This window comes from Cervus elaphus, chromosome 15, assembly GCF_910594005.1.
Source record: "Cervus elaphus chromosome 15, mCerEla1.1, whole genome shotgun sequence".
Lineage (NCBI taxonomy): Eukaryota > Metazoa > Chordata > Mammalia > Artiodactyla > Cervidae > Cervus > Cervus elaphus.
The window spans coordinates 35034155-35106243 of record NC_057829.1 but is presented as its reverse complement, the minus strand read 5'-3'; the positions used below and the strand labels follow the sequence as shown (position 1 = coordinate 35106243).

The window sequence follows — 72089 nt, the reverse complement described above, 5'->3', positions numbered from 1 at the left end:
TTCTCAAGCCCCAGCCCATTCATGTTGGAAGCTACTTTCTTTCTAAAAGACAGACAGATACTTGTCTCTTACCCTACAAATCCTGGGGATGTTATGTATTCTTCTCAGCTTTAATGTTCATTTCTTTCCTCTCCAATCAAAGCACAAACTCCAGGAAGATAAAAGACCTCAGTTGATCCCTCCATAGCCCTGGCCCAGGGCCATGGTGGTCCCCTCGTCCTTGTTGCTGGTTCATAAGTTCTCACTTCTTGCCAGTAAAAACCAGATCTTCTCCTGTGGGGCAGTGTTTCCGGAAAATTCCCTTAACAATACATTTGGAAACCTCAGGAGAATTCAGCTGGTTGGGACAGCAGAAGAATAAAACTTGATCTTGAAGACCCAACAAAGAAATGAAGCCTTGGCTCAATTCTTTGTCACTGTGTGGTCGATATTATTCCCATCTAAAGATGATTAAACAGAAACTTACAACACTCTCATCAGTTCAAAAATATTTAACATTCTGCAGAGGCAACATTTAATTAGAATGATCAACAGTTAAGTTTTGGTGTGTGCGTGCTCAGTCGCATCTGACCCTTTGTGGATTGTAGCCAGACAGATTCCTCTGTCCATGATATTCTCCAGGCAATAATAGAGTTGCCATTTTCTATCCAGGCGATTGTCCCAACCGTGGGATCAAACCCACACCTCCTATGTCTCCTATGTGAGTGTACTAAGTCACTTCAGTCGTGTGCAACCTGGAGCCCGCTAGGCTCCTCTGTCCATGGGATTCTCCAAACAAGAATACAGGAGAGGGTGCTATGCCCTCCTCCAGGGGATCTTTCTGACCCAGGGATTGAAACTGCATCTCTTACATCTCCTTCATTGGCAGGCAGATTTTTTACCACTAACACCACTTGGTGAGCCCAAAGAGTTCTGGAGCTGCTGCCGCTGCTGTTGCTGCTAAGTCACTTCAGTTGTGTTCGACTCTGTGCGACCCCATAGATGGAAGCCCACCAGGCTCCGCCGTCCCTGGGATTCTCCAGGCAAGAACACTGGGGTGGGTTGTCATTGCCTTCTCCAGAGTTCTGGAGTAGGGGACTCCAAACACCAGTCATTCACTCACTGTTTGTACATTCTTGGAGTGGTAAGGGTCAGAAGATCCTAGAGGAGGAATCAGGGCAGGTGGTTATGGAGCTGGGGGCTTGGGCAAGCCAGTGTTTGCCAACCAGTAAAGCCATGTTTTAGGTGGACTGAAGATCTGGCGGAAACCTCCACCGTTGGGAAAACCATCTTCAAGGTTTCCACAGCAGAAGATTCAGAGTTTGGGGGTTGGTTACTATTCCAGTGCCCACCCCTTCCCATCAGGGCAAGCACATGGTCCCAGCTCTACCTGGATCCCCCTTCTCTCCCTGGGGACCTTCTCTCCCATCTTGTCCATCATGACCAGGCAAGCCACCCTCTGGGGGGCTACACACAACCAGGGTACAGGCGTTGGCCAGTGTTTTCCGGGAATAGATCTCCATTTCTGCCCCCAGGGATCTCCAGGGCTGTGTGAGCAGAAGCAGCACGGAGGGTGGGAGGAGAAGCATGTCCTAGGCAGAGGAACAGAAAGAGGGCATGCTCTTGGTCCAAGGACGAGGACTAGGGCTGGCCCAGCTCCTGGAGGTCAGGAGAAGCCCTTCCCCCATCTCCTCTCCCATCCTCTGGGGCCAAGAATAGTAGGGCTCCAAAAGCAGTTTAGGGAAAGTTAGGATAAGGTTTCGCTAGGGAGAACATGAGTGAACCAGCTGGACCTCTGAGCCGGTCTGCCAGCAGCATGAATCTACTCTCAGATGCTCTGTGTCGTCCCTTTCAGGGCTTTTCATCCTTGCCTGGGACACTGTGGTCAGGATGTAGAATTCCTCACTGAGGCCATTGCCACACCAGGAGGGTCTCTCTGAGGGCCCTCGGGTGGACCCTTCCCTCTCTGGGCCTGTTTATCCCTTTTTATACCAGGAGGTTGGTAGCTTTACCTCTTACAAGGCTGGCTTGTTTCCTCTCACTTGCTGCTCTGCATAGAATAGTACTGGAGTCTGCAGTGCTATCTGAAAAAAAAAGCCAGAGTCCTAATGCCTGGTGAGGTCTGTCCTGAGCACAGAATGGCGCATGACTGCTTATTTGCCAGGATTGGTCATTCCTGGGCTCCACCAGGAAAGTTCTTGGCACACCTAGAGTCCTGCCCAGACCTCCTGAGAGGACCTGGACAGGGGCCTCATGGAAGAGAGGACATTAGAGATGGGTGCCATCAGGGGGAAGCTGGCTTCAGAGGAGGAAAGCCGATGTCCAGTAGAGCTTCCAGTCACCATCAGAAAGTGACTCAGGAGCTAAGTGAGATCACGGTGGGTGCAGGACTTGGGTCACTCCCAGTGTTGGGCTTCGTTCCTTTCTCAGAGAGAAACTGTAAAGTTTTGAGCATGGAAAAGAATCATGGGAGTTGCAGAGACCTGGAAGAAAGCCTGAGGGACCTGTGCAAAGGACCGAGGGTTACCAAGCAGGCTGATGGGAGGGAAGGGGTTTCCTGACCAGAGAAGTGCCTCCTTCCAAGAGGAAGATGAATTGCATTTACCCTGGGGACTTTCAGACAATGGCTGATATCAGAGATCTGGTTGGATGTCACATCCAACTCTCCCCCTCTCTCTGTCCTGGAAACACATCTCCCACCAAACCAAGGGAGTAGAGTGAAGAGCACCCCTTATTACCCACATTTTCTCCCACCACCAGCATTGAACCTCCTAGAGTGGAAGATCTACACACACCCTGCCTTCTTCAACCACCCACATAGGCAGGAAGATATTCACCAGACATTGGAAACAAATTAAGAGGCAAGGACAGAGATACTCACAGTTGCTTCCTGTAAGGGTACAGAACATACAGGTAAGTTAGAGTTCCTGGGTGAGAACTGGCTCTTTATACCTGCCCTGTAACTTGATCCTCAGCCCCAGTTTCCTGAGAATTCTCTTCAGGAAGTAGGGTACTTTACTTATTATTGACTCATTCAATTTCACCCCCAGCTGAACCCAGGTGTCCACCCGACCTCTGGACACCTGCCACTAATATTGATAGGACTAAACCCACCTTAGAGATCAAAGAGCACCCTCAGCCCAGGATGTCATGCGTACCTCACTGCAGCCCTGTGAGTAAATTGGCAGCATCAGGGTCTGTATTTCATGACGTCCAGGGATCCAAGGTCCAGAGAAGAACAGCAAGTTGCACAATGATCTACAACTCTTACAAAAGCAGCCTGCCTCTGCAGAGTCCAAGAAACACCACCTGCTGTGACCACTTCTCTTCCACCTTCATCTCAACATTACTGCTCAGACACTAGGAAAGAGCTGGGAGCTGCTTGGCCAATCTGAGCAGAAGTGGGGCAGGTGAAGGGGTGCTGAGGCAACAGCCTGTGGGAGACAGTGTCTGTGGGAGCTGCCATCTGGCAGGGGTCACTCTTTTGCTTTCTGCTGTAGCTCTAGGACAACTCTCCACTTGCCTCAAGATGGCTTTCTATGCTCTCTGTTCATCCCCTGCCCAACCCTCCTTCACTCACATGACTATCCAATTCTCTTCATTACAGGGCTTACTGGTAACTGCCTACATACTTGCTGCCCCAGACACTGGTTTCCCTGGTAACTGATGAGCAAAGTGACATCACCTTCCTGTTAGACTGGTGGGTTCCTCCCTCAAGCAGTGAAAATTGCATCCATGTCCTTCCTGCTCTCTGATGAACATGGTTGTGCTAAGGCCCTTCTTTTTGGACATGTAAGATTCCTTATCTAATAAGCCATGGACGTCTTTGTCCCTGTCTCCCAGCTCTTGCTTTGATCTCAAAGCTGGGCATCAACACGTGTGCACACCTGCAGGGTGCAGCCCAACAACTGGTGAGTCAGCCAGAAGGCTGCAGGTAATCCCGTGAGTGCCAAGATGTTGGAGAATGAGGACAGGGAAGGGAGAGTTGTGGGGATCATCCCGTGGTGTCATTCCCCTAGCATGTGGGTTCCTGTGAGAGATAGCTTTCTCTTCCATTAAGCTGGTGACATCCTGCTAACCTCAGAGGTTCTTCCCAGTATAAAAGTAGCAGCCTGGGCTTGTGCTTCACCTGACTGCCTGGGGAGGTCTTGTGATACTGGCAAAACATAAGAGCCTTTCTGGTTTTATTGTTTCATACAAAATACAAACGTACCCCTGACCCACCACCCCTAAACAATTACAGGCTTTAGGGACACTAACTGGGACAAGCTTGTGAATTGGCCACGGTTGGTTACCCTGAAGGGTTTGGTTGGAACCTGTGGCAATGGCGAAATAAAAAGAGTGCCCTCTGGGCTTCTGGTCCCAGATGTGGGAGGGGGCAGAGCAGGGATACAGTGTCAAGGAACAATGCTCTATGCAGCCTACATGCTTTACAACAGTAAAGCTGTTTACTAAGTCGAAGCTGTTACAGTGGGCCTACTCAAGTTGCTGAGCAATTCAAAAAAACACTGCTTTAGTGGCCATGAAGTTCAGGAATGAGCTGATAAAAATGCCATACCCTGGCGTTTCCACCTGTCCTACAGCCCTACTGCTGCTGGGCTAATAGAAGGGTGAGTGGACTAAGTAAGCAACAATGACAGAGGAAACCCACTGTCTCAACCTGTGAACCAAGAGGCTAGCTTAAGTCTCAGAACTTGTCATTAAATATTCCAGGAGCAGTCAGCACAGGGCATATCTACATCGTGTTAACCCAGAGGCAAACTAGTCAATATCACTGGTGTTCAACTGTTGACCACCCAAGTATCATTGCCAGCTAAGGATCAGGAGAATAACTCACTTTTGCCCTTGCCACAGGATCTACCCCTAGGGGAGCATACTGTAAGTGGCCCTGGGACTAAAACTGGCAGGAAAGTCCCAGGTGTTTGGGGTTTGCTGCCCTGTGGGGATTAAGACTAGAAAGGAACTTACAGATTTCATCTGGACCCAGATAAGAAGACTAAGAAATTAATCAAGGCCCCCTACTAAAGAAAGGCACCATTATATTAACCTTGTGTTCTATTACACCCCCTCCAGTGTCTGACACTGGCTGAAGAGGACAGAGGTTGGACAGCATAACGGTACTGCTGCTGCTGCTGCTGCTAAGTCGCTTCAGTCGTGTTCAACTCTGTGCGACCCCATAGATGGCAGCCCACCAGGCTCCCCCATCCCTGGGATTCTCCAGGCAAGCACACTGGAATGGGTTGCCATTTCCTTCTCCAGTGCATAAAAGTGAAAATTGAAAATGCAGATGCTCAGTCGTGTCCCACTCTTAGTGACCCCATGGACTGCAGCCTACCAGGCTCCTCTGTCCATGGGATTTTCCAGGCAAGAGTATTGGAGTGGGGTGCCATTGCCTTCTCCGTAATGGTACTGCAGCCCAGGACAAAAATCATAGTCAAGGGTGTTAATATGTCACAGTGCTGTTACTGCTCGTATTTTGCTTAATGGAAATGATCTTCCCTGCATTGAGCCTGTTAGACACCTTATATTTGATGTCTAGTCTGAGTGGAGGGATCTGTCTGCAGATAGAGCAACAATGATGACCTCAGTCCAAGATGAACCTGATGGCTGGGTCTATAGCAATATGCTACTGTTGTCCTCAGGAATTCCATGAAAAATTGACCTGATAAATGCCTGTCTCCAAAGGTTGCCTACCTTTTGGACTCAGTATTCAGTAGCTGTGGTTGTCTGTGTTGCATTTGTGGTATCTGTTTGTGGTACACCTCTATATACCTGAGGGCAGGAATATTGTGGAAGAGGGGTGGACCAAAATATTAAGGGGTATGCAGGTTGTGTAAGGATGGACTGTATGGTCAGCCCATTCAAGATGGCTGTTCTCTTGCTCTTTCTACACTTCCCTGCTTGACCAGCCCCTGCTCCACTCACAGGACTATCCAGTCCTCTTAAATATAGGGCTTAATTAGTAACCACCTACATGCTGGCTGCTGCCCTAGCTGCAGGTTTCCCTGGTAACAGATACACCAACTGACATCAATTCCCCCAGTAAATCATAGGGAGACACTCTGACATTTCTCCCCAGTGTCAAAAATTGCTGCCATTTCCTATCTGCTATAAACAGTGGCATGTCACTCTAGGAGTTTCTGTTTCAAACATGTAAGATGCCCTGTCCAATAACCATTGATGTCTTTGTTGCTGTCTCTCCCTCTTACTTCAGTCTTAAGGCAGGGCATCTGCAAAGCACAAAGGCCTGTGAGGTCCATTGCCGGGGTCCAGCCTCAGCAGGATCCAGGGGGCACCCTCAGGATGAACGGCGTCGGTGAGAGAGAGAAGACACCTGAGGCCCGCCTTGATAGGGCCAAGTCTCCGAGGGAGAGAGAGAGAAAGAGAGAGAGAGAGAGTGAATGATCAGATGGGGTTGTTTGCAGGGTCTTGCAGAATCTGGCAATGCTTTATTTTTTACCATAGCTTTTATACCCTAAGTTAGTACATTTCTAAGAGGAAGATAGTTTAACATTACGTCAGCTTGTCCTTCACAAAACCAGGGTGTTTTCTGCATACTCCTCTGTTTATGAGGGTCTTGTACATTATCTTCTGGCCTTGGGGCCTATTAACATTTTATGCAGGTCAGGTGAATATAAACCTATTTTCTGTTTCTATGGTGACCTTAACTGCAAGGTAGCAGTCTCATAGGGCAACAGTACAGAGTAGAAGTATAACCTTGTTAACACAAAAATTAATCCTTCTGCAGAAGTTGTCAGTTGCATTTATCTAAGAAGTTTACCCCACACAGACTCTGCGGCTTCGGTGAGGCAGCTTCTGCCTAGCACTCCTGGCTGACAATTAACAACCATCTCATTGTTACCAAACTAGGGTGGTATTTCTCTAGGCTCTTATTTCTCCAGATCTTTAGCTATATTAACAATGGTTTCTATATCACAACCTTAGCACATTAAAAGCAAAAACACAGCAAGCAAAACACAGCAAGCAAACGTCAACCCAATAACCACCTTTAGAATAATTTTTCTTATGTTTTCTAATAGGACTTCCTCACTCCCTGAAGGGCTCTATGTCTACTAGGGCCTTTATATGATCAGATTCTTTATGCTATTTTATGATTAGGGTATTATGAGCAATCATGCATATTAGTACGAAGGGCATAAATGCATTTGCGAGATAAACTAAAATACCAGCAAAGGAGTTTAAATTAAAACACTCCTTTTACCCTGGATAATCTCATAAAATACCACCACCTGGGAAACTTATTGATTAAAGTTCTAAATTGATTCTTATTTGGGAAGAGATGGGGGAAGGCCTGCCTGTGTCACAGAAATTAGGGAATAGTCTATTGAGGCGGGCATCAGAAAGACAGATATCATCTTTAAGGTGAGCACCGGGGGCAGCTTTTCGAAATCCCTGAAAACCTGATCCGCCTTGCCTGTCAGGCTTTCTCCTCGTGACCTTGTCACGGGTGGGATCTCATGAGCTGGCCTTTTCGAAACCCCTGAAAACCTGATCCGCCTTCCCCTTCAGGTTTTCTCCCTCATGGCCTTGTCATGGGTGGGATCTCGTGTGCTGGCTCCCGGCAGTCCATCCCAACAGCAGTGGGCAGGTTGCTTTGGTTTTGGTCTCTGGGAACTGTCAGGGGAGGTCTGGTATTGAGGCCTTCTGCCAGAGCATTCACAGACCCACTTCTGCTGAGCTCTTTGATTCTAAAACCATAACAAGGGAAGGAAAAAGGAGACATGGACATCAGAAGTAAGATTCTGCTGTTTCCCCCTGAACTGTCAAGCAGAGGGCAATGTCTCTGAGGCCAATCTTGGGGGTTCAATTTATACTTTCATCTCGTCCTTGCAACTACATGCAAATTCAGAGCAACTGTTCACACCAGGCTAGGAGTGGCTTCTCCGTTGGTTGGCTAGAATGGAGGGCTCCTCATATAGTATTGCTTATCTTGTCCTTTCGTTTCCTTAAAGTTGACATCTTAGTATTTCCCATTTTTTGATTCTTAGGGGAAATAGTAATCTGCCTTCATTTCACTACCCAGAGTACTCAAGTCCTCAGGTATACAGGCATTCCTTAAAACCTTTCCCCCTCTGCTAAGAGCTGGGATCCAAATGAAAAATCACCTTCTCTGGCTCAGATGCCTTTCCTGGTTTAGGCATGGATTGAAATTCATGCCTTCAGTGAATTCATGCCTTCAGTGGGCACGTGCCCACTTGATATGACTACAAGCTCATCTCTTATGTACAGATGTTCAGAAATAAACAGTCATGATGTCCCGAAGAAACGCACCTCAGTTAGAATCACCACTCTTTCTTCAGGCTGTATTGGGAGAGACACTTTTCTGTTGAGGCCTAATTTCCATTCCTTCCATGCAGAACAGAAGAACACAGGGTCTTGCAAGCCAGTTGAAGTAGAATCATAGGTTTTGGATACAAATGACTCTTTCAGAGACTCAGATATACCCCCAAACCACTGTCTTCCTACGTTTTGGAGAACAACGCTTCTCAACCAAAGATAATTGTGTCTCAACCCCAACCAAGGATGAGCCCAATGAACTGAGATGATTAGGTTATCCCAAGGGGTAGGGGAGGGTGGATTTGGGGCAGGGTTTGTATGGGCTCCTAGGGCTCCCAAATCCAAGATCCTTGTAACCAATGTATCTCTGTTTCATAATCACTTACTTCAGAACTTACCAGAGAAGTGATCTGTTCTTGTACCTTGGAGATAAGGAATAAAGGAATAAACCATATGCCCAACCAGCCTGATTCCTCATTACTTTATGCATATTCCTTCTTGACCATCCATTCAAATGAACCTGTACCACTCAGCCACTTAAGGCCACATGTATTCCCAAGAGATGAACATTAACTACTAGGATTTGAGTAAATGCTGTCTCAAACACCCCAAAGGGAAGCAAGAGAATCATGTCTTCTTGAGAGTTCAAGAAGGGGGAGAGTGTTGGTACAAAGGTGCAAAGGACCCCCAACAACTGGTGGCCCAGTGGTGAGGATTCCTGGGTTTCACCGCTGTGGCCTGGGTTCAATTCCTAGTCAGGGAACTGAGATCCCATAAGCCACATGGTGCAGCCAAAAAAAAAAGAAAAACAAGTCTTCTCCACAGTGTACCCTCTTTGAAGTCCCTGTAACCCATAGCTTATTGGTTTGTTTCTTTTGTGTTTGGCCATGGAGCAAAGTATGGGGGATCCTAGTTCCTGACCAACAATGGAACCCATATCTCCTGCATTGCAAGCAGGAAGACTTAACTACTGGACCACCAGGGAAGTTCCCCCAAAGCTAATTGGGTACTATAACATTTGTAAAAAACCTGATCTCTAATAGGTTGCTTTACTTTATTTGTTGGTAGTCTGAATATGGCTTCCTCTAGATTAACTACTTTCTTTCTAGCTCTCTCTTTGATCACTAGATACATTTTTTTTCCTTTTTTATATGAACTATTCCATTCAAAATTATTCTACCAGTCCATAAGCTGTTCTGTGTCAAAGCCATCTGAAACAGTAGTGCAAAAAAGGAATCCTGGTCAGAAACTGGCAATATGGGTACTATTTTATCCAGAGTCCACATAGTATATAGTGTTCATTATTCTCTAGTGGTGACTATAGTCATCAAAGGCAACATCCCATAATCAGATTAACCCTGTTGCTTACATTCTCTACAATGTCCTCATGTGACTTCATTTTCTACTGTGGGATGAATAGGTAGTACAGGTCCCTTTCCTACCAGTGAATGCACCAAACCAAGTTTCCTCCACTGATAGAAGATATAGGCAAATTTATTTTTATTTAATCCTTCACATTGTATAATATAACTTATAAAAATTGTTTAGCAAAATACTTGATATAAAATATTGATTCAAAATTGCTAGCCCAGATTATCTCTTTACCTTGATCCTGAGAGATAATGAAAGAGAAATTCAAGCATACTTGGATTCTAGATTCTGGAATGCAAAAGTTTCTTTTTTTCAAACTGAAATATATTTGACAGACAACACTGTGTATATTTCAGATGTACAGCATATTAATTTCATGTATTTATATATTGTAATATGATTGCCATTGTAGTGATAATAAGCATCTCTATCATAAAACAGTTATAATTTCTTTTTAGTGGGTGAAATATTAGATTCTAGTCTCTTAGTTTCATTATAATAGGATATTGTCTATATTCACTAGGTATTTGATCTCTAGGACATATTTACTACTTGTTACAAGTTTGTACACTAAAAAAAATATTCTAACCCTTCTCCCTGTCATCCCCTAGTAACCATTTACTCTGTTTTTTGAATTTGTTCTTTTCTAGATTCCATGTATATGTGATATCTTAGAGTATTTTTCTTTCTCGGTCTGACTTATTTCAGTTAGCCTAATATTCTCAAGATCCATCCACGTTATTGCAAATGACAGGAAATACTTCTCTCTCATGGCTGAATAATATTCCTTTGCACATATGTTTATCAGTTCAGTTCAGCTGATCAGTCATTTCTGACTCTTTGAGACCCCATGGACTGCAGCACGCCAGGCCTCCCTCTCCATCACCGACTCCCAGAGTTTACCCAAACTCATGTCCATTGAGTCGGTGATGCCATGCAACCACCTCATCCTCTGTTGTCCCCTTCTCCTCCCACTTTCAAACTTTCCCAGCATCACGGTCTTTTCAAATGAGCCAGCTCTTCCCATCAGGAGGCCAAAGTATTGGAGTTTAACCTTCAACATCAGTCCTTCGAATGAATATTCAGAACTGATTTCCTTTAGGATGGATTGGCTGGATCTCCTTGCAGTCCAAGGGACTCTCAAGAGTCTTCTCCAACACCAAGTTCGAAAGTATCAATTCTTTGGTGCTCAGTTTTCTTTATAGTCCAATTGTCACATCCATATAAGACTACCAGTAAAACAATAGCCTGTCTAGATGGAACTTTGTTGGCAAAGTAGTCTCGGCTTTTAAGTATGCTGTCTAGGTTGGTAATAACTTTCTTGCAAGGAACGAGATTCTTTTAATGTCATGGCTGCAGTTATCATCTGTGGTGATTTTGGAGCCCCCAAAAATAAAATCTGGCACTGTTTCCACTGTTCGCCCATCTATTTGCCATGAAGTGATGAGACCTGATGCCATGATCTTAGTTTTCTGAATGTTGACTTTTAAACAAACTTTTTCACTCTCCTCTCTCAATTTCATCAAGAGGCTCTTTAGTTCTTCTTCACTTTCTGTCATAAGGGTAGTGTCATCTGCATATCTGAGGTTATTGATATTTCTCCCAGCAATCTTGATTCTAGCTTGTGCTTCTTCCAGCCCAGTGTTTCTCATGATGTACTCTGCATATCAATAAAATAAGCAGGGTGACAATATACAGCCTTGATGTACTCCTTTCCTATTTGGAAACAGTCTGTTGTTCCATCTAACTGTTGCTTCCTGACCTGCATACAGATTTCTCAAGAGGCAGGTCACGTGGTCTGATATTCCCATCTCTTTCAGAATTTTCTACAGTTTATTGTGATCCACACAGTCAAAAGCTTTGGTGTAGTTAATAAAGCAGAAGTAGATGTTTTTCTGGAACTCTCATGCTTTTTCAATGATCCAATGGGTGTTGGCAATTTGATCTCTGTTTCCTCTGCTTTTTCTAAAACCATCTGGAACATCTGGAACTTGAAGGTTCATGCACTGTTGAAGCCTGGTTTTGGGGAATTTTGAGTATTACTTTACTATCATGTGAGATGAGTGCAATTGTGCAGTAGTTTGAGCATTCTTTGGGGTTGCCTTTCTTAGGGACTGGAATGAAAACTGACATTTCCAGTCCTGGAGCCACTGCTGACTTTCCCAAATTTGCTGGCTTATTGAGTGCAGCACTATCACAACATTATCTTTTAAGGTTTGAGATTGCTCAACTGGAATTCTATCACCTCCATTAGCGTTGGTCATTGTGATGTTTCCTAAGGCCCACCTGACTTCATATTCCAGGATGTCTGGCTCTAGGTCAGTGATCGCACCATCATGGTTATCTGGGTCGTGAAGGTCTTTTTAGTACAGTTCTTCTGTGTGTTCTTGCCACCTCTTCTTAATATCTTCTGCTTCTGTTAGGTCCATACCACTTGTGTCCTTTATCGAACCCATCATTGTGCAAAATGTTCCCTTGGTATCTCTAATTTTCTTGAGGAGATCTCTAGTCTTTCCCATTCTGTTGTTTTCCTCTATTTCTTTGCATTGATCGCTGAGGAAGGCTTTCTTCTCTCTCCTTGCTCTTCTTTGGAACTCTGGATTCAAATGGGAGTATCTTACCTTTTCTCCTTTGCTTTTTGCTTCTCTTCTTTTTACAGCTATTTGTAAGGTCTCCTCAGACAACCATTTTGCCTTTTTGCATTTCTTTTCCATGGAAATGGTCTTTATACCTGTCTCCTGTACGATGTCTCGAACCTCTGTCCATAGTTCATTAGGTACTCTGTCTATCAGATCTAGCCCCTTAAATCTATTTCTCACTTCCACTGTATAGTCACAAGGGATTTGTTTTAGTTCATACCTGATCTCCAGTAGCATATGGGGCACCTACCAACCTGGGGAGTTCCTCTTTCAGTATCCTATCATTGTACCTTTTCATACTGTTCATGGAGTTCTCAAGGCAAGAATACTGAAGTGGTTTGCCATTCCCTTCTCCAGTGGACCACATTCTGCCAGACCTCTCCACCATGACCCTGGCCCGCCTTGGGTGGCCCCACACGGCATGGCTTAGTTTCATTGAGTTAGACAAGACTGTGGTCCTGTGATCAGATTGACTAGTTTTCTGTGATTATGGTTTCAGTGTGTCTGCTCTTTTATGCCCTCTCGCAGCACCTACCGTCTTACTTGGGTTTCTCTTACCTGAGACATTGGGTATCTCTTTACGGCTGCTCCAGCAAAGCGCAGCTGCTGCTCCTTACCTTGGACGTGGGGTTGCTCCTCTCCTCTAGAAGGTACACATATGTGTATACCTTCTCGTTTTACCCATTCATTTGTTGATGGGCTCCTGGTTTGTTTCTATATCTGAGCTATTAAGAAAACTGTGGTAAAATATATGAGATGACATATATCTCTTTGAAAATCTGTTTTTATTTCCTTTTGGTGTATACCCCAAAATGGAATCTCTAGATCATAAGGTAGATCTCTTTATTTTTTCTTTGAGGATCCTCCATATTGATTTCCATAGTAGCTGAACCGACTTGCATTCCCGCAAATAATGTACACGACAACTTCACTTTTCTTTTAAACCTTGCCAAAACTTACCATCCTTTGTCTTCTTGATGATCAGTTCAGTTCAGTTCAGGCGCTCAGTCGTGTCCGACTCTCTGCAATCCCATGAATCGCAGCATGCCAGGCCTCCCTGTCCATCACCAACTCGCGGAGTTTACTCTAACCCATGTCCATCGAGTCGGTGTTGCCATCCAGCCGTCTCATCCTCTGTCGCCCCCTTCTCCCCCTGCCCCCAATCCCTCCCAGCATCAGGGTCTTTTCCAGTGAGTCAGCTCTTCGCATTAGGTGACCAAAGTACTGGAGTTTCAGCTTCAGCATCAGTCCTTCCAATGAACACCCAGGACTGATCTCCTTTAGGATGGACTGGTTGGATCTCCTTGTAGTCCAAGGGACTCTCAAGAGTATTCTCCAACACCACAGTTCAAAAGCATCAACGCTTTGGCACTCAGCTTTCTTCACAGTCCAACTCTGACATCCATACATGACCATTGGAAAACCATAGCCTTGACTAGACCGACCTTTATTGGCAATGTAATGTCTCTGTTTTTTAATAGGCTATCTAGGTTGATCATAACTTTCCTTCCAAGGAGTAAGCATCTTTTAATTTCATGGCTGCAGTCACCACCTGCTGTGATTTTGGAGCCCAAAAATAAAGTCTGGCACTGTTTCCACTCTTTGCCCATCTATTTCACTTGAAGTGATGAGAGTGGATGCCATGATCTTAGTTTTCTGAATGTTGAGCTTTAAGCTAACTTTTTCACTCTCCTCTTTCACTTTCATCAAGAGGGTGTTTAGTTCCTCTTCACTCTCTGCCATAAGGGTGGTGACATCTATATATCTGAGGTTATTGACATTTCTCCTGGCAATGTTGATTCCAGCTTGTGCTTTATCCAGCCTAGTGTTTTTCATGATGTACTCTGCATATAAGTTAAATAAGCAGGGTGACAATATACTGCCTTGACATACTCCTTTTCCTATTTGGAACCAGTCTGTTATTCCATGTCCAGTACCAACTGTTGCTTCCTGACCTGCATACAGATTTCTCAAGAGGCAGGCCAGGTGGTCTGGTATTCCCATCTCTCAGAATTTTCCACAGTTTGTGTGATCCACACAGTCAAAGGCTTTGGCATAGTCAATAAAGCAGAAATAGAAATTTTTCTGGATCTTTCTTGCTTTTTTGATGATCCAATGGATGTTGGCAATTTGATCTCTGGTTCCTCTGCCTTTTCTAAAACCAGCTTGAACATGTGGCAGTTCACGGTTCACGTATTGCTGAAGCCTGGCTTGGAGAATTTTGAGTATTACTTTATTAGCGTGTGAGATGAGTGCAATTGTGTGGTAGTTTGAGCATTCTTTGGGATTGCCTTTCTTAGGGATTGGAATGAAAACTGACCTTTTCCAGTCCTGTGGCCACTGCTGAGTTTTTCAAATTTGCTGGCATACCGAGTGCAGTACTTTCACAGCATCATCTTTTAGGATTTGAAATAGCTCAACTGGAATTCCATCATCTCCACTAGCTTTGTTCATAGTGATGCTTTCTAAGGCCTACCTGACTTCATATTCCAGGATGTCTGGCTCTAGGTCAGTGATCACACCATCATGGTTATCTGGGTCGTGAAGGTCTTTTTAGTACAGTTCTTCTGTGTGTTCTTGCCACCTCTTCTTAATATCTTCTGCTTCTGTTAGGTCCATACCACTTGTGTCCTTTATCGAACCCATCTTTGTGCAAAATGTTCCCTTGGTATCTCTTATTTTCTTGAAGAGATCTCTAGTCTTTCCCATTCTGTTGTTTTCCTCTATTTCTTTGCATTGATCGCTGAGGAAGGCTTTCTTCTCTCTCCTTGCTCTTCTTTGGAACTCTGGATTCAAATGGGAGTATCTTACCTTTTCTCCTTTGCTTTTTGCTTCTCTTCTTTCACAGCTATTTGTAAGGTCTCCTCAGACAACCATTTTGCCTTTTTGCATTTCTTTTCCATGGAGATGGTCTTTATACCTGTCTCCTGTACGATGTCTCGAACCTCTGTCCATAGTTCATCAGGTACTCTGTCTATCAGATCTAGTCCCTTAAATCTATTTCTCACTTCCACTGTATAGTCATAAGGGATTTGATTTAGGTCATACCTGAATGGTTTAGTGGTTTTCCCTACTTTCTTCAGTTTAAGTCTGAATTTGCCAATAAGGAGTTCATGATCTGAGCCACAGTCAGCTCCTGGTCTTGTTTTTGCTGACTGTATAGAGGTTCTCCATCTTTGGCAGCAAAGAATATAATCAATCTGATTTCTGTGTTGACCATCTGATGAGGTCCATGTGTACAGTCTTGTCTTGTGTTGTTGGAAGAGGGTGTTCGCTCTGACCAGTGTGTTCTCTTAGTAAAACTCTATTAGCCTTTGCCCTGCTTCATTCTGTACTCCAAGGCCAAATTTGACTGTTACTCCAGGTGTTTCTTGACTTCCTACTTTTGCATTCCAGTCCCCTATAATGAAAAGGACATCTTTTTTGGGTGTTAGTTCTAAAGGTGTGAGGTAATGGCTTATTTTGGTTTTGATGTATATTTTTCTGGTTAAGTACCTGAACACCTCTTCACATACCTGTTAACCATTTGCATGTTTCCTTGGCAAAATGTCTTTCTTCCCTTTATCTATTTTAAAATCAGATTGGTATTGAGTTGTATGAGTTCTTCATATTTTTTGTATATTAACTGCTATACTTGGTTTGCAAAACTTTTCTCCCATTCTATGGATTGCTTTTCATTTAATTGCTTTCTTTGCTGTGCAGAGGCTTTTAAATTTGTTATAGTCACATCAGTTTTGTGTGTGTTTTTTTTTTTTTTTTGCCTTTGTTGTTTGTGTTTTTGGTGTCATATTTAAAATATCATTACCAAGACTAATGTTGAGGAACTTCTACCCTGTGTTTTCTTCTAGGAGTTATGGTATCAGGTCTAATATCTATGATTGATGTCAAGTTAACATTTTTTGTGTGTGTTATAAGATAGTGGTCCACTTTCAGTGTCCTGTGTGTTGATCTGGTTTTCTCAACACCATTGATTAAAGAGACATCCTTTTTCCACTGGGTGTTCTTGGCTTCCTTTTCAAATATTTTGACCATATTAGGATGATATCCTTCTTGGTTCTGAGAGGGTAACATGCAGAAAGGCCAGGGGTCTCCAAAGGGAGGAAATAGATAGCAAGTGTCAGACATTTTTTCTTTCTCTCTCTCTTAGGTAGCAGGAGGAAACAGTGGTAAATTTTTTTGTTCTCTATACAAATTTAAAAAGAGGTTTCTCTTAAAATTCTGTGTTGCCATGACCACACCTGGTTTCACCTGAACTTTACTTTTCTCAAACCTTGAGCTAACCAATGCATTTTTTATGGAAATGTTTGTCTTAAGCTATGTTAATGAGCTATGTATTTACCCTAGACTCTGTCTTTCTTCAAGTCCATTCCTCTTAAGACTCAGAACTGATAAGGGCTCAACAAACCTGTATGTTTTACACATATATTGTTCTCCTAATCTATGTTAATGAAACTGTATATTTACTTGGAAACTTGCCTTTCTTCAAGATTCATATCCATCATTTTATGGCCAGGGATGACTCAGCTGGTGCCAGTGTTGTCTCAAAATGTATGTTGTGGGTGAGGGGCCTGGTGCCACTCTGAGTTTTGAGACATTTCCTTTCTCTAATTAACAGCTCACTGATAGATATATAACATACTTCGAAAGGCTAGCAAGGAGGCACTCTTTCTGCCCCCTTCTGATGTCGATGTCAGAAGCTTTCTATATCTCTTTTATACTTTAATAAAACTTTATTACATAAAAGCTCTGAGTGATCAAGCCTCATCACTGGCCCCGGCTTGAATTCCTCTCCTCCAGAGGCCAAGAATCTTGGAGTCTTTCATGGCTCAATGACAACCTTTCAGTTCCCCGTTCTGCTCTGCTTGTCTGTATGTCTATTTTTATTCTAGAACCATACCGTTATTATTACAAAATTTCATGTAGAGTATTTTGTAATGAGGTATGTGATACCTCCAACTTTGTTCTTCTTTTTCAGGGTTGCTTTTGATATGGGAAGCACAGTGACTGAAACCACCCGCCCTGGCCAGACTCTCTAGCAACCATTTGCATGAGTTGTTTTATGAGACAGGAGGTCTTGGTAAGGAATATGGAACTAATAAGCCACCACCAACCGGGAGAGTTTGGGAAAGGTCAGGAGGAGACACCGCGTGTCTGTCCACCTCCCAGAATCCCTCTCGCTAGCATCCATCTTGGCTGAGTGATGCATGCACCACCAGGAAGGACTCTGAGTCAGAATGATTGGCCACAGACAACGCAGAAACTAATCCCATCACCAGAAAACCTCAGACTGTGAGCCATGTGGCAGAGCAGGTCTCCTGGGTTGCCTACCCTGCTGCTCTCTGCCCAAGTGCCCTCTTCCAATAAAGTCTCTAGCTTTGTCCCCACATGTCTCCTCGGAAAATTCTTTTCTGAGTGTTAGACAAGAGCCCACTCTTGGGGCCCTGGAGAGGGACTCCCCCTTCCTACAACACTTTGACTATTCAGAGTCCTTTGTGGTTCCATACAAATTTTTGGATTTTTTTTTTCTATTTCTGTGAAGCATGCCATTCGAATTTTGATAGGGATAGAACTGAATCTATAGATGGTGATCTATATCTATAAATTTATTGTCTATCTCTAAATCTATGACCATTTTAGCAATATTAGTTCTTTCAATTCATGAACATCAAATATCTTTCCTGTTGTTTTTGCCTTGGATTTCTTTCAACAAAGTTGTGTACTTTCATTGTACAGATATTTTACTTAAGTGTTTAAAATTTTTTTCTAGGCATTTTATTGTTTTAAGCTATTAAAATGGGCTAGCTTCCTTTATTTCTTTTCAGATATTTCTTTATTATAGGAATGATTTCTGAATATTGATTTCTTAAATCTTTTAGCCGTACTGACTTTGTTATTTCCAACAGTTTTGGTTGTCTTTGTTACCAGTTGTCTTTGGTAATTTCTGTATGTAATATTATATCATCTGCGAATGGTGGCAACTTACTTCTTTTTTATTTGGATGCTTTTCATTTCTTTGTCTTGCCTAATGACTCTAGCTAAGACTTCCAGTGCTATATTGAATAAGAATGATAAGAGTGGGTATCCTGGTCTTGACAATGATCTTAGAGAAAAATCTTGTACTTTTTTACCATTGAGTGGAATATGAGCTGTAGGTTTGTTATATGTGGCCTCTATTATTTTGAGATGTGTTTTTTCCTATACACAATAAGTTGAGGATTTTTATTATGAAAGGGTGTTGTATTCTGGCAAATACTTTACCTGCATCTTTTGAGGAGATCAGGCTTTACCTGGTGGTTTAAACAGTTAGGAATCTGCCTGCAGTGCAGAAGACCCAGGTTCAATCCCTGGGTTGGGAAGATCCACTGGAGAAGGAAAATGCAACCCTCTCCAGTATTCTTGTCTGGACAGTTCCATGGACAGAGGAACCTGGTGTGCTACAGTTCATGGGATCACAAAGAACAGGACCCGACTGAACTGCTAACTTGCCCATTGAGGTGATCATGTAACTTTTATCTTTCATTATATTAATGTAAAGTATCACATCCATGGATTTGCATATGTTGAACCATCCTAACATCCCAGGGATAAATCCATTGGTCATTATGTATAACCCTTTTAATGTGTTCTTAAGCTTGGCTCCCTATTATTCTTTGCATCTATATTCATCGGGGATATTGGTCTATAGTTTTCTTTCCTTGCACTGTCTTTGTACTCTGGCTTTAGTATCTGGGTAAGGCTGGCCTTGTAGAATGAGCTTTGATGTATTCAGTGTTTGAAAATGTTTAAAAAGAATTGGCATTAATTCTTTCAATATTTGGTAGAATTCACCAGTGATATCATTCAGTTCTGGGGTTTTCTGTGTTGGGCTTTTAAAAATTGCTATGTAAATTTTTTTTTACTTGTTCCTGGTCTGTTTAAGTTTTCTGTTTCTTACTGATTCAGTGTTGGTTGTGTTTCTAGGGACTTACTCATTTCTTCTAGGTTATCTAACTTGTTGGTATATAATTGTTCATATCCTCTTATGATCGTAAGTATTTCTAGAGTGTAAAGTTGTGATGTCTTCTTTTTCATTTATCATTTCATTTATTTGTGTTTTTATCTTAGCTAAAAGTTTGTCAATTATTTAAAATACTTTGAAACACCAGTTCTTTGTTCCACTGACCTTTTGTATTATTGTCCTGGCCTTTATTTCATTTACGTCTTCTTTGATCTTTACTATTTCCTTCCTTCTGCTAACTTTGAGCTTCATTTGTTCTTTTTCTAGTTCCTTGAATTGTAAAGTTAGGTTGTTTATTTGAGATCTTCTAATTTCTTAATTTTTTCAGTTTTCTTTAAAACTTTCCTTTTAGAACTGATTTTGCAACACTCCCTAGGATTCAATATGTCTGTTTCCCTTTTCATTTATTTGAAGTTAATTTTTTATTTCCTTTTTTATTTCTTCTCTGTTTAGTTTCTACAGATTTGTAGGTTTCCAGGTTTCCTCTTATTGTTGATTTCTAATTCAAACCACTGTGGTCAGAAAAGATAGTAGGGATCATTTCAACCTTCTTAAGTTTGCTAAGATTTGATTTGTGTCCTATCATATCCTCTACCCGGGAGAATGTTCTGTGTAAAATACAAAGAATTAATTTTGGTACTGTTGGATGGAATGTTCTGTATATGTCATGTGCACTTAGGCTAAAGTGAGGTTCCATTCCAATGCTTTCTTGGTGATTTTCTGTCTGTGTGATCTATCCCTTCCTGACTGTGGAGGACAGAAGCACCCTACTATTGTGTTTTCTTGTTTTGTTTTGGCCATGCCACACAGTTTGTGGTTCCTTTTTACCCCACCAGGGACTAAACCCATGCTCCCTGCAACAGAAGCACAAATCCTTACCAGTAGACTGCCAAGGAATTCCCCCTCCTACTTTTGCTATATTGTTGTCTAGTTCTTCCTTCTTTTTCATTCAGCCAGCTAATTAATCGCCTTTTGGTTGATAGATTGAATTCATTGATATTTAGTGATTTTTGACACATAAAGACGATTTCCATCTTATTATTTATCTTCTGATTCATTAATATCTCTTGTTTCTTTTCCCTTCTGTTTCTGCCTACACTTACACACTGTTGGTTTCCCATGGAAATATTCTCTGCTCCCTATGTTTTGTGTTTTATGCATCTACTCTAAATTTTTGCTTTTAGTTTACATGAGTGTTATTTAAAACATCTAGATAAAATAGTACATCTTATGCTGATGGCAATTTATCTTTACTCACCTATAAAGGCTCCATCCTTTTACTCCTCTCCATTATATATTTGATGTCATAATTTGCCTCTGTTTATGCTGTTTGCCTGTTAACAAATCATAGAAACTGTAGTTGCTAATTCTTTTTTTACCCTTTATACCATATAGTTCAGATACCATTCTAATATAGAATGACAATTTTCTGATTCTGTCTATATTTTACCTTTACCAGAGTGCTATGTACTTTCATATGTTTTCATGTCATTAATTAGTATCTTTTTATTTAAGCTCAAAGAATTTTCGGTATTTCTTGCATGTAGACTTAAGGTGAATTCCTTTAGCTTTTGTTTAGGAAAGTTTTTATTTTTCAATACTTCAAGGATAACATTGCCAGATAAAGTATTGAAAGGTTGTTGCCGAGTCATGAAAGACACTGGAATTCTTGATCTCCAGAGGAGAGGGATTCAACCCGGGCAGTGACAAGGCTTGATCTCAGAGCTTTTGTGTGATAAAGTTTAATTAAAGTATAAAAGAGATAGAGAAAGTTTTTGACATAGACATCAGAAGGGGGCAGAAAGAGTGCCCCTTCTGCTAGTCGTTAGCAGGAAGTTATATAGCTACTAGCTGGCTGCTAATTAGACAAAGAAATGTCTCAAAACTCAGAGTGACACCAAGGCCCCTCACCCACAACATGCATTTTGAGATAACATTGGCACAAGGTGAGTCATCTCAGGCCATAAAATGATAGATTTGAATCTTGAAGAAAGGCAGATTTCCAAGCAAATATATAGTTTCATTAACATAGATTAGTAGAACAGCTGTATGAGTAAAACATACTGGTTTGTTGAGCCGTTATCTGCTCTGAGAGGCTTCCATAGTGGCTCGATGGTAAAGAATCTGCCTGCCTACAATGCAGGAGACCCTGGTTCAACCCCTGAGTCAGGAAAATCCCCTGGAAAAGAGAAAGGCAAACCAGTCCAGTATTCTTGCCTGGAAAATCCATGGACAGAAGAGCCTGGTGGGCTAGAGTTCATGCGCTCGCAAAGAGTCAGACACGACTGAATGACTAACACACACACACACACACACACACACACATCTGTTCTGAGTCTTAGGTGCAACCAAATTGAAGATAGACAGAGTTTAAGGTAAATACATAGTTCATTAACATAGTTTAAGAAAAACATTTCCATAAGAAACATGCATTGATTAGCTCAAGGCTTGAAAGAAGTTAAGTTCAGGTGGAACCAGATGTTGTCATGGCAACACAGAATTTTAGAAGAAACCTCCTTTTAGTTTTGTATAGAGAAGGGGAAAAAAATCTGACACTTAAGTTTGTTGCCTTCTGCCACTTAAGAGAGAGGTAAAAAATGTCTGACACTTTCAGCCTATTTCCTTAGTTTGGAGACCCCCTAGCCTTCCTGCCTCTTACCCAATCAGTATTCTTGTCTTAAATGTTAATTTTCAGCACTCTGAATATGTCATTACACTCTCCCTTCAGTTCAGTTCGGTTCAGTTCAGTCACTCAGTTATGTCCAACTCTGCGTGACCCCATGGACTACAGCATGCCAGGCTTCCCTGTCCATCACAACCTTCTAGAGCTTACTCAAATTCATGCCCATCGGGTCAGTAATGCCATCCAACCATCTCATCCTCTGTCATCCCCGTTTCCTCCTGCCTTCAATCTTTCCCAGCATCAGGGTCTTTTCAGATGAGAGAAGAAATATCTTGCCCAAGGTCATGCATTTAGCAAGTGACAGAGCTGAGATTTAACCCAGAAAGCCTGACTTAGAAACTGCTCTTCTAACACTGTGCTATGACAACTCAAGGAAAAGAGAATGGAATAAAATCAGAGAAAAAAAATTTTTTTTTAAATAGAAACATGTGTGCGAGAAAAGGAAGCATGTAAAAGACTAAGAAAAGGTGTGCAATATGGTAAAATAAATAAATAAAACAACGCTGGAAAAAATGAAAGAAAACAGAACAATGATAACTGATGAAAAAAGACAACATATATAGAAAAGACTGAGAAAACTGTGACAATGAGCATCAAAGGAGAAAAAATAAAACTTTCTGAAGTCTGCCTTCATTATTCCCTGTAGGAGCTGAAGCAGAAGTGAGTCACGTGAAAGGGATTCCTCTTCCCCAGAGCAGGTGGGAAGTGAATAAGAGGCTACAGCTGTGAGGGGTGCTTCCCAGGTGGCTCAGGGGTAAAAGATTCTCTTGCTAATACAGGAGACCCGAGGTTCAATCCCTGGGTCAGGAAGATCCTCTGGAGAAGGAAATGGCAACCCACTCGAGGATTCTTTCCTGGAAAACCCCGTAGACAGAGGAGAGGTGTAGCAGGCTACAGCCCATGAGATTGCAAAGAGTCAGACCCAACTTAGGGACTAAACAGCGGCAGCAGCTGGTGAGGAAGCGTCAGCCCTGTACTTGTAAGGAATGGGTGGTGTAAGGAACAGGTGGTGTTTCCCATGTGATTATCATAATACCTGCACTGGTCATTAGGCGCTCTAGGGTGAATCTCTGAGATGGTGTTAAGACAATGGACAAATTATATTTGCTGCAGCAAATTATTCTACTACTGATTTATTGTGACAGCTGCTAAGGGAAATAACCCTCTAGGAAATAGCTCTCTAGGCAATAACAGACTTTTCCAGAAATAAACATGGCATTCACAGAAAACCAGGGATGAGAAACAGGAACAGAAATCAAGTTCTTCTGAGGAAACAATAAGTTAACTAGTAAGTTTCAGTATATCAACCTGATAGAATACAATGCAATATTTTAAATTATGATTTAAGAATACAATATAAATATGAAAATGACATATTAGTGTTAAAAACAAAACATAAAATAGGTTCTAAAGTCTTGCTTAAATATTGATTGTGATTATTTCAGAATACACATCCATGTTATTAATATTTATGATTGTAGATGATCCATAATTTGTTCAATTAAAACCTTCTTTAGGGGCCATGGGGAAGGGATAGAGTTGTAGTTTGGGGTTAGCAGATGCAAACAATTATATACAGACTAGATAAATAAGAAGGTCCTACTTTATCACATAGGGAGATATATTCAATATCCTGTGATAAACCATGATGGAAAGTAGGGAAAATGAATATAGCTGAATCCCTTTGCTATATAGCAGAAGTGACTACAACACTGTAAATTCAATACACTTTAATTTTTAAAAAGCCTTTAAGTGAGATTGTCTCTTAAATAAAAATAAATAAATAAATAAAATAAAAAATATAAAATAAATATAAATAAAATATAAATGTAATATAAATAAAATATAAATATAATATAAATAAAAATATAAATAAATATACAATATAAAATTTATATTTTATAAATATATAAAATAAATAAAAATAAAATAAATCACAAAATAAATAAAATAAATAAAATTTAAAAATTTTAAAAACATAGAAAGGAAAAACAAACAGTATATTTGCCAAATACTTCTATAATGAAAAATATCATTTTCCTCTGATATCATTAATGGCACTGTCTAAATTACATGAGTAGAAATGCCATATTACAAACCATGAAATAAAATAGGAAATAAAACAATATCTTTAAAAAGTAAATAATTAAAATATCTTTAACCATGAAAGTACTAAGTTGACTGGCATTACATTTCCTTTCAAAACTAAAGCAATAACCATTGGTAAATAATTTATCACCTCTAATAGAAGGAAGCATATTGATTCACTTAAAAGCCCAAAATTTTACTGATATGCTGTTCTGAAAAGAATTATATGAAAATTTGCACAAAGGACATGAAAAACATTCTGAATATGCCTACTTTAGTGACTTTTGGTGAATAGTTTTGAATGATAACACACAACCCTATTTCTAAGCCTCATTTTTGCCAGTGATAGCTGGTAAGTTACCATCCAAATGCCAGGATTTGTTCACCTTTGTTTATGAAGTAGGATATTTGCTCACCATATACATCTATCTAGTGGTGTCCTGGCAAAGTAGCTCATCGAAGTAAAAAGTATTTCTTCATAGTGTTTTCTAATTTTTATGCATTTAATCTACAAATGGTTTAATGACCAGCTTTCAAAATTTTTCAACATGTCCTTAAGAGCTACTATTTGCCAACTCCTCAGAACACTACTGCTTAAAAAAAAAATAGATATCATGAATTTTCTGGGTTTTCTTTTCCTTTCTGAGTCCACAGAAAAGTATGGTTATACCAACTACTTTAAATTTAAAAAAATCCAAGGATGACATGATTATTGAATATTTGAGCATATTTTAAAAGAATCTTCAGCTGATCAAAAAGCATTCTCAAGGTCTTAATCAATGCGAGCAGAGTTTCTTTTCAAGTGAGCTTTATGCTATTCACATGCATGATAACTCCAAATAAATGAACTGACTTTTACTAACTTGAGAAACATAACGTATTATGTGCTGGCTACTTCCAGTCACTAGTCACTGCATGCTGTGTGACCTCATCAAATCTATTAAGCCAAGTACTCCTGCCAAAAAATAAACTACCTTCACAGATTATTGATCCAACTGTCCATAGTGGGTCAAGACCTCATGCTCCTTTTAGGAAATATTGTGACCCCAAAATTGAATTGTGTCTAATTTAGCTCTATCACATAATATGCATCTAAGTTTTGCCTTTCAGACAGAAAAGAACAGAAAATACATTCAATCAATGATCTGATCTATCCCATGACATTCTCTCAATTTGTTTAATCTATTACTTTGTGTTCTGATGCTTCAGCCTCTACCTCCCCCAGCCTATAACCTACTGTTGTGTCAATGGGTGTCTCTCTTCACTTGACCTGGTATCTCCTCATAGTAAAGAGCATACAAAACACAAAATAGGTTTCAAAATGTGATAAGATTTCATTGAAACAAGAGGACACAATTACCAATACTTTCTCCTGGGCAAATAATTATTCTAGTTTCCTCTTGTTGCATTTGGAGTCAAAACTAAACAAAGTGACCCCTGTGAACCAGTTATTTATCTTTTGCTTTTGCTTTAATTGTGCATTTTTATACAATTTTACAGGTTACTTTACACTCACAGGTATTACACAATATTGGCTGTATTCCCCACATTGTACAACACAACCGTGAGCCTATCTTACATCCAGTAGTTTCTACCTCCAATTCCCACACCTCTATATTGCCCTCACCCCTCTCCCATCTGATAGCCAAGAGGTGAGGATGGGCAGAGAGAGGCAGAAGCCAGGGAGGTGGCACAGTTTGCCTCTGCACCCTCCACCCCCACCAACCAGTCCTTCTCAAGTTAATTCAGAATTCTCTGCAGAAAAAAATGCCCCCCTTGGGCTTAACTAGATCCAGTTGTTTTTCTTATTTGCAATAAAAACAGGCTGCCCTAAATTTCCTTGATAAGAATGACCAGGCATGGTCTTTGTACTGGAGAGCTGTTTGCTCACTGTTGTGTAACTGTTTATATTTCAGAAACTGCCAGGAATTGGGGATATTTTCAGTAACAGGAGAAAGATCTTAGCAGGAGCCTGAGCTGCACGCACGCTGTTGAGAGGTGTGGCTTTGTTTTCAGACATGCTGTCCCATATACTCAGTGTGGCTGCAAGTGTGTTGGGAAGAGGGGTGGGACTCAGGGTCTATTCAGAAAGGGCCAGAGAGGTCAGTCCTCCTGGTTCCTGGGAACAAAGGAAAGAGTGGCCCGTTTTCTGTCTGGAGAAGGGGTATTCATCACCCCTTTCCCTGAGCCTGTGGTTATTCAGGCCTCATTCCAATTTCTGAAGTACAGATTTCATTTAAAATTTTCTTTGCAGTAGTGAGTCAATAAAATCAACTAAGTATTCAGAGGCCTTTGGTGTAAAGATTTACAAGCCAAAACTGCAAGTTCTGGGGTCAGATGGCCTTTTACATGAGTGAGTTTCAGCACCAGTGCTCCTGATCTCGGAGGGAGAGCAGTGAGCGCTCCTGAAGAGATATCTTAGTTCCCTGCCCAGGGATGGAACCTGGGTACCCTGGATGAAACCCCAGGAATCCTAGCCAACACACCCCCAGGGGCTAGAGGCTAGAAGCAAAGTGACTCTGGCTCTTTCCCCCATTTGAAAGCAAGAATGTTTCAAGGAGGCAAAAACTGTAAATAGATTAAAAGTTTATTGTTAGAGATACAACACATTGTATGGCAGAGCACACAGAGAAACAGGTTGTTTATTTAAGACAGAAGCAAAGCAGAAATATGTCCCCAGAGAGAAAGGGTATGGGCATCCTCTCTAATGAGGAGGAGTACAGTAAGTCAGAGCTAAGCAGAGACACACACCCCGTGGTGGAGTGTGGTCGTCCTGAATGCAGGGGAGTGCAGTAAAGACGTGACATAAATAACTTATGTAAGATAGTCCATTAGGATCTTTGTTACCTTTGGCCAAATATCTGGTTAATACCTTCATACCTGACTGGTCCATGGACCCTCAAAATGTGCATGTGAAAATGTTTTCTAAGATCCCACCACAGAGGCCTATGGGTGCATGTCCACACTTATGGGGTGAAGCCCATTCCCTTTTCCACCCCAAAGAAGTCTTCCTGTGCATGTGTAGACAGGGAAGTCTTTGTTGAACTCAGGAGTGGGCACCTTATCTCTTTGCTTTAGCAGAGCTCTGCTTTTGCCACTAGCTTTGTCCTTGGAGAGTCTGGGTGTGAACAAAGCTTGAATTTTACTCAACTTGACAAACACCAGGTGTCCAGCCCAGAGGCACACTATCTCCTACCTCACAAAGTGCAGGTTCCCTTCCTCTCTGTGTCTTGGTTTCCATGTCTGTAAAATGAGAAGGGTTTGACTAGATTATCCCTGAGGTAGAGTGAAGATGAACATCCCTTGTACTTCAAGGCAGGAAGAGGTTGGGGGATGAATCTGAACATGGCTGAACACCCTCTCTGCCTGAAACTTTAGAAGGGATTAAAATTGTGCAGATGGTACATTCTCTGATGAGCCATCCACAGTCACACTGTCACAGGAAGAGAGATCCTGGGTGGTCAAGGTCAAGGGTGAGGAGATTCTACTGGGTGTAAGGCCACTCTAATATGGCCAGAGAGACCTGTACCTCCCTTCCAGCAAAGGGAAGCCATGACCTCCAAGCCCCAGGGCTACAGATTGCATTGGTGAGAGGATTCTGGGGTTTGGAGAGAGGTCCAAACAGGGCTCTACCTGGGGGAGGCCTCAATAGAAGGAATTTGAAACTATGGGAGAGAATGAGCCCAAGCCTAGAGTGAGTGCAAGGAGAGAAGGGAGCCGGACCTGAGGCTCCTGCTCCCCTCTGTGGAGTGTCAGGAGAGGAGGAGAGGTTAGAGAAAAAGACTGAAGGAGAAGAAGATTGAAGGCAGGAGAGGAAAGGGAAGGAGGAGGCAGTGACCAGTGGGGTCAAATGCAGCCCATGTTTGGCAGAGGTGGAGGGCTAGACACCCGTCTTGTTGAGGAGACACTGGATTTTGCAACAGGGGCATCTTGGAGATCTCCTTTTAGCCCTTGCCCCTAAGTCAGCAGGCTGCCCCCTGCCCATTTTTGTTGTTACAAGCCTTCCAGGTGTGAAGCCAGTTTCGAACTTTATTCTGATGGAGGAGTTCCAGAGAAGGCCTGCCTTCTGGCCTTACCTCATGGCTCAGTGGAGAAGTCATGAAGTCAAGGATCACCTTTTTATTGGAATTCTGGCAGCACACAGCCCTGGCATTGCCCCGTTCCTCCCTGGGGGGCTCAGGACTCACACATCATGAGGCGCATCTCAGCACAGGCTCTGTTGCTCCAGTTGCCATCCCAATAGATCTCTATGCAGCTCTCCGGGCCTTTGTCAGTGACCCTGTTGTTGGGCTCATGGGGGCCCAGGTAGAATAGACCAGGGGATCCCCCATGAGGTAGATGAAAGTATGCTCCTTCCTGGTGTCGGTCATGCTCAGGAAAGCAACCTTGTTCTGGGCTGTGGCCAGCTGAGTCAGGGCCTCGTTCTCATCTGCAGAATGTGGGGAGGGCAACTGTCCCCTGGCCTGTGTGCAGATCTGCTGGGCATCCTGAAACGTTTTTTCAGAGCCTGCTGTCTTGAAGATCTTCTCCCTGACACTCCGGCCCTCAGGGAAGAGCACTGCTAGGGGAAGAGGAGAGTCAGGTTGGGGATGTGGCAGCACCTAGACCTTGTGCTTCAACTGGAGTCTGCAGCCTCCAATCCAGGTACTAGATAGGAAGAAAGTGAGGCACTTGGTTCAGAGCAGTCCTGGCTCCATGATGTGCCCTGTGAGTGGTGCTGTGGTCTCCAGGTACAGGTGAGGCCCCAGAACTCAGGTGCTTACTTCAGAGGCCCAAAGTTGCCCATGTCAAATGTAGATGAGGATCAGACCTTGCTGGATGTGACACCAAAGCTCCCATGTGCACTTTCTCTTTTTCCCACTGTTGTATGCCAGAACCGGGTTTTTAATTAGCGTGTAAATACTTAGGGCTTTGGCAGGGAAATGACACCATATAGTCCAGGGCAGCTCCTGAGAGTGGAAAACACCAAGCAGGCAGCTCACTCTCACCCGTGCATGATGACCGGGCGTGTGGAGTTGTCTTAGCGCTTCTGTGCTGTGTGAAGGCGTGAGGAGAAAGGGAGGACAGAGAGAGCAGCCAAGTGCTGATCTCGGCACTGGGGCAGTCCAGTGTTGGCTTCTGTATGCTTGCAGGTGATGCTACAGCCAGTCAGCCTCCCTGGACCACTCACTGAGCAGGGGATGACGGCATCGGAGAGCTCTATGTGGGGGTGGGAGGGCAGGGTGGGATCAGCTTTGGAGAGAGCCCTGTCTGGGCCTCAGAAAGTCATGTGTTCAGCTTCACCTTGGCAATGACAGTCCAGGTGACAAGGGAAAATCACTTCCCTTTTCAGAGTCTCCATCCCTATTTCTAAGGTAGAGATACACTACATAACAGTATCCCCTATGTGACATGTTATGTATCTCTTTTTATTCCATCCCATCCATACCCCTCTGACTTCCAGAGTTGTGCATGGAAATCTTCAGCTATCCTAAGAGGGCTCACGGGACTGGTTTGGAACTCAGGTTGCAGCCTGACCCACTGACCTTTCCCTCTGAGTAGCTTCAACAAGCAGTCAGAGACCAGATTTTCCATGGAGTCAGGATGGCACCCAGACAGCCCTGGACAAGGTCAGTGCAAGCTCAAGTGCCATAATTGGTTATATCCCACGCATCTGGGTAGGTGTGCATGTGCATGCGTGAATATATCTGTGTGTCCATCTGAAGGTACATGGTCAACTCAAGGTCCATCATGATGTGTGTGCATATGTGTGCATGTGTATTCACGTATGTAGATGCTGTCAACTGAGTTACGGTGTTTAGGTACACATGTGTGGCCCACACATATGCCTAAGATCTCCTTTGTTTGTTTCAGTCTGCATATGAAGGAGTAAATAGGTGTACAGATATGCTTGTGCAAGGAGGAAGACAAACTGCTGGAAATTCTCATCCTGCTACTTCAGTACTTAGTTGACTTGAGTCCTTAGGGGCCAACCCTTTGTCTCACCCAATCAGGCCCCTTTATGCTCTGCTCCTTCAGAAAACTCTTCCTTTTTTGGATCAACAAGGTTTGATAAGTGATGTGCATCAAAACTGTCATCAGGGAGAGCAGAGAAGGGGGAGGGAGAGTTGGTATACAGTCCCAGGGCACAGGGCACTCAGGTGTGTGCTCCAGGAGGCCTCTGCCAGCTTAGAATCCAGGCTTAGGGAAGAATCTCTGCTTTAAATACCCAAGGAGATACAGGAACAGTCCAGCCCTGGCCAAATATTGGAGGCAGTCTGCTCCTGCCAGACTTAAGGTCATCTTTAGGGTGAGATACTTGGTGGCCACACACCAAGGTCAGGACCCCAGCAGCCTTGAACCCCACATGAAGCATCCCACCCCCACTCTTAGGACAAGATCTGGATTCTCTGCTGTCCTGGGCTGTGTGGCTGCTTCTCTGGGCATTTGCATACCTGGCCCCACAGAGGGAAGAAGTGCATCCTGGGTTGGGTGTCCCCTTCTCAGTCACAGGAACCTGCCTAGAGTAGGCTGGGGTGAAGGTCTGCTGAACTGGTGACATGGACCGCATCCTCCTCCTTGTCTCGTGCATCTGCTTGAGCTCCCAGAGCATGTGGGGCACGGTTCTCTCCCAGCCCTGTCCTTAGCCCCACTCCTGCCCCAGGGCCAGGTCCAGTCCCAGTCATGGTCCCAGCAAGTCCAATTTAGACCCAGCCCCGCAAACTCCAAGCCAACCCCAGACCCAGTCTGAGGCCCACGATCAGGGCCTGGCTCAGGGTCAGGTCTAGAACTCACCTTTCTCACACTGAAAGGAGACATTCTGGAGGCGTTGTAGCTGTCCCTCTAAGATCACAAACTGATGCCTGAGAGCACTGATGTTTGCAGAAGAGAGAGGCTGAGTGAAGATGGGTCCAGTATAGCCTGGGGTCACTCAGAGCTCAGGCCTCAGGGGAGGGTGTCCAGGTGCAACGCATATTGGGGGTGGGGAAGGAATTGGGAGAGAACCATAGGAGGCCCACCTCTGCTGACATAGCCGGCCTCTGCTGCCCACGGGATTTCCTGTGGTTCTCTTGTGAATAGTGTTCCCTCGTCAGATCCCTGTACCTCACTGACACTGTACCGGATGACATTTTAATTCCAAACTCTAGGAATCTGATATGACTTCCTTTTGAGTGTGTGTGTGTGTCTGGGGGGTGGGCGGCATGATTATTTGAAGTTCAAGGTTATCTGATGAATTGGGAAGGGAGCTTTGCTTGTCCCAAAGATCAGAAGGAAAAACTGCTGAGGTTATTCTGCAGTGAGTCATAGAGGCTAAGACCAGGGTCCGCTTCACTTTCATCTGTTATTCTTTCCTGCTTCCACTCCCACCTGTAACTAAGGGGGATGCCTGAGAAGAGGGACTGAGCTGAAGAAGGTCTACTCCCTACCGCACACCCTAGTGGGGGTCTCCAGGGCTTCCTTACCTAGGACTGCAGTCTCTCCCTTTGCTCCTTTTTCTCCAAGATCACCTCTGTCCCCCTTTAGTCCTGGTGGGCCCATAGCACTTGAAGGTCTCTGTGGACTGATGGCTCCAGCAGGCCCTGGGACCAGAAAAGAATCATTGCACGTGTTCTGGGCACATTTTCCAGCATTTTTACCTCCCCCAATACATGGACTGTCATATCCCTCAGCAGTACACCCTCCTACATACAAATATCCCTCTGTGCCTGGAAGCTCTCCTTACATCCTCTTCATACACTGTCGAATAACCCAACAACCAGCCTTCCCTGGATACAGACAGTCTATGCTACATGCACCATCCTCTCCCGAGAGACAGACAGTTCCCAGAGCCCAACACTGGCTCTCGTCCTGGAATGCCAGCTCTGACCTGGTGGCTGGTGGTGGTGGGCACAAGGAATGTGAGCCCAGCCCATGACCAGTGCTCACCTTCTGTGCCAGCACTTCTAGGGGTTCCCAGCTCACCAGGGGCACCTCTCTCTCCTTTGAGACCTGCGGGGCCTGGGGAGCCCTGAATGCCTGGGGCACCCACTCCTCCTGAGGAAGGAACATATTGGAGAAACACGGCTGAGAGTGCGCTCAGCAGGTACCATTTCCTCAGCAGTGTAGCTTGTCACCGACAGCTCCAGGTGAGAGAGCGACCTGGGAGACTGCTTCTGACCACCTGGTCTCTTCCAGGAACAGTATTAAGGAAATTCAGCCAGTGTGGGAAAGTTGAGGGTGAGGCCCAGGCCAGGGCTACCAGGCACGGAGGATCCAGGCTTTTCCAGGCACTGTACACGTACCTTGGTCCCCACCAGGGCTGCCCATGTCACCCCACCCGTCTCCCTCCCTCACCCACCACATACCACCCTCCTACCTTTGGGCCCAGTATTTACTTTGGGGCCTGGTGTGCCTGGAGATCCCATGCTCCCCTGCCTCCCTGAAGGACCCTCTATCCCAGCTGGACCAGGCATGCCTGGAGGCCCTGGCGAAAAGGACCAGCCTGGTTAGTGACACTGAATCTCCTTGGAAGTGGGAGTGCATAAGAAAATGGGGCTGTAATAGAACTCAGACCGGCAGCCTCTTCCTAAAGATGTTGCCCCCACTCCACCCTCCCCAGGAGCTCCAGCCTTCCCTGAAATAACCCCATGCCACCTTGAGAATGACCTTCTTCCTCTTCCTGGGGTGGAATCTGTGCTCGCCTTCTGCCATGTCCTAGCAGCAGCACACCACCTGCAGATACCTGCATTTCACGCCAAGCTGCTCACCAGGTGGTCCAGTGTCTCCCTTTGGTCCAGGTTCTCCAGCAGAGCCATTGTCCCCTTTTGGCCCAATGGGGCCAGCTGGTCCAGGCATTCCTGCTCGTCCTGCTGGTCCTGGTGAACCTGTGACGTAGAAGAGATGGACATAAAGCTGACCCCGGCCCTGGAGGAGCCAGCTGCCCACAGATTCAGGGCCCTGGCACTCTTTCAGGGTTCTGTAGGGTGTAGACACTCCCCTCCACCTGACTGGTCCATTGGTGATTCAGGAAATGCATGTGCACATCCCCATTTTACAGGTGAAGAAACAGGCTTACAGAGTTGGAGGCAGATCCAAAACAAGACCCACCTGACTGCATACAATGCATCTGCCCCCGCCCCAAGGCCACAGTATTTATGGCAGTTAAGTCTGTCATCTTTTAGCCTTGACCATGGACTCCCTGGCCTCCACCTTCTGAGAACCAAGGTTTATGTCAGAAATGACACCTGACACTAATCACCAGAGGAATATAAATCAGAAGCACAATGAGCTGTCATTGCATAACTTTAGAATGGCTATGATGAGAAAGATAGCAAATAAGAGTGTTGGAGAATGTGGAGAAAAGGGAATCTTTGTGCACTGTTAGTGGGAATGTAGGCTTCCCTGTTGGCTCAGAAGGTAAAGAATTTGCCTGTAATACATGAGACCCAAGTTTAGTCCCTGGGTTTGGAAGATCCCCTGGAGAAGGGGATGGCTACCCACTCCAGCATTCTTGCTTGGAGAATCCCATGAACAGAGGTGCCCTGATGGGCTATATAGTCCATGTTGTAGCAAGAAGTAGATATGGCTGAGTGACTGAGCCCAGTGGGAATGTAAATTGATACAACCACCATGGAGAACAGTATGAAGTTGCTCAAAAATTAAAAATAGGTCTACTATACTATCCAGCAATTCCACCTCTGAGTATTTAAGCAAAGAACATTAAAACACTAATTCAAAAAGATATTGTAATCCCAAGTTCATTGCAGCATCGTTTACAGGAGCCAAGACATGGAGGCAGCCTAGAGTCTAAGAATCTGTGGATCGATGAATGGATGGAGAAAATGCAGTTTGTATATACAGTGGAACATTATTCAGCCATAAAAATAATGAAATCTTGCAATCTGCAGCAACATGGACAAAACCCTGAGGGCTTATAAATGGTTATAAGTGGAATAAGTCAGACAGAAAAATAACAGGTATCATAGGATCTTATATTTGGAATCTAAAAAACAAATGAACAAAAGCAACACACACATAGATGCAGAGAAGAGATTGATGGTTGCTAGAGGGGGGGTTGGGAAGTGAGCAGAATGAATAAATGTAATCAAAAGGCACCAACTTCCTGGTATAAAATAAATGAGTCCGAGGAATGCAATGTACAGCAAGGTTACTATAGTTAATAATACTGGATTACATGCTTAAAAGTTGCTTAGGGAGTAGATTTTAAAAGTCCTCATCTCACACACACACAAATTGTAACTATGTGTGTTGGTGCTTTTTGACATGTCTTATTGTGCAATCACTTTACAATATATACAAATATAAAATCATTATGTTGTATACTAATATATTTTAGGTCATTTATATTTTAATAAAAGGAAGAGGAACAGCTATGTAACATGATCTTGAAAGTACAGAAAATAGAAATAATAATGTACCATTAAGTGATAAAAGTATGCTATAAACACCTATTCAATATGATTCTCTTTGTAAATATATCCACTCCTGTGGATGTATTATGCATGTGCACATGTAATATGTATTGGAAAAACTATAAGAACAGCATATACAAAAGTACTCACTGTTGTTCTTTCTACGTGGCACAATTCAGGTCATCTTGATTTTCTTCCTTTTATCTTTGGTGACCATATATTATTTTTATGTTGGAAAAGTGACCAAACATTTTTAAAAAGACATGTTACTTCACAAAAGGCTGCCTAAGTCTGAAATTATATGAGATTTACCCCTCTTTAAGAATTTTACACTCTATTCTGGGAATTTGGTTATTCTTGATCCATTGAGATGAAATTCACAAAATAGAAAATTAAGTTTTAAATTTTTTTGGCTGTGCCAGAAGGCATGCAGAATCTTCTTTCCCTGACCAGAGATTGAACCCAGGGCCTCTCGGTGAGAATGCTCAGTCCCATCCACTGGGCCACCATGGAATTCCCTAAAATCAGCTTTTTCAAAGTATACAAATCAGTGTCATTTTGCTCATTCAGAACATTGTGCTACTACCACCTCTATTTAACTCAAAAATATGTCGTCAACCCCAAAGGAAACCTCACACCTGTTCATCACTCTGTCCCTGCCTCCTCCCAGGCCCTGGCTTCCACAGTTCTGCTTCCTGTCTCAATGATCTACTCTGAATATTTTATATAAATACACACAAAAAATGACATTTTGTGTCTGGCTTTTTAAACACGGAGTGACCTTCTTGGGACTCATCCCAGTACTTCATTCCTTTGTATGGTTGAGCAATGTTCTATAGTGTGAACACAAAACATTTTGTTTATCATTCACCATGGATAAATGTTGAAAGACACTTGGGTTGTTTCCATTTTTTGGCTGTTGTGAGTAAAGCATTCACGTGCAAAAAGACAACAGAAGAAATCTGTCAGGTGCTGCTAACTTGTGCATTCACTTATTTGTTCATTTCCTCATTATTTCATTTCTCTGTTCACTGAGAAACTATCTGTGGAACATAGCTTTCTGCCTAGCACTGAGCAGGATGTAAATGTTAGCACCAGGTCCTAGTCTGCAAGGAATCTGTCACCAAGTTTTAAACTGCGATGCACAGGTAATGAGTGAGGAAACAGTTCATGAGATGTCCCTCATCCCATCAGAGCATCCTCAATCTGAGAACACACATTTGGGGCAAACAGGACTTTATTTCTTTTTCCCCCATTTATTTTTATTAGTTGGAGGCTAATTACTTTACATTATTGAAGTTGTTTTTGCCATACATTGACATGAATCAGCCATGGATTTACATGTGTTCCCCATCCTGAACGCCCCTCCCACCTCCCTCCCCATTACATCCCTCTGGGTCATCCCAGTGCACCAGCCCTGAGCACCTTTCTCATGCATCCAACCTGGACTGGTGACCTGTTTCACACTTGATAATATATATGTTTCGATGTTATTCTATCAGATCATCTCACCCTCACCTTCTCCCATAGAACCAAAAGTCTGTTCTATACATCTGTGTCTCTTTTTCTGTCTTGCATATAGTGTTATCATTACCATCTTTCTAAATTCCATATATATGTGTTAGTATTCTGTATTGGTGTTTATCTTTCTGGCTTACTTCACTCTGTATAATGGGCTTTATTATTTTTTTCCATTTATTTTTATTAGTTGGAGGCTAATTACTTTACAATATTGTAGTGGTTTTTGCCATACATTGACTTGAATCAGCCATGGATTTACTTGTGTTCCCCATCCTGAACACCCCTCCACCTCCCTCCCCATCCCATCCCTCTGGGTCATCCCAGTGCACTAGCCCTGAACACTTGTCTCATGCATCCAACGTGGACTGGCGATCTGTTTCACACTTGATAATATACATGTTTCTATGCTGTTCTCTCAGATTATCCCACCCTCGCCTTCTCCAATAGAGTCTAAAAGTCTTCTGTACATCTGTGTCACTCTTTCTGTCTTGCATATAAGGTTATCATTACCATCTTTCTAAATTCCATATATATGCATTAGTATACTGTATTGGTGTTTATCTTTCTGGCTTACTTGACTCTGTATAATGGGCTCCAGTTTTATCCATCTCATTAGAACTGATTCAAATGTATTATTTTTAATGGCCGAGTGATATTCATTGTGTATATGTACCACAGCTTCCTTATCCATTCGTCTGCTGATGGGCATCTAGGTTGCTTCCATGTCCTGGCTATTATAAACAGTGCTGTGATGAACATTGGGGTGCACGTGTCTCTTTCAGATATGGTTTCCTTGGTGTGTATGCCCAGGAGTGGGATTGCTGGGTCATATGGCAGTTCTATTTCCAGTTTTTTAAGAAATCTCCATACTGTTCTCCATAGCGGCTGTACTAGTTTGCATTCCCACCAACAGTATGAGGGTTCCCTATTCTCCACACCCTCTCCAGCAATTATTGCTTGTAGACTTTTGGGTAGCAGCCAATCTGACTGGCGTGTAATGGTACTTCATTGAGGTTTTGATTTGCATTTCTCTGATAATGAGTGATGTTGAGCATCTTTTCATGTGTTTGTATATACCATGTTCATGGATTGGAAGAATCAATATTGTGAAAATGAGTATACTACCAAAGCAATCTATAGATTCAATGCAATCCCGATCAAGCTACCAACTGTATTCTTCACAGAACTACAACAAATAATTTCACAATTTGTATGGAAATAAAGAAAACCTTGAATAGCCAAAGCAATCTTGAGAAAGAAGAATGGAACTGGAGGAATCAACCTGCCTAACTTCAGACTGTACTACAAAGCCATAGTCATCAAGACAGTATGGTACTGGCGCAAAGACAGAAATATAGATCAATGGAACAAAATAGAAAGTCCACAGACAAATCCACATACTTATGGACACCTTATCTTTGACAAAGGAGGCAAGAATATACAATGGAAAAAAGACAACCTCTTTAACAAGTGGTGCTGGGAAAACTGGTCAACCACTTGTAAAAGAATGAAACTAGAACACTCTCTAACACCATACACAAAAATAAACCAAAAATGGATTAAAGATCTAAATGTAAGACCAGAAACTATAAAACTCCTAGAGGAGAACTTAGGCAAAATATTCTCCAACATAAATCACAGCAGGATCCTCTATGACCCACCTCCCAGAATATTGGAAATAAAAGCAAAAATAAACAAATGGGACCTAATGAAACTTAAAAGCTTTTGCATAACAAAGGAAACTATAAGCAAGGTGAAAAGACAGCCTTCAGAATGGGAGAAAATAGTAGCAAATGAAGAAACTGACAAAGGATTAAGCTCAAAAATATACAAGCAACTCCTGCAGCTCAATTCCAGAAAAATAAATGACCCAATCAAAAAATGAGCCAAAGATATAATGGGCTTTAAAGTGGAAGAGGATTTAGAGAGACTTAGAGAGGAGAGGTGACAATTCAGATTTGGAAACCATTTTCCCAGAGTAAGAGGGTCTGGCCTGCTTGGGCCAAGAACGTATAGGTGGTGGGAGACTGGTGCATTTGATGTGTGGCTGAGGGCCTCTGTGCTGGGCATTGTGTCCTGCTCTTAGTTACAATCTTCACAAGGTAAGGTACGGAAGCCCAGAGGTTGAGCCCTGCATCCCAGACACCATAGTGCACTGTGCTCAGGCAGAGATCCCTAGGCTCCCCCGTGGTTGCATGGCAGCAAGTACCTGGGAATCAAGTCACTCCTTGGAAGGGAGCATCAGAGGTTGCCCATCCTTGTGCACAAGCCGTGGAGGCCATGGGTGGAAGTGGAGGAAGGAACGTCCTTCTAAGCAGCAATCACCATGCCTCCCAAGCCCTCATTTTTGCCTTCTCACATCCCCTGAAGTCCTAGCCCTGTACCTTACAGGCACCTGAAGTGAAGCTTTATGGACCAGCAATTTGGCCAGGCTTAACTGTACTAAGATGCCTCATCTCCTGGCCGTTTACATTCTTTTATTCCAACAAGTATTCACTGAGCTTCTACTAGGTACAAGGTGCTGTCCTAAATGCTGGGATTATACTACTGAAAAAAACAGACAAAAACCACATCGTTTCCTCACAGAGCTTAAACTCGGCTACATAGAAATAGATAAGAAAAATTAAAATATACAACAGATGGTAATTCATCAGATCAGAATAAGTGCTACAGAGGTAAGTTGAAGCCTAGAGAACTGGCGGGGGTGCTTTCTAAATAGGATGGCCAGAGAGGGAGTCTATGAGTGAAGCTCTGAAAGGGGTGAGGAGTGAGCCGTGGGCATGTGTATGGACAGAGCAAGGACAGGACAATGGGGAGGCAGGAGGATTGAGCATGTTTAGGGACCAACAAGGAGCCAGTGTGGTCAGTTCCCAGGAAGTGTGGGAGGAGGAGAAGGAAATGAGCTCAGAGAGATCAGCAGGGGTCGAGGTAGGGAGATGCTGTGGGACGTGAGTTTCACTCCCATGGGAGATGTGCACCCCAGGAGGGACTGTGTCACTGAATCCTCCTGGGCAGCAATCTCAGAGGCACTGGGTAAGGAAGGAATTATCCCTGGAAATACAGCTCCCCAAGCAGGGTCCAGATGTTATTGGCCCTCCACAACATGTCTGGGGCATCCCCAAGTGACCCAGCCACACCCTCTACCTCTGCTCAAGGGTCTCTCCTCTCAGGCCCATCTTGTCCTTTACATCAGGTTCTTGGGAACATGTGTGTCAGAATCTGTGGGGGAGGTTGTCCCCAGTGAAGACTCTGGCCCCACCCAGCCCTACTGGTCAGCATCCGAGGATGCTTGGATCTCCAGGAAATTCCCAGACCCGTCGAAGTGGGAAGACAGCAGTTCCTGGATCTGGGGAGCCAGTGTGGAGCCTGGTCCTTGGTCCAACTCTGCACTGTTCTCTCTCCAAGCACCAACCCAGGGCCAGGCTTGGAATAAGAAAGGGAGGTCTGGGGTGCATCCATGCAGCTGAGGGGCCACTGTAGGAAACGTCTCCACCCCACCCCCTGCCCTAGGATTCGATTCAGGACCCTTTGGGAGCTAGAGGGAACTGGTACCTTGAATAGCACCCCACTGTTGAATTAAGTTCTAGGCATCCTTATCAAGGCTCTGTTCATTAATGCTGGGAACGATTTCTGTCTGCAAAGGAGAGATACTTGTCTCTTATCCTACAAAGCCTGGGGATACTGTGTATTCTTTGCAGCTTAAATGCTATTTGCTTCTTTCCTCTACAGCTAAAATGCAAACCAAAAAAGATAAAGACCTCAGTTGATCCCTCCACACCCTGGTTCAGTGCCATGGTGTTCCCCTCGTACTCGTTGGTTTATTGAATTCTCACTTCTCGCCAGTAACATCTAGATCTTCTCCTGTGGGTCAGTGTTTCTCAGACACTTCCCTTCATAAGCTGTATTTTAGGAACGCTCAGGAAAATACACCTAATTGGTACAGCAAGAGGACGTAACTTTACCCTGAAGCCTCTCCAAAAAAAAAAAAAAAAAAGGTGAAGGCTTGGCTCAATTACTTATCACTCTGTGGTCCATCCATAGATGAGCAAACAGACTAAGAGACACTGAATAGTTTGCCCTAGGTGCCTCTGCTGTGGAGAAAGAGCTATCAGACATGCTCAGATGTGTCTGAAAAAGAAACCTGTGTCCTTTGCACCTTCTAGGTTGGGTTTCACATAGCATCATTGTATCACAATTTTCTTCCTGATCAAATGAGATTAATGCATCACTTGTTAGACTTTCAGTGGGATTATACAAACTACTCAAGTGAACTCCTAAGCACAGGACTGGACTATGAAATATAAGGTCCCTTTCTTTCTCTCTGTAATGTATTGAGGGAAAATCCTTTTATTCAGGGTTGAGTATGGGGCCACAGTGCCTCATCCTTTCTTACTCATCGTGGAGTTCAGTTCAGTTCAGTTCAGTTGCTCAGTCATGTCCAACTCGTTGCAACTCCATGAACTGCAACACGCCAGTCTTCCCTATACATCACGAACTCCCGGAGCTTACTCAAACTCATGGCCATCGAGTCAGTGATGCCATCCAGCTATTTCACCCTCTGTCATCCCCTTCTCCTCTGGCCTTCAATCTTTCCCACATTAGTGTCTTTTCAAATGAGCCAGTTCTTCACATCAGGTGGCCAAAGTATTGGAGTTTCAGCTTCAGCATTGCCCTTCCAATGAATATTCAGGACTGATTTCCTTTAGGATGGACTGGTTGGATCTCCTTGCTGTCTAAGGGACTCTCAAGAGTCTTCTCCAACACCACAGTTCAAAAGCATCGATTCTTTGGTGCTCAGCTTCCTTCACAGTCCAACTCTCACATCCATACATGACCACTGGAAAAACCATAGCCTTGGCTAGACAGACCTTTGTTGGCAAAGTAATGTCTCTGCTTTTTAATATGCTGTCTAGATTTGTAAGAGCTTTTCTTCCAAGGGGCAAGAGTCTTTTAATTTCATGGCTGTGGTCACCACCTGCAGTGATTTTGGAACCCAGAAAAATAAATTCTCTCACTGTTTCCATTGTTTCCCCATCTATTTGCCATGAAGTGATGGGACCAGATGCCATGGTCTTAGTTTTCTGAATATTGAGCTTTAAGCCAACTTTTTCACTCTCCTCTTTCACTTTCATCAAGGGGCTCTTTAGTTCCTCTACACTTTCTGCCATTAGGGGGGTATATCTGAGGTTGTGGCATATCTGAGGTTGTTGATATTTCTCCCGGCAATCTTGTTTCCTGCTTGTGCTTCATCCAGCCTGCCATTTCACATGACATACTCTGCATATAAGTTAAATAAGGAGGGTGTCAATATACAGCCTTGATGTACACTTTTCCTGATTTGAAACCAGACTGTCGTTCTATGTCTGGTTCTAACTGTTGCTTCTTGACCTGCATATAGATTTCTCAGGAGGCAAGTGAGGTGGTCTGGTATTCCATCTTTTTAAGAATTTTTCACAGTTTGTTGTGATCCACACAGTCAAACGCTTTGTCATAGTCAGTAAAGCTCAAGTAGATGCTTTTCTGGAATTTGTGCTTTTTCGATAATCCAATAGATGTTGGCAATTTGATCTCTGGTTCCTCTGCCTTTTCTAAATCCAGCTTGGACATCTGGAAGTTCACAGTTCACGTACTGTTGAAGCCTGGCTTAGAGAATTTTTAGCATTACATTGCTAGCATTTGAGATGAGTGCAATTATGTGATAGTTTAAACATTCTTTGGCATTGCCTTTCTTTGGGATTAGAATGAAAACTGTCCTTTTCCAGTCCTGTGGCCACTGCTGAGTTTTCCAAATTTGCTGGCACATTGAGTGCAGCACTCTCACAGCATCATCTTTTAGGATTTGAAATAGCTCAACTGGAATTCCATCACATCCATTAGCTTTGTTCATAGTGATGCTTCCTAAGGCCCACTTGACTTTGCATTCCAGGATGTCTGGCTCTAGCTGAGTGATCACACCATCATGATTATCTGGGTCGTGAAGATCTTTTTGTATAGTTCTTCTGGGTATTCTTTCCACCTCTTCTTAATACCTTTTGCTTCTGTTAGGTTCATACCATTTCTGTTGTTTATCATGCCCATCTTTGTGTGAAATATTCCCTTGGTATCTCTAATTTTCTTGACGAAATCTCTACTCTTTCCCATACTGTTTTCCTCTATTTCTTTGCACTGATCACTGAGGATGGCTTTCTTATCTCTCCCTGCTATTCTTTGGAACTCTGCATTCAAATGGGTATATCTTTCCTTTTCTCCTTTGCCTTTCGCTTCTCTACTTTTCTCAGCTCTTTGTAAGGCCTCCTCAGACAAGCATTTTGCCTTTCTTTTCCTTGGAGATGGTCTTGATCACTGCCTCCTATACAAGGTCACGAACATCCATTCATAGTTCTTCAGGCACTCTGTCTATCAGATCTAATCCCTTGACTCTATTTGTCACTTCCACTGTATAATTGTAAGGGATTTGATTTAGGTCATACCTGAATGGTCTAGTGGTTTTCCCTGCTTTCTTCAATTTCAGTCTGAGAGCTTAATTAAATATTAAAAATCTTTAACAACCTGCAGAAGCAGCAGTTAATCCAAATGGACAGCAGTTAAGTTCTGGAGTACAGGAGTCCAACTTCCAGTCTTTTACTCACTATTTGAGCATTTGTTGGATGGTTGGAATCAGAAGATTCTAGGGGCGAAATCAGGACAGCTGGTGATGGAGCTGGAGGCTCAGGGCAGCCAGTCTTTGCCAACCAATAAAGCCGTGTTTTAGGTGGGCTCAAAACCTGGGTGAAAACCACCCATTTAGGAAGAAGAGCATCTATAAGGCTTCCACAGCAAAAGATTCAGAGTTTCTGGGTTTGTTACAATTCCAGTGCCCACCCCTTCTGACCAGGACAAGCCCATGTTCCCAGCTCTACCTGGATCTCCCTTCTCCCCCTGGGGGCCTCTTCTCCCATCATGTCCATCACAACAATGAAGGCTACCACTGGCAGGAGACACATAGCCTTGGTGCAGGGATCAGTCAGTACTCAGAATGTATATCCATTTCTTTGCCCTGGGAACTCTGGGACTGTGTGAGCAGGAGCAGCATGGAGAGAAGGAGGAGAAGAATATCCTAGACAGATGAACAGAAAGAGGGGGTGCGCTCAATCTGAGAATGTGGATTAGGGCTGGCCAGCTCCTTGAGGTCAGGAGAAGCCCTTCTCCCATCTCTTCTCCCATCCTCTGGGGAAAAGAGCAGCAGGGCTCCAAAAGCAGTTAAGGGAAAATGGGATTAAGCCTGGCCAGGAAGGACATGAGCAGACCAGCTAGACCTCTGACCTGGTCTGCCAGCAGCATGAATCTACTCTGAGATGCTCTGTGTCATCCCCTTTTGGGCTTGTCATTCCTGCCAGGTATAATGTGACCAAGAAGTAGAATTCCTCTCTGAGGCCATCTGTCACATCTGGAGGGACTCCCTGAGTGCCCTTGGGAGGGATCCTTCCCTCCGTGGTCCTCCTCCCTTTTCTGTACCAGTAAGGTGGATGGCTTAGGTCTGACAATGCAGACTGGCTTCCTCTCACTTGCTGTTCTGGACAGACTAGTGCTGGGGTCTGCAGTGCTGTCTGAAAGAAGCCCTGGTCCTGAATGCTTGGTGATGGCTGTCCTGAGCACAGGATGGGTGTATGACTCTGTTTACCAGGATTTGTCATTCCTGGGCTCTATGGGGAAAGTCCCTGGCATACCTAGAGTCCTGTCCAGACATCCTGTGTGGAGATGGGACAGGGGCCTAATGGAGGAAGGGACATGATAGACAGGTGAAGTTAGCAGAAGGCTGGTTTCAGGGAAGGAAAGAGCTGTCCAGTAGAGCTTCCGGTTACCATCAGACAGGGACTCAAGAGCTAAGTGAAATCAGCGGTGGGTATAGGACATAGGTCACTCCTATCTGGGTTTTTTTGTTTTTTTTCTTCTCTCGGGTAGAAACGTAAAGTTTTGACCATGGAAAGGGCTCATAGGCTTTGTAGAGGCTCTAAGAAAGCCTGATGGATCTGTGCAGGGAATTAGAGGGTCACCAGGCAGGCTGAGGTAGTGGGGTAGAAGAGGTCTCTAGGCCAGAGAAGTGCTTCCTTCCAAAAGGATGATGAATTACATTTTCCACAGGGACTTCCAGACAATAGGATCAGAGATCTGGTGGATGTCACATCCAACTCACCTCCCCCGCCTCCCCCCATCCCCCAGTTCAGGAAACACATCTTCCACCAAATAAAGGGAACAGAGTGAAGAGCATCCTTTATTACCCCATTTTCTCCCACTGCTAGCATTAACCCTCCTAGACTGGAACATCTACACAGACCCTGTCTTCCTCAACACCAGTAGGATAAAACAGCCACATAGGCAGGGAGATATTCACTGGACACTGGAAAATAAATTGAGAGGCAATGATAGAGACACTCACAGTTGCTCTCTCTAGGGATCAGAAGGTCCAGGCAAATTCGAGTTCCTGGGCCACCATTGGCTCTTTACACCTGCCCTGTAACCTGAAGTTCTAGTTCCAGTATCTAGAGAAAAGAGAGGTGATTTTTTGCCCTGTTGACTCAGTCGATTTTACCCCCACCTGGGTTCTGGGCACCTGCCACTGATGTTCATGTCATGAAACACACATTACAGCACCCTCAGCCCAAGCTCTCATCAGGACCTCACTGCAGCCCTGTGAGTAAAGTGGCATCGTCAACGTGTGTGTTTCACGGATGTCCAGGAATCCAAGGTCTAGAGAAGACCAGCAAGATGCACAATGACCGACAACTCTTGCAAAAGCAGAATGCCTCTTCCGAGTCCAAGAGCCAGCACCTGCTGTGCCCACTTTTCTTTCTCCTCATCTCAGCATTACTGCTAAGACACTAGGAAAGAGCTGGGAGCTGCTTGGCAGATCTACAGTGCTTTACAACAGGTGGAAGCTGATACAACAGCAGGCCTATCTAAATTGTTCAACAATGCAAAAAACCCCTCTTGAGCAGCTATGAAGTTTAGGAATGGGCCAATAAAAGTGCCACAGACTGGTGTTCCACCTACCCTACAGCCCTGCTGCTGCTGGGCTAATAGAAGGATGAGTTCACTACTTAACAACTGAAACAGGAAACCCACTCTCTCAACCTGTGGACCAGGAGGCTAACTTGAGTCACATGAATTTGTAACTAAATATTCCAGGAGCAATCATCCCTGGCTTTTGCCGAGTTAACCAAGAGGCAAACTAGTTGACATCATTGCAGCTCAACTGTTGACCACCCAAGATCATTGCCAACTACTGGTCAGGAGAATAATTCACCTTTGCCCTTGTCACAGGATCTACCCCCAGGGGAACATATTGTAAATGGCTTTAGGACTGGCAGGAAAGTCCCTAGTACTTTGGATTTGCAGCCCTACAGGGATTAGGACTAGAAAGGGACTCGCAAGTTTCATCTGGGCCCACCTAGAATGACAAAGAAATTAGTCTAGGCCTCCTACTAGAGAAAGGCACCATTATATTAACCCTGTGGTCTGTTACACACCCTCTCCAGTGTTTGACCTGGCTTTGTGGACTGAGGTTGGACAGGCTTAATGGTAATGCGGTCCAGAACAACAATCATAGTCAGGGGTGTTATTATGTCAGAATGATGTTACTACTTGTATTTTGCTTAATGGTCATGATATTCCCTGCATTGAGCCTCTTAGACATCTTACATTTCATGTTTAGTCTAAGCAGAGGGAGCCTGTTTGCAGACAGGGCAACTACGGGCACTGTTTGCAGACAGGGCAACATGGGTCTGATGCCTGTGTCTAGAGTGATATGCTGTTGTTGTCCTCAGGAATTCCATGAAAAATTGACCTGATAAAATGCCTGTCTCCAAAGAAAGCTGAGTGCCAAAATATTGATGCTTTTGAACTATGGTGTTGGAGAAGACTCTTGAGAGTCCCTTGGACTGCAAGGAGATACAACCAGGCCATCCTAAAGGAGATCAGTCCTGGATGTTCATTGGAAGGACTGATGCTGTAGCTGAAACTCCAATACTTCGGCCACCTCATGCGAAGAGTTGACTCATTGGAAAAGACCCTGATACTGGGAGGGATTGGGGGCAGGAGGAGAAGGGGATGACAGAGGATGAGATGGCTGGATGGGATCACCGATTCGATGGACATGAGTTTGAGTAAACTCTGGGAGTTGGTGATGGACAGGGAGGCCTGGTGTGCTGCGATTCATGGGGTCACAAACAGTCGGATACGACTGAGTGACTGAACTGTACTGAACTGAAAGGTTGCCTACCTTTTAGAATATCAGTATTCACTAGCTGTGGTTGTCTGTGTTGCATTTGTGGTATCTGATTGTGGTGTACCCTTATATACTGGAGGCCAGAAATACTGTGGAAGAGGGGTGGACCATGATACTAAAGGGTATGCAGGTTGTGTAAGGATGGACTGTATGGTCAGCCCATTCACGATGGTTGTTCTCTAGCTCTTTCTACAACTCCCTGCTTGACCAGTCCTTGCTCCACTCACAGGACTATCCAGTCCTCTTAAATATAGGGCTTAATTAGTAATTAAGCACCTACATGCCTGCTACTGCCCTAGCTGCAAGTTGCCATGGTAACAGATAAGCCAACTGACATCAGATCCCCTAAAAATGGTAGACTGACACTTTGACACTTCTCCCCCAATGTCAAAAATTGCTGCCATTTCCTACCTGCTGTAAACAGTGGCAAATTGCTCTAGGACATTCTGTTTCCAACATATGAGATGCCCTGTCCAGTAACCGTTGATGTCTTTGTTGCTGTCTTTCACTTTTTCTTCAGACTTAAGGCAGGGCATCTACAAGGCATGAAGGCCTGTGAGGTCCAGCCCAACAGCAGTAGGCAGGTTCCTTTGGTTTTGGTCTCTGGGAACTGTCAGGGAAGGTCTGGCATTAGGGCCTTCAGCCAGAGCATTCAGAGACCCACTTCTGCTCTGTTCTGGGTGCTGAGCTCTTTGATTCCAAAACCATGACACAGGTAGGAAAAAGGAGAATGAACATCAAAAGAAGTAAGATTCCAGCTCTGCTTCCCCCCTGGCCTGTCAGGCACAGGGCAATGTCTCTGAGGCCAAATCTTGGGGGTTCAATTTATACCTTCCTTCTGGTCCTTGAAAACTAGGTGCAAATTCAGAACAACTCTCCACACCAGGCTAGGCGTGGCTTCTCCATTGGTCGGCAAGAATGGGAGGGCACCTTGTATCCTTTTACTTTTCATGCCCATTAGTTTCCTTAAAACTGACATCCTATTATCTCCCATTTTTCTGAGTCTTAGGGAAAATAGTGATCTGCCTCCCCTTCACTACCCAAAGTACTCAAGTCCTCAGGAATATAGGTATTCCTTGAAACTTTCCCCCTGTCTGCTAAGAGCTGAGATCCAAATGAAAAGTCACCTCCTCTGGCTCAGATGCCTTTCCTGGTTTAGTCATTAATACCTTCAGTGCATGTGCCACTTGGTTTAACTAAAAGCTCATCTCTTATGGACAGATATTCAGACATAAGCAGCCCCCAAGTCCAGATGAAAAGCACCTGAGTCTAGAATCAGAACTTTTCTTTCAGGCTGTATCAGGAAAGGTGGCCTTCTGATGAGGATGAATTTCCTTTCCCTTCATGCAGAAGAACATAGGGTCTTGCAAGCCAGTTGAAGCAGGATCATAGTTTTTTGGATACAAATGACTCTTCCAGAGACTCCTATATACCCCAAACCACTATCTTCCTACCTTTTCGAAAACATCAGTTCTCTACCAGGTATAATTTTGGCTCAACCCCAACGAAGGAGAAGGTCAAAGACCAGAGATGATTAGGTTATCCCAAGGGGTAAGAGAGGGTGGATTTGGGGCAGGGTCTGTATGGACTCCTAGGCTTCTCAAGCCAAAGATCCTGGTGGCCATATTACCTCATTACCTGCGTTTCATAATCAGAGTTCTGTTTCAGAACTCACCAAAGAGGTGGTCTTCAGCACAGGTATACCTTGGAGATATGAAATAAAAGAATAAACCACATGCCCAACCAGCCTAATCTCTCATTATTTTATGCACTTTCCTCCTTGACCATCCATTCAAATGAGCCTGTACCACTCTGCCCCCTATGGCCACATGAGTTCCCAAGGGATGAACATTAACTACAAGGATTTGAGTCAATGCTGTGTCTGACACCCTGAAGGGAAGCAAAAGAAAAACCTCTTTGGGGGAGTTCACTGGTATCCCAGTGGTTAGGATTTCTGGGTTTCACAGCCATGGCCTGGGTTCAATTCCTGGTCAGGGAACTGAGATCCCATAAGGCATGTGGTGCGCCAAAAAGAAGAAAAAGTCTTCTCCCCAGTGTATCCTCAGTTTGAAGTCCCTGTAACCTATAGGTTATTGGTTTGCTTCTTTTGTTTTTGGTCGTGGAACAAGGTATGGCAGGATCCTAGCTCCTCACCAAGAATGGAACCAGTATCTGTTGCATTGCAAGTGTGGAGTCTTAACCACTGGACCACCAGGGAAGCTTCCCCATAGCTTATTGGGAACTATAACATTTGTAAAACCTGATCTTTGATAAGTTGCTTTAATTTATTTGTTGGTAGTTTAATCTTTTTCTTTAGAGCTGGCTCTTTGATCATAGATGCATTAAATATTTTTCCATTTTTTATACTGAATATCCCATTCAAAAACTATTCTAGCAGTCCATAAGCTGTCCTGTATCAAAGCGATCTGAAACAGTAGTACAAAAAAGGACTTCTGGTCTCAAAACTAGGAGCATGGGTATTATATTATCCAGATTCCCCATAGCATATATTGCTTGTTATTCTCTAGTGTTGACAGCAATCATCAAGGAAAACATCCCACTATCAAATTGACCCTGTTGCTTACATTCTCTACAATGTCCTCATGTGACTTCATTCTCTACTGTGAGATGAATATCCAGTACAGGTCCCTTCCCCATCATGAATGCACAAAACCAAGCTCTCCTCCATTGATAGAAGATACATACAAATTTATTTTTATTTAACCCTTCACATTGTATGATATAACATGCAAAAAATGTTTAGCAGAATAACTGATATAACATATTGGGTCAGAATTGCTAGCCCAGATTGTCTCTTTACCTTGATCCTGAGAGATAATGAAAGAAATTCAAGCATACTTGGACTCTAGTTTCTGGAATGCAAACATTTCTTTTTTTTTTTTTTAATAGAAATATACTTGACATACAGGATTGTAGATATTTAAGATGTACAGCATATTGTGCTGTACTTAGTTGCTCAGTCATGAGTGACTCTTTGCAACTCCATGGACTATAACCCGCCAGGCCCTCTGTCCATGTGGATTCTCCAGGCTAGAATACTGGTGTAGGTTGCCATGCCCTCCTCCAGGGGGTTTTCCCAACCCAGGGATCGAACCCCATCTGAGTCACCAGGGAAGCCCAAGATGTGCAACATATTAACTTGATGTGCTTACATATTGTAATATGACTTCTTGGAGAAAGAAATGGCAACCCACTCCAGTATTCTTGCCTGGAGAATCCCATGGGTAGAGGAGCCTGGCAGGCTACTGACCACGGCGTCGCAAAGAGTCAGACACAACTGAAGCGACTTAGCACGCACGCAGTATGACTTCTATTGTAGTGGTAATTAACACCCCTATCATGAAACTTACTTATAATTTCTTTTCAACTGGAGAACATTTATACCAAGCAAGTTCTCACACTGTTGCCAAAGTTCTAGGCCCTACAACAGACTTCCTATCTTGGGGATCTGGCAGAGGGACTGAGTATCCCCAGGGAATCTGACTCTGATGATCAGTAGAATTTGATGAGGGAACTTCTACAGGACTGCGAAACAGGTTCTTGGAGGGCACAAACAAAAGCTTGTGCACACCAAGAATCAGGAGAAGGGAGCAATGACCCCATAAGAGACTAAGCCAGACTTGCCTGTGAGTGTTTGGGAATTTCTGGCAGAGGCATGAGTTGACAGTGGCCTTCCACAAAGTCAGGGGCAGTTGTCTCCAACAGTGCTGGGAGGAGCAGTGTGCTGGCATAAGTTCTTTTGGAGGAAGTCACCATTACCCCTACCATAGAATGGCCTCAGGCCAAACTACAGGGAGGGAACATAGCCACCCACAGCATCAAATTGGATTAAAGACTTATTAATCATGGCCTTGCCCACCAGAACAAGACTGTTTTCCCCACAGTGAGTCCCTCCCATCAAGAAGCTTGCACAAGCTTCTTATACTCATTCATCAGAGGGCAGACAGAATGAAATCCATAGTCACAGAAAACTAACCAAACTGATCATATGGACCACAACCTCATCTAACTCAATGAAACTATAAGCCATGCCAAGTACACCAACCAAGCTGGACAGGTCATGGAGGAGAGTTTTGACTAAATGTGGTCCACTGGAGAAGGAAATGGCAAACCATATTAGTATTTTTGCCTTGGTAACCCCATGAACAGTATCAAAAAGCAAAAACATATTACATTGAAAGATGAACCTCCCAGGTTGGTAGATGTCCAATATGCTACTGAGAAGAACAGACAAATAGCTTCAGAAGGAATGAAAAGGCTGAGCCAAAGCACAAACAGTGCCAGTTGCGAATGTGTCTGGCATTGAAAGTAAAATCTGATGCTGTAAAGAACAATATTGTATAGGAACCTGGAATGTTAGGTCCATGAATCAACATAAATTGAAGTGGTCAAATAGGAGATGCTAAGAGTAAACATAAACAATTTAGGAAGCAGTGAACTAAAGTGGAAGGGAGTGGTCAAATTTAATTCAGATGACCATTATATCTACTACTGTGGACAAGAATCCCTTAGAGGAAATGGAGTAGCCCTCAGAGTCAACAAGATTCCAAAATGCAGCACTTGGGTGCAGTCTCAAAAATGACAGAATGATCATGCTTTCTTTCTAAGGCAAACCTTTCAATATCACAGTAATCTATGTCTATGCCCCAACCACTAATGCCCAAAACCCTGAAGTTGAACAGTTCTATGAAGACCTACAAGACCTTGTAGAACTAACACCAAAAAAAAAAAAAAAAAAGAAAGAAAGAAAGAAAGAAAAGATGTCCTTCTCATCATAGGGACCTGGAATGCAAAAGTAGGAAGTCAAGAGATACCTGGAGTAAGAGACAAATTTGGCCTTGGAATGCAAAATGAATGAATGAATGAATGCAAAATGAATGAAGAGGAACCAAAGAAACTCTTAGTGAAGGTGAGAGGGGAGAGTGATAAAGTTGTTTAAAACTGAACAGTCAAGACTAAGATCAAGGCATCCGGTCCCATCACCTCATGGCAAATAGATGGGGAAACAATGGAAATTGTGACAGACTTTATTTTCTTGGGCTCCAAAATCACTGTGGATGATTACTACAGCCATGAAATTAAAATACACTTGTTCCTTGGAAGAAAAGCTATGACACCCTGGACAGTGAATTAAAAGCAGAGACATTAATTTGCCAACAAAGGTCCATGTAGTCAAAGCTGTGGTTTTCCCCTGTATGGAGGTGAGAGTTGGACCATTAAAAAGACTGAGCACCAAAGAACTGATGCCTTTGAACTGTGGTGCTGGAGAAGACTCTTGAGAGTTCCTTGGAAAGCAAGGAGAACAAACCAGTCAATCTTAAAGGAAATCAACCTTGAATTTTCTTTGGAAGTACTGATGCTGAAGTTGAAGCTCCAATACTTTGGCCACCTGATGCAAAGAGCTGACTCTTCGGAAAAGACCCTGATGCTGGTAAAGAGTGAAGGCTGGAGGAGAAGGGGAAGACAGAGAATGAGATGATTGCATGGTATAACTGCCTCAATGGAAATGAATTTGAGCATACTTCAGATAATAGTGGAGGACAGGGAAGCCTGGCATGCTTGCAGTGCATGGACTCAAAAAGAGTCAGACAAGACAGAGAGACTAAATAAAAACAACAACAGCAACCCCTTTCCCCATCATCCCCTAGTAGCCATTTACTCTGTTTTTATGAATTCGGCTTTTTCTAGATTCCACAGATAAGTGATATCTTAGAGTATTTATTTTTCTCAGTCTGACATCTCAATTAGCATAGTATCCTCAAGATCCATTCACATTGTTGCAAATGGCAGGATATACTTCTTTATCATGGTTGAATAATATTCCTTTGCATATATGTGTATATCTCATCTTTTTATCCATTCATTGATGGGCTCCTAGTTTGTTTCTATATCTGAGCTATTAAGAAAAATGCTGTAAAAAGACATGAGAGTGCATATATTTCTTTAAAAATCTGCTTTTGTTTCCTTTTGGTGTATACCCAGAGATGGGATTGCTAGATCATTGGGTACATCTCTTGATTTTTTTGTGGAACTCCATCTGGATTTCCATAGTAGTTGAATCGACTTGCATTCCCACAAATAGGTTACACAACAAGTTCACTTTTCTTTTCATATCCTTGCCAAAACTTATCATACCTTGTCATCTTGGTGCTAGCCATTCTTAAAGGTGTGGGGTGATAGCTTATTGTAGTTTTGATCTATATTTCTCTGCTTAAGTGTCTTGAACATCTTTTCATATATCTATATCCATTTCTGTGTTTTCTTTGGGAAAATGTCTGTGTCTTCCCTTTGCCTATTTTAAAATCAGATTGTTAATGACTTGTATGAGTTCTTCATATGTTTTGTATATTAACTGCTGTTCATGGTTTGCAAATTTTCTCCCAGTGTGTAGGCTGTCTTTTCATGTAATTGTTTCTGTCGCTGTGCAGAGACTTAAATTTGATATAGTCACCTCGGGCTTTTTTGTTTTTTTTGCCTTTGTTGTTTGTGCTTTTAGTGTCATATCTAAAATATCACCACCAAGACTTGATGTTGAGGAAATGCTACCCCATGTTTTCTTCCAGAAGTTTTATTGTGTCAGGGCTAATGTCTATGATTGATGTCAGGTAATGTGTTATGTGTGTGTTATAAGATAGTGGTCCAATTTCATTGTCCTGCTTGTGCTGATCCAGCTTTCTCAACACCACTGATTGAAGAGAGCATCCTTTTCCCACTGGGTGTTCTTGGCTTCCTTGTCAAATATCTTGAGCATATTTGGACAGTTTCTTTCAAGGCTCTCTATTTGGCTCTATTGGTCTGTGTCTATTTTTATGCTAGAACTATACTGTTTTTATTACTATAGCTTTGTGTAGTGTATTTTGTAATGAGGAGGTGCGACACCTCCAATTTTGTTCTTTATCAGGATTGTTTGGCTATTCAAGGTCCTTTGTGGTTCCATACACATTTTGGGACTTTTCTTTATATCTGTGAAGAATGCCATTAGAATTTTGATAGGAATAGAATTGAATCTATAGATGGTGACCTATATCTATAAATTTATTTATTTTTCTCTAAATCTATGCCCATTTTAGTAACATTAATTCTTTCAATCCATGAACATCACAACCTTTCATTTTGTTTGTGCTTTTGATTTCTTTCAACAAAGTTGTATGCTTTTCATTGTATAGGTATTTCACTTAAGTAGTTAATTTTTTTCTAGGCATTTTATTGTTTTAAACTATTAAGTTGGGTTAATTTCCTTTATTTTTCAGATGTTTCATTATTATAGACATGCTTATTTCGGTGTCTTGATGTTTTTAATGGTTCACCTTTACTGACTTTGTTATATCCAACAATTCTGGGTTGCCTTTTGGATTTTCTATATATAAAATTAGTTGCAAATGGGGACAATTTACTTCTTTTTGATTTGGATGCCTTTCATGTCTTTGTCTTGCCTAATTACTCTAGCTAGGACTTCCAGTGCTATGTTGAATATGAATGATGAGACTGTGTATCCATCTCTTGACAATGATCTTAGAGAAAAATCTTTAAGTTTTTCACCATTGACTGGAATGTTAGCTGTGGGTTTGTCCTATGTGGCCTTTGTTATGTTGAGATGTGTTTCTTCTATACACAATAGGTTGAGGGCTTTTATTAGGAAAGGTTGTATTCTGGCAATTGCTTTTCCTGCATCTGTTGAGGTGATCATGTATCTTTTATCTTTCATTCTATTAACATGAAGTATCATACTTCCTGATTTGCATATGTTGAACCATCTTTGCATTCTAGGGATAAATCCACTTTGTCATTATGTATAACCCTTTTAATGTGTTCTTGAATTTGGCTTACTATTATTCTTTGCATCTGTATTCATCAGGGATATTGGTCCATAGTTTTCTTTCCTTGTACTATCCCTATGTGGCTTTGGTATCAGAGTAATGCTGGCCTTGTAGAATGAGTTTGGAGGCATTCTCTTCTCTTTAATTGTTTGGAAGTGTTTAAGAAGAATTGGCATTAATACTTTAAATGTTTGGTGGAATTCACCAGTGAAGCTATCCGCTTTTGGAGTTTTCTGTGTTGGGCTTTTGAAAATTACTGTTTCAATTTCTTTACTTGTTCTTGATCTATCTAAATTTTATATTTCTTCCTGTTTCAGGTTTTCAGATTGTTGTGTTTCTAAGGACTTATTTATTTCTTATAGGTTATTTAACTTAGTGGTATATGATTTTTCACATCCTCTTATGATCATAAGTATTTCTAGAGTATGAAGTTGTAATGTCTTCTCTTTCATTTATAACTTCATTTATTTGTATTTTTCTTATAGCCAAAGGTTTATCAATTTTTTTAAATACTTTGAAAAACCAGGTCTTTGTTCCACTGACCTTTTGTATTATTGTTCTTGTCTTTATTTTCTTTACTTCTGCTCTGATCTTTATTACTTCATTCCTCCTGCTAACTTTGAGCTTAATTGGTCCTTTTTTCCATTCTTTTAGGTGTAAAGTAAGGTTCTTTATTTGAGATCTTTTAATTACTTAATATTTTCAGTTATCTCCAGAACTTCCCTTTCAGAACTGATTTTGCACCAGCCCCTAGGATTCAAATGTCTGTTTCCATTTTCCTTTGTTTGGAGATAATTTTTTATTTCTTCTGTTTAGCTTCCACATTGTTGTGGTTGTTCAGTCACTAAGTTGTGTCCAGCTCTTTTCAACCCCATGGACTGCAGCATGCCAGGCTTCCCTGTCATTCACTATCTCTCAGACTGCACTCACTCTCATTTCCATTGAGTCAGTCATGCCATCCAACCATCTCATCCTCTGTCGCCCCCTTCTCCTCCTGCCCACAATCTTTCCCAGCATCAGGGTCTTTTCTAATGAACTGGCTGTTTGCATCAGGTAGCCAAGGTATTGAAGCTTCAGCTTCAGCATCAGTCCTTGCAGTGAAAATTCAGGGTTGATTTCCTTTAGGATTGACTGATTTGATCTCCTTGCTATCCAAGGGACTCTCAAGAGTCTTCTGCAGCACCACAATTAGAATGCATCATTTCTTCATTGTTCTTTACGGTCCAACTCTCCCATCCATACATGGCTACTGGGAAAACCATAGCTTTGACAATATGAACCTTTGCTTGCAAAATGATGTCTCTGCAGTTTATGTGCTGCTGTCCAGGTTTGTCATAGCTTTTCTTCCAAAGAGCAAGTGGGTGTTTGTTTTTTTTTTTTTTGTTTACCATAAGGGTTATTTACAACACCATAAGGGTTAATTCAAGCATCTAGATTACACAGTACATATTATGGGGATAGCAATTTATCTTTATTCACCCACAAAGGCTCCATCCTTTTACTCCTATCTATTGTGTATTTAATGTCAAAATTTGCCTCTCTTTATGTTGTATATCTGTTATTTTATAGGAGATAGATTTGTTAATACTCTTTTTAAACTTTATACTATATAGTTCAGATACCATTCTAATATGCAATTATAATTTTCCAATTCTGTCTATATTTTACCTTTATTAGAGTGTTGTGTGCTTTCATATGTTTTTGTGTCATTAACTAGCATCTTTTTATTTCAGCTCAAAGAATTTTCAGTATTTTCTGCACAGCAGATCTAAGGGTGAACTCCTGCTTCTGTTCAGTTCAGTTCAGTCACTCAGTCATGACTCTTTATGACCCCATGAACTGTAGCACACCAGGCTTCCCTGTCCATCACCAACTCCCAGAGCCTGCTCAAATTCATGTCCATTGAGTCGGTGATGCCATCCAATGATTTGTTCTCTGTTGCCCCTTTGCCTTCAATCTTTCCCATCAGGGTCTTTTCCAATGAGTCAGGTCTTTGCGTCAGATGGCCAAAATATTGGAGCTTCATCTTCAGCATCAGGCCTTCCATTGAATATTCAGGGCTGATTTCTTTTAGGATTGACTGGTGTGATCTCCTTGCAGTCCAAGAGCTCTCAAGTGTCTTCTCCAACACCACAGTTCAAAAGCATCAATTCTTCGGCCTTCACCCTTCTTAATAGCCCAACTCACATCCATACATGACTAGTGGAAGAACCATAGCTTTGACTATATGGACCTTTGTTGGCAACATAATGTCTTTGCTTTTTAACATGCTGTCTAGGGTGGTCATAGCTTTTCTTCCAAGGAGCAAGTGTCTTTTAATCTCATGGCTGCAGTCACCATCTGCAGTGATTTTGGAGCCCAAGAAAAGAAAATAAAGTCTGTCACTGTGTCCATTGTTTCCCCATCTATTTGTCATGAAGTGATGGGACCAGCTGCCAAGAAAGCCTTTAATTTTCCATATATCAAGATAAACTTTCCAGATAAAGTATTCTTCGCTGAAAATGCTCATTTTCAGCACCCTGAATATGTCATTCCACTCTCCCCTGGTCTGTAGAATTTCTACTGAGAAATCCACTGATAGTCTAGTGGAGGTTCCTTGTAGGTTAGATTCGTGTTTTTTTTTTTCTGGCTGCTGGTGTGCAGGGGTAAGGCAGGTTTGACAGCTCCTTTGGGTCCACAGCCCTCTCTGAAGTCTTACTTATTTTTCAGTGCACAGGTAGAATAGAAACCCCCAGGATCCCTCGGTGTAATATGAAGAGGTGTTTTTCTTTGATATGGATGTTTATTATTATTATTTTTTTGATATTGTTAAAAAGGCAGAGAGAAAGAGGAAATCATTTATGCCACTTGATGTTGACCTTATTCCTTTGGGATGTCAATTTCTCTGGCCAGCCATTCATTGGTTGTTAGCCCAGGGTAGGGGTTCTGTGAAATAATGCTCAGAGTGCACTTTGATTACATTTCAGAACAGTCTTCATATCAGGATCATCTCGGTGGTGAGGCTGAGTTAGACAAAAGGGTAAAAGTATTAGAAAGACTTCACTTGATCTGTGTCCAAACTCGAGGTGTGAGCCCATGCTTTCTGTTTATTCCATGCAGAAACCTTCAAACTCTAATGGAATCTATTTTTATTTTATGGATACACCTAATGTCATGCTGAATTGCACACAGGGTGCATATATGTATATTACAAAGGGTATCGATCAACGAACTAGATATTCATACCAACTACTAACAGACCATAATGTAACATGGGAAGAAAACCAGAAGCAAAAAGAAAGCCATCAATGCAAGGAAAATGTAACAAGTTTAAATTTTTAAGAAAATATAATATATGCCTTATTGAAATTGAACTTATATTTTTACACTCTTTAAAATGTTGATGGGCTTCCCTGACAGCTCATTTGGTAAAGAATCTGCCTGCAATGCAGGAGACTCCAGTTCAATTCCTGGGCTGGGAAGATCCACTGGAGAAAGGATAGGCAACCCACTCCAGCATTCTTGGGCTTCTCTTGTGGCTCAGCTGGTAAAGAATCCACTTGCAATGTGGGAAACCTGGGTTTGATCCCTGGGTTGGGAAGATCCCCTAGAGAAGGCAAAGGCTAACTACCCCAGTCTTCTGGCCTGGAGAATTCCAAGGACTGTATAGTCTATGGGTCGCAAAGAGTCAGACATGACTGAGGAACTTTCACTTTAAAATGTTGATAACCATGTACTGTTCTCTGTACCTAGAATACCAACTTTATAACTTGGCATCCATGATTCCCATTAGTGAGAAAGCTAAACTTCATTTTTCATCCACATGTTCAATATCAAAGCTTCCCTCAATTTTATGACCAAACATATCACTGAAAACAGCCCTGTAACAGTCTGTCCTTGCAATCACAATTATCATTTAAACTTTCATAGGCCCAGGAAAAGATGATCACAGATATGTATTACACCTTCATGAGCCCAGGAAAAGAAATGACATTTGGATTCTGAAAGAAAAAGGCACAGAATTTGATGGGAAATCACCATTTGAAATGCTGATCCAATCCATGTTGGGAGAGTCACCTGGATTCCAGAGACTGCTGACCTACTGGACTGCTCCCAGAAGCAAAGGACTCATCAAGGCCCAAGATGGCCCACCCATTTCTTAAGTCTTTCCTATTTAAATCCTTTATTGACTATATTTAAGACTTTGAAAAAATAAAGTGACACAAGTAGAAGCAGAATTTCAAGTATTAGTAGAGTTGCCACCAGGTACTTTTGCAACTGTCATAATTCTTTTCCTAACATGACTTTGATTCAGGGCCCCCAACAGAGGTGGACCATAAAGAAGGTGGAGCACCAAAGAATTGAAGCCTTCTAGCTGTGGTGCTGGAGAAGACTTCTGAGAGTTCCTTGGACAGCAAGGAGTCCAAACCAGTCAATCTTAAGGGAAATCAACCTTAAATACTCATTTGATGGACTGATGCTCAAGCTGAAACTCCAGTATCCTGATCATCTGATGCGACCAGCTGACTTACTGGAAAATTCTCTGATGCTGGGAAAGTTTGAGTTCAGAAGGGGAAGAGGGCATCAAAAGATGAGATGGCTGGATGGTATCACTGATGCAATGGACATGAAATTGGGCAAACTTTGGGAGATGGTGAGGGACAGAGAGGCCTGGCATGCTGTAGTCCATGGGGTCACAAAGAGTCAGACACAACTGAACAAGAACAAACAGTTTTCACATACAGAAATATTGTGCTATTATGTTCCATTACTCTGGATTCATTATTATAGATGGCCATGTTATTTATAATTTCAAATACAAAAAGTCTTAAGTTGCTCGTATGCATTGCACGTGTCTCTGGCATCTCCTGGAACACACTCATTCCATCCAAAAATCAGAGTGTTTATTGTAGGATGATGACAAGACAAAAAATATATTTCTGTAGATGGATTTTTATTGGGTATCTAGCCTTAATTGACTGTGCCAAAGCCTTTGACTGTGTGGATCACAATAAACTGTGAAAAATTCTGAAAGAAATGGGAATACCAGACCACCTCATCTGCCTCTTGAGAAATCTATATGCAAGTCAGGAAGCAACAGTTAGAACTGGACATGGAACAACAGACTGGTCCAAATAGGTAAAGGAGTACGTCAACCCTGTATATTGTCACCCTGCTCTTTTAACTTGTATGCAGAATACAACATGAGAAATGCTGGGCTGGAGGAAGCACAAGCTGGAATCAAGATTGCTGGGAGAAATATCAATAACCTCAGATATGCAGATGACACCACCCTTATGGCAGAAAGTGAAGAGGAACTAAAAAGCCTCTTGATGAAAGTGAAAGAGGAGAGTGAAAAAGTTGGCTTAAAGCTCAACATTCAGAAAACTGATCATGGCATCTGGTCCCATCAATTCATGGCAAATAGATGGGGAGACAGTGGAAACAGTGTCAGACTTTATTTTGGGGGGCTCGAAAATCACTGCAGATGGTCATTGCAGCCATGAAATTAAAAGACGCTTACTCCTTGGAAGGAAAGTTATGACCAACCTAGATACCATACTGAAAAGCAGAGACATTACTTTGCCAACAAAGGTCCGTGCAGTCAAGGCTATGGTTTTTCCAGTGGTCATGTATGGATGTGAGAGTTGGACTGTGAAGAAACCTGAGCACCTAAAAATTGATGCTTTTGAACTGTGGTGTTGGAGAAGACTCTTGAGAGTCCCTTAGACAGCGAAGAGATCCAACCAGTCCATCCTAAAGGAGATCAGTCCTGGGTGTTCATTGGAAGGACTAACGCTGAAGCTGAAACTCCAATACTTGGGCCACCTCATGTGAAGAGTTGACTCATTGGAAAAAACCCTGATGCTGGGAGGGTTTGGGGGCAGGAGGAGAAGGGGACGACAGAGGATGGGATGGCTGGATGGCATCACTAACTCGATGGACATGAGTTTGAGTAAACTCCAGTAGTTGGTGATGGACAGGGAGGCCTGGAGTGCTGTGATTCATGGGGTCGCAAAGAGTCGGACACCACTGAGCCACTGAACTGAACTGAACTGAGCCATGGGTGATACCAAACTGCATGGATTCTGGGTCTGGTGTTAACCTGTAAAGCTAATAAAAACTATGGTACATCTTTGTCACCTGACAAATCCAGGAGGCAAGAAGAATATAATCCTTTTTTTCCTTTTGAAAAGAAGAAATGGACATCTGTAGCTGGGTTCTCCTTTATTCACTTATACTAGAAATAGGAGTTAAGAACACTTGTGCTAAGAAAAAGCTTAAGCTGATTAACAAGATGGTGGAAGGGGAAGAAAGTTACCTGTAGGATATATAATGTAAGTTGCACATCATTGAAATTTTTTTTTCATATGAAGTGAAAACAGAAGCCTGAAGAGTCACTTAGATTCTTTACCATCTGAGCTACCAGGGAAGCCCCTTGTATTTTTTAAAAGGTATTTTAAAATCTGCTTAGATGGTGGATGCCAGCAGTAAATGATTTCAATTGAGAATAGAATTCAGATAATTAGAAAAACAGCATGATGTGTACTTTTGCCTCAGAGAGCTGAGAAACTCAGGTTGTGTGTATAAGAGGAATACAGGAAACATAACTGGAATCAATGGGGGATGGAACTAATTACACCAGGTACTAAATGTAGTCAATTAGCTTAAAATACTGCTAGGGGTGTCTCTCTGTGTGTGTAAGTACCAGAATTAGCCTGTGCTTTATCTAAAGGAAACATTCAGTTCAGTTCTTTTCAGTCGCTCAGTCCTGTCTAACTCTTTGTGACCCCATGGAAAGGAAACATCATCAGTTTAAATAAAAACAATGTCCCTGCGCTCCAAACTTAGTTTCCAGCTGCCGCTGCTGCTGCTAAATCTCCTCAGTCATGTCCGACTCTGTGCGACCCCATAGACGGCAGTCCACCAGGCTCCCCTGTCCCTGGGATTCTCCAGGCAAGAACAGTAGAGTGGATTGCCATTTCCTTCCCCAATGCATGAAAGTGAAAGTGAAGACGCTCAGTCGTGTCCGACTCTTAGCGACCCCATGGACTGCAGCCCACCAGGCTCCTCTGTCCATGTGATTTTCCAGGCAAGAGTACTGGAGTGGGGAGCCATTGGCTTATTTAAATGATGCTTTACAGTGCAACAAGTCCCGTGGGTGGGAGTTCTCTGAGTAGGTGGTGATAAGTGAAAATCTGAGGCCCCTGTATTGTTAAGAGAGATGTTTGTGTATTGAAATATGCTGAAGAGCTGCATGATGGAAACTTTTGTCATTGTTCACTTTCTGCTAGTATTTTTTGGTTATTTGTAAGAAGTTTATTGAGCTTTGTTTGACAACTAAAATATGTGTGTGTGTTTATATATTTAATGTATTCAGCACAATAAGATTGGAGATAAGTATACAGCCACGAAACTGTCACCACCAAGTACATAAACATCCATCACCTCCCAAAGTTTCCTCCCCTACACTTTTCTTCAGGGTAAGAACACTTCATAAAATCCACTTTTTAGTAAGTTTGAAGTATGCAATACAGTATTGTTAGCTTAAATACTGTTGTATAATAGATATCCAGAACTTACATTCATGAAACTTTATACCTTTTAACCATCAGGTTACCTCCTTATTTCTCACTACCGCTACCCCTGGCAACTACCATTCAAGTCTGTTTCTTATGAGTTTGACTCTTTTAGATTCCACTTACACTAAGATCATGCAGCATTTGTCTTTCTGTGTTTGGCTTATTTTCACCTAACATCATGCCCTACAGATCCATCCAACTTGTTGCTAAAGGCAGGATTCTCTTGTTCTTGAAGACTTGATAATCTATTTTATGTATATACCACTTTCTTTTACCCACTTATTGATGAGGATTTAGGTAGTTTCTAGCTTGGCTATTGTGAATAATGCTGCAATGAGCATATCTCTTCAGATCCTGACTTCTTTTAAATACACAAAAGTGATATTGATAGATCACTTTTTTTTTTAATGATTTGAATGAACTGTTTCTTCCTAAAGCTCTCAATAATTTACATTTCCACAAAGAATATACAAAGTTTCCCTGTACTCCATCATCATTATCTTCTCTAGTTTTGGTAACAGCTATTTTAACATGTGTGAGTTGTTTTTCTGTGTGGGTATTCCTGTTCAGCAAAGATGTTTGGTATCTTTTCATATATCTGTTACCCACCTGTATGTCTCCTTTGAGAAATATCTGTTCAGATCTTTTGCCCATTTTTAAACTTGGTTAAATGTTTTGTTTCTTTTTGCTGTTGAATTGTATCAGTTTGTTACATATTTTGAATGTTAACCCCTTGTCAGATACATTGTTTGCTAATATATTCTCCAATTTCATAGATTACCTTTTCCTGTTTGATTATTTCTTTTGCTATGCAGAATAGTTCTCGTTTAACATAGTCTCACTTTATTTTTTCTTTCTTTGCCTAGAGTTAATAATAAAATACATAATAATTAGTAATAAAATAATTGTAAATATTAATACATATTAATCCATGTTGTGGATATCCCCAGCATGTCCACAAACTGAGACCTCTGTGGCAAAATGATTATTGAATATTATACCATTTGATACAAAAACTTGACCTCAGGATTTTCCTCAAGAAAGTTGCTATTAGATGTATACTGGTAATCTGAATACAATGACCGTCCGAATACAACTTGGTATAATTATGGTCTTTCTAGTATCTCTTTGATAACAAACTCTTTTTATTTCTATAGTGTCATTTCATTAAAAATATTTCAATATGGGCTTTTGCACTTGTTCTCTGGTAGTAATGCCAGGTTAGGGGATCTGTTCAAATGGGACATCCTTTTAATTCACCTTGAATAAATATTTGGCATATAAATTTATATTTTATTTCTTCTGATATATACCTGGTTTCTTTGTACTACTATATAAAACACAGGTAATCCAAAAAGGTCCAGCACACCATTAAACTTGAATTAAGGACATCTGGAAGGTTAGAGTGATTGCAAATGCTCTGAATGCAAGCAACTCAAATGCCCATGTTGTATATAAGCAGGATTCAGAACAAAACTAGCTTCCTAGGTAAGGGAACTCTCTGATGAGAGTTTTCCATAGGCTGCTCTGTATAAGGTGTGGGCTTGTCTGGTGACAGGAAGGTTGAGAGCCAGGAGGCAACCAGAGAATATCCTATAATACAGGGCCTTCCTTTGTTGCCGACAAAGGTCTGTATAGTCAAAGCTGTGGTTTTTCCCGTAGTCATATATGGATGTGAGAGTTGAACCATAAAGAAGGCTGAGAGCTGGAGAATTAATGCTCTCTCTCGTTTTTTTTTTTTTTTTTTTAATTTTAGTTGGAGGCTAATTACTTTGCAATATTGTAGTTTTTGCCTTACATTGATATGAATCAGCCATGGGTTTGCATGTATTCCCCATCCTGAATCCCCCTCCCACCTCCCTCCCCATCCCATCCCTCTGGGTCCTCCCAGTGCACCAGCCCTGAGCACTTGTCTCATGCATCCAACCTGGATTGGTGATCTGTTTCATATATGATAATATACATGTTTCAATGCTATTCTCTCAGATCATCCCACCCTTGCCTTCTCCCACAGAGTCCAAAAGACTGTTCTATACATCTGTGTCTCTTTTGCTGTCTCGCATACAGGGTTATCGTTACCATCTTTCTAAACTCCATATATATGTGTTCGTATACTATATTGGTGTTTTTCGTTCTGGCTTACTTCACTCTGTATAATAGGCTCCAGTTTCATCCACCTCATTAGAACTGATTCAAATGAATTCTTTTTAATGGCTGAGTAATATTCCATTGTGTATATGTACCACAGCTTTCTTATCCATTCACCTGCTGATGGACATCTAGGTTGCTTCCATGTCCTGGCTATTGTAAACAGTGCTGTGATGAACATTGTGGTACATGTATCTCTTTCAATTCTGGTTTCCTCGGTGTGTATGCCCAGCAGTGGGATTGCTTTGTCATATGGCAGTTCTATTTCCAGTTTTTTAAGAAATCTCCACACTAGTCACCATAGTGGCTGTACTAGTTTGCATTCCCACCAACAGTGTAAGAGGGTTTCCTTTTCTCCACACCCTCTCCAGCATTTATTGTTTGTAGATTTTTGGATATGAGGCATTCTGACCAGCCTGAAATAGTACCCCATTGTGGTTTTGATTTGCATTTCTCTGATAGAGTGATTTTGAGCATCTTTTCATGTGCTTGTTAGCCATCTGTATGTTTTCTTTGGAGAAGTGTCTGTTTAGTTCTTTGGCCCATTTTTTGATTGGGTCATTTATTTTTCTGGAATTGAGCTGCAGGAGTTGCTTTTATATTTTTGAGATTAATTCATTGTCAATTGCTTCATTTGCTATTAATTTCTCCCATTCTGAAGTCTGTCTTTTCACCTTGCTTATAGTTTCCTTTGTTGTGCAAAAACTTTTAAGTTTAATTAGGTCCCATTTGTTTATTTTTGCTTTTATATCCAATACACTGGGAAGTGGGTCATAGAGGATCCTGCTTTGATTTATGTCAGAGAGTGTTTCCCTCTAGGAGTTTTATAGTTTCTGGTCTTACATTTAGATCTCTAATCCATTTTGAGTTTACTTTTATGTATGGTGTTAGAAAGTGTTCTAGTTTCATTCTTTTACAAGTGGTTGACCAATTTTCACAGCACCACTTGTTAAAGAGATTGTCTTTTCTCCAAGGTATATCCTTGTCTCCTTTGTCAAAGATCAACTGATCTTTCAATAGAAACTCTTCAGGCCACAAGGGAATGGCAGGACATCCTTAAAGTGATGAAAGAGAAAAACCTACAACCCAGATTACTGTACCCAGAAGGATCTCATTCAGATATGAAGGAGAATTCAAAAACTTCACAGACAAGCAAAAGCTGAGAGAATTTAGCACCACCAAACCAGCTCTTCAACAAATGCTAAAGGATCTTCTCTAGACAGGAAACACAGAAAGGGTGTATAAACTCGAACCCAAAACAACAAAGTAATTGACAATGTGACCATACTTATCAATAATTACCTTAAATGTAAATGGGTTGAATGTCCCAACCAAAAGACAAAGACTGGCTGAATGGATACAAAAAAGGACCCCCATATATGCTGTCTACAAGAGACCCACCTCAAAGCAAGGGACACATACAGAGTGAAAGTGAAGGGCTGGAAAAAGATATTTCACACAAATGGAGATCCAAAAAAAGCAGGAGTAGCAATACTCATATCAGATAAAACAGACTTTAAAATAAAGACTGTGAAAAGAGACAAAGAAGGGCACTACATAGTGAACAAAGGATCAACCCAAGAAGAAGATATAACAATTATAAATGTGTATGCACCCAACAAGAAGCACCTTAATATAGGAGGCAAATGCTAACAAGTATGAAAGGGGAAATTAACAATAACACAATAATACCCCACTCAAACCTATGGATAGATCAACTAAACAGAAAATTAACAAGGAAACACAAACTTTAAATGACACAATGGACTGGCTAACCTAATTGATATCTATAGGACATTTCACCCAAAAACAATGAATTTCACCTTTTTCTCAAGTGCACATTGGAACCTTCTGCAGGATAGATCACATCCTGGGCCATAAATTGAGCCTTGGTAAAATCAAAAAAACTGAGATTATTTCAATCATCTTTTCTGACCACAAGGCAGTAAAATTAGATGTATAGGAGAAAAACTATTAAAAATTCCAATATATGGAGGCTGAACAACACACTGCTGAATAACCAAAAAATTATAGAAGAAATCCAAAAAGAAATCAAAATATGCAATAAATGAATGAAAATGAAAATACAACAACCCAAAAGCTATGGGACACTGTAAAAGCAGTGCTAAGGGGAAGGTTCATAGCAATACAGGCTTACCTCAAGAAACAAGAAAAAAGTCAAATAAATAGCCTAACTCGACACCTAAAGCAACTAGAAAAGGAAGAAATGAAGAACCCAAGGGTTAGTAGAAGGAAAGAAATCTTAAAAATTAGGGCAGAAATAAATGCAAAAGAAACAAAAGAGACTATAGTAAAAATCAACAAGGCTAAAAGCTAGTTCTTTGAGAAGATAAATAAAATTGACACACCATTAGCCAGACTCATCAAGAAACAAAGGGAGAAGAACCAAATCAACAAAATTAGAAATGAAAATGGAGAGATCACAACAAAAAATACAGAAATACAAAGGATCATAAGAGACTACTATTAGCAACTATATACCAACAAAATGGACAACTTGGAAGAAATGGACAAATTCTTAGAAAAGTACAACTTTCCAAAAAGGAGCCAGGAAGAAATAGAAAATCTTAACAGACCCATCACAAGCAGGGAAGTTGAAACTGTAATCAGAAATCTTCCAACAAACAAAAGCCCAGGATCAGATGGCTTCACAGCTGAATTCTACCAAAAATTTAGTGAAGAACTAACACCTATCATACTCAAACTCTTCTAGAAAATTGCAGAGGAAGGTAAACTTCCAAACTCATTCTATGAGGCCACCATCACCCTAATACCAAAACCTGACAAAGATGCCACAAGAAATGAAAACTACAGGCCAATATCACTGATGAACATAGATGCAAAAATCCTTAACAAAATGCTAGCAAACAGAATCCAACAGCATATTAAAAAGATCATACAGTATGACCAAGTGAGCTTTATCCCAGGAATGCAAGGATTCTTCAGTATCCACAAATCAATCAACTCAATACACCACATTAACAAATGTAAGATAAAAACCATATGATTATCTCATTAGATGCAGAGAAATCCTTTGAAAAAATTCAACATCCATTTATGATAAAACCCTCCAGAAAGCAGGAATAGAAGGAACATACCTCAACATAATAAAAGCTATATATGAGAAGCCCACAGCAAACATTACCCTCAATGGTGAAAAATTGAAAGCATTTCCCCCCAAGTCAGGAACAAGACAAGGGTGCCCACTCTCACCACTACTATTCAACATATATTGGAAGTTTTGGCCACAGCAATCAGAGCAGAAAAAGAAATAAAAGGAATCCAGATTGGAAAAGAAGAAATAAACTCTCTTTGTTTGCAAATGACATGATCCTCTACATAGATAACCCTAAAGACTCCACCAGAAAATTACTACAGCTAATCAGTGAATATAGTAAAGTTGCAGGACATAAAATCAACACACAGAAATCCCTTGCATTCCTATACACTAACAATGAGAAAACAGAAAGAAATGAAGGAAACAATTCCATTCACCATTGCAACGAAAAGAATAAAATACTTAGGAATATATCTACCAAAAGAAACAAAAGACCTATATATAGAAAACTATAAAACACTGATGAAAGAAATCAAAGAGGACACAAATGGAGATATATACCATGTTCACGGGTTGGAAGAATCAATAAAATGAAAATGAGTATACTGCCCAAAGCAATTTATAGATTCTATGCAATCCCTATCAAGCTACCAACGGTATTTTTCAAAGAACTAAAACAAATAATTTCACAATTTGTATGGAAATACAAAAAACATTGAATCGTCAAAGCAGTCTTGTGAAAGAAGAATGGAACTGGAGAAATCACCCTGCCTGATGTCAGGCTCTACTACAAAGCTACAGTCATCAAGACAGTACGGTACTGGCACAAAGACAGAAATATAGATCAATGGAACAAAATAGGAAGTCTAGAGATAAATCCATGCACCTATGGATACCTTATCTTTTACAAAGGAGGCAAGAATTGATGTTTTCAAACTGTGGTGTTGCAGGAGACTCTTGAGAGTTCCTTGGACTCCAAGGAGATCAAACCAGTCAATTGTAAAGGAAATAAATCCTGAATTTTCATTGAAAGGACTGATGCTGAAGCTGAAGCTCCAATATTTTGGTCACCTGCTGGGAAGAACTGACTGACTGGAAAAGCCCCTGATACTGGGAAAGATTGAGGGCAGGAGGAGGGGATGACAGAGGATGGCATCACTGACTCAATGGACATGAGTTTGAGCAGGCTCCGGGAGATAGTGAAGGACAGGGAAGCCTGGTGTGCTGCAGTCCATGGGGTCACAAAGAGTCAGACATGGCTGGGCAACTGAAAAACAACAACATTTTCAGACATGGAAGGATGCCAGCTTGCTCCCATGATGTCAGCTGGCATTGTGAGTGTCATAATATCTCTTGACAAGAGGCCAACAGCTCTGGCTTCACTTGGCACCTAGGCTACTAAACTGGGGTCATGGCTACTATTGTTGGGGAGGGGCTGATGTGATTGGAGATCCATGTTGATATTTGCTCATGACTGATGGGTGTAGGAGGGAGAGACCTCTGTGTTCAAGAATGGTTAAAAACCTGCATTTTCTGAAATACTTGCCTCTTTCCTCTGTTTTAATCAGACTGTGTCTGCAGAGCCCAAATGACTCTCCTTACTTTTTCTCTGTGCTGGAGAGATGCAAACCAGACTCCCAAGGCCCATGGTGCAGGTTGATCTGAAGCTTCTTCCTAGGCTTTGGGGTCTCAGTATTTGTGGACTTCAGCAACACAGGAGTAATTTTTCTTCGTAGAGAGTCACACAGCTCTGCCTTGTCAAGAAATAGGCATGGCTTACATATTGGGATGAGCAGCGATCACCCACAGAGCATCTTCCCAAACCAGAATGACCCCCTATGCATCCCATGGCCATGTTGGACTATGCAGTTCCAGAGTGAGTTGACTGGATGAGAGGTGGGCATCTGAGATAGGTAGATGCATTTCCGCATAGTTTGGAATTGATGTCAAGCAAGAGAGCAACAGTTTCTGAACTCTGTGATCTTAAGACCTGGATGCAGAGGATGTTGGTGTGTAAAGAAGGGAAAGAGGTGAGGATGGGCAGAAAGAGGCAGAAGCCAGAGAGGTAGCACAAGATTGTCTGTGCCCCACACCACCACCCCCCACACCACCCAGTCCTTCTAAATTCAATTCAGAATTCTCTGTTCTCAGAAAAAAATGACTCCTTTGGGCTCAACAAGATCCAGCTGCTTGTCTTATATGTGATAAAAACAGGCTGCTCTTCAACTCCCTTGGTAAGAATAACCAGGCGTGACCTTGGTCTGAAGACCTGTGTATTGAAGACCTGTTTGCTCATTACTATTTATATTTCAAATGCTATCAGGAATTGAGGATATTCTCAGTAACAGGAGAAAGATCTTAGCAGAAGCCTGAGCTGCATGCTGTTGAGAGGTGTGGCTCTGTTTTCAGACCTGCTGTCCCATATAAACACTGTGGCTGCAAGTGTGTTGTCAAGAGGGGTGGGACTTGGGGGTCCTATTCAGCAAGGGCCAGAGAGGTCAGTCCTCCTGGTCCCTGGGAGCAAAGGAAAGAGTGGCTGGTTTCCTGTCTGGAAGAGGGGTATTCATCACCCCTTTCCACAAGCCTGTGTTTCCTTCAGTCCTCATTCCAATTTCTGAAGTACGGATGTCATTTAAACTTTTCTTTGCAGTGTGTTCAGTCATCCACTTGGGTTTGACTCTTTGCAATCCCATGGCCTGCAGCACACCAGGCCTCCTTGTCCCTCACCCTCTCCCCAGATTTGCCCAATTCAAGTCCATTGTATCGATGATGCCATCCAGCCATCTCATCCTCTGATGCCCTTGTCTCCAACTGCCCTCAATCTTTCCCAGCGTAAGGGACTTTTCCATAGAGTCGGCCATTTGCATCAGATGACCAAACTACTGGAGCTTCATCATCAGTCCTTCCAATGAGTATTCAGAGTTGATTTCCCTTAGGATTGACTGGTTTGATCTCATTGCTGTCCAAGCGACTTTCAGGAGTCTTTCTAGCAGCACAGTTTGAAGGCATCAATTCTTTGGCATTTTGCTTCTTTATGGTCCAGCTTTCACAACTGTTCATGACCACTGGAACAACCATAGCCTTGACTGTATGGACCTTGTTGGCAGAGTAATGTCTCTGCTTTTCAGCACGCTGTCTGGGTTTGTCATAGCTTTCCTGCCAAAAGAAATCGTCTTCTGATTTCATGGTTGCAGTCATCATCTGCAGTGGTATTAGAGCCCAAGAAGAGGAAAGCTGTCACTACTTCCACCTTTTCCCCTTCTATTTGCCATGAAGTAATGTGACTGGATGCCATGATTTTAGTTTTTTGTTTTTTTGAATATTTAGTTTTAAGCTGGCTCTTTCACCCTCTTCCTTCACTCTCATCAAGAGGCTCTTTAGTTTCTCTTTGCTTTTTGCCCATAGAGTGGTATCATCTGCATATCTGAGGTAGCGATGTTTCTCCCACCTATCTTGATTCCAGCTAGTAACTCATCCAGCCCGGCATTTCTCATGGAGTGCTCAGTGTGTAGGTTAAATAAATAGGGGAACAGCAGTTCGCCCTGTTGTACTCCTTACTCAATCTTGAGCCAATCAGTTGTTCCACACAGGGTTCTAACTGTTGCTTCTTGACCCACATACAGGTTTCTCAGGAAACAGGTAAGATGGTCTGGTATGCTCCTCTCATTAAGAGCTTTGCACAGTTTGTTATGACCCACACAGTCAAAGGCTTTAGTGTAGATGATGCAATAGAGATAGATGTCTTTCTGGAATCCCCTTGCTTTCTCTATGACCCAGTGAAGGTTGGCAATATGATCTCTGGTTCCCCTCCTTTTCTAAACTAACTTGGACATCTGGAAGTTCTTGGTTCACACAATGCTAAAGACTGTGCAAAATTTTAACCATGATGTTACTAGCATGGGGGATGAGTGCAATTGTCTAACTAACGGTTAGTACATTCTTTACTGCTACTTTTCTTGGGAACTGGAGTAAGGATTGACTTTGTTCAGTTCTGTGGCTATTGTTGGGTCTTCTGGATTTGCTAACATGTTGAATGCAGCACCTCGATGGCATTATCCTTTAGGGTTTTGACTAGCTCTACTGGAACTCTTTGCAGTAGTGTGTCAGTAAAATCAAGTAAATACACAGAGGCCTATGGTCAAAAACTTACAAGCCAAAAGTGTGTGTTACCTGAGTGAGTTGTAGTAACAGTGCTCCTGATCTCGGAGGGAGAGCAGTGAGCGTTCCTGGAGAGACATCTTAGTTCTCGGCCCAGGGATGGAACCTGGATAGACTGGATGAAACCTCAGGAATCCTAGTCAACACACTACCAGGAACTAGAGACTAGAAGCAAAGTGACTCTGGCTCTTTACCCCATTTGAAAGCAAGAATGTTTCAAGGAGGCAAAAACTATCAATAGGTACAAAGTTTATTATTAGAGATACAGCACACTGTATGGCAGAGCATACAGAGAAGCAGGTTGTTTATTTAAGACAGAAGCAAAACAGAAATACGCCCCCAGAGAGAAAGGGTATGGGCATCCTCTCTAATGAGGAGAAGGCTCAGAGCTAAGCAGAGACTCACACCCGCAGTAAAGTGAGGAGTCCTGAATGAGGGGGAGAGCAGTAAAGATGTGACATAAATTAATTTACATAGTACAGTCCTTCCAGATCATTGTTTACCTTTGGCCAATTATCTTAATTTCTTCACACCTGACTGGTCCATGGGCCCTCAAAAGGTGCATGTGAAACTGTTTTCTAAGATAGATCCCACCACAGAGGCCTATGGTGCATGTCCACATTTATCATGGGGTGGGGCCCCCTCCCTTTTCAAGCCCTAAGAAGCCTTCCTGTGCATCTGTAGACAGGGAAGTCTTTGTTGAACTAAGGAGTCGGCTCCTTATCTATTTGCTTTAGCAGAGCTCAGCTTTTGTCACTAGCTTTCTCCTTGGAGTGTCTGGGTGTGAACAAAGCTTGAATTTTACTCGATTTGACAAACACCATGTGTCCAGCCCAGAGGCACACTATCTCCTACCTTACTAAGTGCAGGTTCCCTTCCTCTCTGTGTCTTGGATTCCATGTCTGTAAAATGAGAAGGGTTTGCCTAAATTACCTCTGAGGCAGGGGGGAGACAAACATCCCTTGAACTTCAAGGCAGGAAGAGGTTGGGGGATGAATCTGAACATGACTGGACACCCTCTCTGTCTGAAACTTCAGAAGGGATTAGGACTGTGCAGATGGTACTTTCTCTGA

At 42.3% G+C, this 72089-nt stretch overlaps 1 protein-coding gene across 1 annotated transcript; it reads right to left on the bottom strand.

Moving 5' to 3' along the window:
- Positions 1 to 28231: 28231 nt before the first annotated feature.
- On the bottom strand, positions 28232 to 50008 carry LOC122708515 (pulmonary surfactant-associated protein D-like). Its single transcript, XM_043924750.1, is given in 10 exon segments — positions 28232 to 28350; positions 28353 to 28616; positions 30830 to 30929; positions 31508 to 31614; positions 31961 to 32068; positions 32391 to 32498; positions 32782 to 32898; positions 42867 to 42934; positions 46643 to 46767; positions 49877 to 50008. Coding segments are annotated over 10 exon segments (1248 nt in total).
- Between the last annotated feature and the right edge of the window lie 22081 nt (positions 50009 to 72089).